The following is a 72,089-nucleotide window of genomic DNA, read 5'->3' as shown; positions in this document are numbered from 1 at the left end:
GGAGACGACACCCAAAAATCCGACAAACGAAAGTGGGTCAACGCGATCATTGAGGATAATAAAGAAATCCTCATCAGTGTACCAAATGACAGCATCAAGCTAGCAGCCGTCGAAGAGCTTAAGCTCATAGAGGTCACTCCAGGAGATACTTCCAAGTTCATACGAATAGGATCTGATTTAGATCCAACCACGGAGCAGCATCTAATCAACTTCCTGCGACACAATGGAGATGTGTTCGCATGGAAAGCCCAAGATTTGTCGGGCATTCCTCCTCATGTAGCTCTACATCGGCTCAACGTCGACAAGAGGTTCAAGCCAGTCAAGCAAAGGAAACGGACATTTGGTCCCGAACGCAACAAACATATCAAAGCGGAAGTGGCAAAACTCCTTGAAGCGGGCCACATACTACCAGTTCAGTATCCTGAATGGCTGTCGAACATAGTACTCGTTCCCAAGCCGGGTGGCAAGTGGAGATTATGCGTAGACTTCACTGACCTCAACAAAGCCTGTCCTAAGGACCCATTTCCTCTACCCTGAATCGATCAGCTCATCGATTCGACCTCGGGGTGCGAACTCCTCAGCTTCCTCGATGCATACCAAGGATACAACCAGATCTTACTTGCACCAGAAGATCAAGAGAGGGCTAGTTTCATCACTGACCAAGGCATCTACTGCTATCAAGTCATGCCTTTCGGGTTAAAAAACGCAGGAGCCACCTACCAGCGTTTAGTGAACGCAATGTTCGCAGATCAGATCGGTAAGAATATGGAGGTGTACATCGACGACATGCTCGTCAAAAGTGTAAAGGTCTCGGATCACTTGACCGATTTGGATCAGTGTTTCGCCACCCTGCGAAAATATAAAATGAAACTCAACCCCCTTAAATGTTCATTCGGAGTTCGGGGTGGCAAATTTTTGGGATACATGATTTCGCAGCGGGGAATCGAAGCTAATCCCGCAAAAATCGAAGCAATCACCTCCATGCCTCCACCAACATCTATCAAGAAAGCCCAACAGCTTAACGGATGTTTGGCGTCTTTGAATAGATTCATCTCTAGATCCGCAGACAAGGCCCTCCCCTTTTTCAAGATTTTAAGGGGAGGAAATAAATTTGAGTGGGATGATGCATGTCAAAAAGCATTCCTTGAGCTGAAGTCATATCTCGCATCCCCACCCCTGCTTACAAAACCTCAGCCCGGAGACACCCTCCTACTATACTTAGCTATCTCAGCCGATGCCATCAGCGCAGTCCTCATCCGAGATGGAGGAAAAGGTCACCAACCCATATACTACATAAGTCGCGTTCTTCAAGGAGCCGAGCAACGCTATACCAATATGGAGAAGCTCGCTCTCGCCCTCGTCAACGCAGCCCGGAAGCTTCGACCTTACTTCCAGTCACATCAAGTGGTGGTTCTCACCAATTATCCACTGAAGCAAATACTAAGGAGTCCCGAAACATCCGGGCGATTAGCAAAATGGGCGATAGAGCTAAGTGAATATGGAGTGGAATTCAAACCCCGCCCAGCTATCAAAGCGCAAGTATTGGCTGACTTTCTAGTCGAAATGACCTTAGTAGAAGAAAGCACCTCTCTACCTACTTGGTCCGTCAGCGTCGATGGATCTTCCACTGCCACAAGAGGTGGAGCGGGCATCGTATTAACGAACCCCGATGGAGACAAATTCGAGTATGCTCAACGCTTCGAATTCACAGCCTCGAACAACGTCGCTGAGTATGAAGCACTAATAGCCGGAATCCGCCTCGCCCTAGCTGCCGGAGCCCGTAAGCTCCTAATCCAAAGTGACTCTCAGCTCATCGTCAACCAAGTACTCGGAGCTTACGAGGCTAAAGAAGACACCATGGCCAAATACTTAGCTCTCGCGCACACTCTCTTATCTAAATTCGAGAGCTACGAGATAAGACAAGTACCTCGCTCCAATAACGTCCACGCTGACAAATTAGCTAGGCTTGGAAGTTCCATGGCTAGCATCGGAAGTCGGAAGGTGACGCTCCTCACCTCACCTCAACCGGAGATAACTTCACCCACTAAAGTACAGTACACCGAGGAGGACGAACCATGCTGGTTCACTCAAATCCTGAAGTATCTCAAGAAGGGAGAACTTCCAACGGATCCCACCGAAGCACGAAAGTTAAAGACGAGAGCCGCTCGCTTCGTCATAGTGGGAGAAGAATTATACAAACGAGGGTTCTCATTCCCCTATCTCAAGTGCCTCGACCCGACCACAGCGGATTACGTACTTAGAGAAGTACACGAAGGCATCTGCGGCAATCACTTGAGCGGGGGAACCTTAGCTCTCAAACTACTGAGGCAAGGCTACTATTAGCCAACGATGCATGAAGAAGCGAAAAGATTAGTCCGGAGGTGTAAGCCTTGCCAAGAGCATGCCAATATTCCTCACCTGCCAGCAGCATTAATGCAACCAATTGACAGCCCCATCCCTTTCGCCCAATGGGGAATGGATTTAGTTGGACCATTCCCGCCTGCCACAGGAGGATGCAAATACCTCAGTGTAGCAGTGGATTACTTCACCATATGGGTGGAGGCGGAACCCTTAGCACGCATCCGAGAAGAAGAAGTCATCCAATTCCTATGGAAGAACATAGTGTGTTGCTTTGGGATCCCACGTTCCATTATCTAAGATAACGGAACCTAATTTTGTGGTGACAAAGTAAAGAATTGGTGCCTCGGCTTGTACATCAAACAATTCTTCACATCCGTAGCCAATCCACAAGCTAACGGCTAGACGGAGGTCACGAATCGCACCATACTCCAACACCTTAAAACAAGGCTTGGAAGTGCCAAAGGGAAGTGGGTGGAAGAATTGCCTAACGCACTATGGGCTTATTGCACAACCCTACGAGCAGCAACCAGAGAGTCGCCCTTCAATCTAGCTTTCGGAACAGAGGCTATCGCACCCGTCGAAATCGGAGTACCATCTTGGCGAATCACCAACTATTATCCAGTAGCTAATGAAGAAGCTATGCGGGGAAGCCTAGACCTTGTAGATGAGCTACGTGAGATTGCATACATCCGACAACAGATGTATAAATCACGCATGGCCAAGGCCTATAACTCAAAGGTCCGCCCTCGATCCTTTCAAGTTGGAGATTTAGTCCTCCGAAAATTCGAAGCTTCTCACCCCATCGGAAAACTCGATCCAAAGTTGGAAGGACCATATAAAATCACCAAAGTGGTCAACACTGGAGCATATCGCCTCGAGACCAATGACGGACGCCCTATACCCAGAACATGGCATATAGGGAACCTCAAACGGTTCTACGCTTAAGGTATACATCTACCTAAATTAAGATCCGGTGAAGTCACCACCTATACCCCCCTATATGAAAATTACTTACAAAATATTACCCATGCAGGCTCCGCGGTCTTCCACGTCACTCGTCTCGCAAAACCGTCTCTACATGCTTTGGAAACTTTCTACTACATAACGAGGTGCGTGAACGTCCCACCTAAACTGGGGGGCTAGTAAATTTACTTACATCAGCAATTCGTATTCACATCTCACCATCTTATTACAGAGTGAGAGTCAATTACGAGAGGATGCATATTGCTCAATCAATGGCCCAAAGAGCGAAGACACCCCATACCACATCGCCAAGGGTAACAATACTTCCACTAGACTACAACACACACATGCTCTTGTTTACTCTTACTAACGTGACAAAATCATTCCATCTAACAGGCACGATCACACAGCAAATCACAACAACTCACGAGTTGATTTCATATCTCGAAGTGCGAGGAAGAAAAACCATCCCCGTATTAGGGTACGTGAATTTGCAGTGCACATCACCTCAGCTTCAATTACTAAGTCTTCGATACAAATGCTTAAACAAAATTCCTTTTTCCTCAATTATACCTGACAGGCATAGAGACGCCAAAGGAATTCAGCCTACCATCAGCACAGCAAAACGAACGAGCACAAGGAAGACGTGGAAGAAGAACAAGTGTAGTACAATCACTCAGAAGAATTTTTTATCAAGTCAATTTATTTGCTTTAGCAATAGTTACTTACCTTCGCCTCGCGTAGGCCTATCGCATTACTTATTTACTTACATTCGTCTCACATAGGCCTGTAACAATTCTCCTTTGCTATCATTGAATAAATCATACTTTTCGCTTTAATATCTGCGCCTTTACATCTATACAAATTACCTCTTACCATGAGTTCAATTCAATACCACCCTACAAACACTTAGAGAGATTTAGATAATCCGTATAGCCTCGCCAGCTGGATTATCTAAGTCCCTTTAGCTGTTTCACGAGGTGCTACTTTTAAAACGTGGCCACGGACAAATATATTTTAGACCCAAGTGGTCCAAACAAAGGGCACGACCCTTAACAAAAACCTTGGGAGACTGATCCCCTCATCAAGTACATCGCGTACAATGCTAAATGTTAATACGCATAAGCGACCCAAAAAATCTTGACAATGTCAAAAGAAATAACTAAATATCAAAACTTCAAATGTCAAACAAGGAAGAAATTCAAACAAAACAATAGTGGACATACCCATCTACATCAGCGATAAAGATAAATTAAGAAATCCATACCAATAACATATAAAAAAGAAGTCTAACTATCCTAGCAAAAATATCTAAACTCCCCCATCACGGGCGGAAGACGCTCCCACAGTGGGATCATGAGCAACCATGTCATCCACGAGCTCTGTGCCCGTTCCGTTGACATCGACTTCATCCTCCTCTTCATCGGATATACCAGCTTCCATCCCGCGAATAACCTTCTCACTGATACCACCCGCATCACGAAGATATTTGCGACAAGCACGAACTAATGGCTTATAAACCACAGGCAAAGCATGCTCCTCAATCATAGCAGCACACTCATCACTACCTCGGAAGCTAAGCTTGGTTTCCTCCCCGACGGACTCCCTATAAGCCGCACCACCTAACGTCGCGAGGAACCTCTTCCCCGTCGCCTTCTCAACTTCGTATTTCTCCTTCAGCTGGTCATAGCACTCGTTCAACTTATGAACATCATCCCTATATGTCTTCGCATCACCTCGGACAACCTCGAGCTCCTCTGTCCTCTGAGCAAGCTCCTTTGTCCTCTGGGCAAGTTCTTCCGACCGGTGAGCAAGATCGGACCGCGCTATCTCCAATTGGATTAGAAGTTCGTCCTCACACGCCTGACTTCGAGCCCGCTCTTCTTCTTTCCTTGCTTCTACGTTCCTACCTTGCTCCATGAGATATCTCCAAGTCGATACTAACTAAAAAAAAAAAAAAAATAGAAATAATTCTTAACACAAAAAAGAGAGGAAGTAAACATAAAATCTTGTTTTAAATAAACAAGTACTCACCCGGCAAAGGTCCCCACCAGCTAACTCCAACATGTGAGAAGGGCCCTTAACTGACATACGAGCACGGTCATACTCCCGAACGAACCATTCGGTACTCAACATCGGCAGATCATGGTCCGACACATCCCAATACGACTCCTTACCTTCGCGATTCACGCCATAGGTAAACAACTGTTTCTCCGCCCCACCATGGAAAACATAGGTCTCCTCGGGCTCTACCCGTGGACGCTTAGGTATGGCCACATACTCAGAATCCACCCTTTTTCCCTTGCCACGATCTCTCGTAAGCGGACGCCCCTCCACTTCACCAGCACTGCTACGGTCATCTTCAATCACTCGAGGAGTTTCTACATGGACCGTCTCACGAGGCAAACCGCCCGATGAACCTCCCAGCGGAGCGGGAACCTTCTTCGATGCCTTCTTCGACGTCCCATTCGCCTTAGCTCGAAGTGCCGCACAGGTGATACCCCCATCTACAAAAGATAACAAACACATAAGAGACATGGGGTATAACATCCAAAGAACTACAAAAAAAAAAAAAAAAAAAAAAAAAAAAACGAAAAAAATCAATCACTCAAAGGATATACGGTGGTGACCCTTCGCCTTTGGAATCAAAACCCTCGGGTCAAATTCCACATCACACAACCTAGATTCTTCTATCCTCTTCACCATATTCGCAGTTATCTTGAAACTCTCGCACGTAGGGTTCCAAACTACGGGGACGTCGAAAGTGGGAGCCTTCACATAAAAAAAATGGGTCTTCCATTCCCCCAAAGATAACTTCACACTCTTCACAAATTGATAGGGAATGCGAGGATGAAAACAAAAGAAAGACCCCTTATTGGGCCGATGTAGCGTAAATAACGCCTTGAACAAACTCACAGTCACAGGCAAACCCACTAGAGACACCCTATGGTGAAACGCCTCGAACATAAGAATTGCAGTCGGAGTTAACTGACTGTACCCTATCTTGAATTCCTCGCAAACCTTCAACAAGGTCGGATGCGGTGTAATCTGAGATGTACACGTCAAGTACGCCAAAAATACCGTATGAAACCCATCGGGTGGCGAGTACAAACGGTCGCCCTTCTGAGGCAACAACAACTCGACATTACTTGGCGCTCCAGATAAACGACGAATAGAGTGCAAATGCTCTTCCGTCAACACACTATCAAAATTAACTAAGTCCAAATTAATTGGCTTCTTTTTCTTTCGCCTCCTCGTATCAACCTCAACATCACCCGGCGGAATATCATCTTCCTCCCCCTCTTCATCCGTCGGCTCAACTTCAGTACTTGGCACAGCATAATCACTCGCCAAAGGGGCTTGATTAGAATCGTCACTATCGCTCCCAAAATCCACGATTTGGCGTCGAGAATAACGCCTACTAGCCACAACTCCATCTACTTGCTCACTAACGTGAATACTCGTTTCTACATCGTCACTCCAAGATTCAATCATTTTTCGCCTCACGGACCTCCGAACATTTACACTATATTCGACATCGATTCGCTCCTCATTTTGCCCGACCCGCTCGCGCGAACCGCGCTGAAAAAGGGGCCCTAACGCGCTCTCACGCGCGCGCGTCGCATCCAGCGACGACCTCCCACGCGTGCAAGCACCAACAGCAACAGCACGTTCACGCGCCCCCTCCTCTACTTGCGACGCGCGCACACGCGCGTCAGCCGACCTGCCCTCCCCTCCCTGCGACGCGCGCACACGCGCTCCCTTATTGGGCAGCGCGCGCGTCAGCCACCGACCCCATTCCCCTCCTAGCGCGCGCGTCCACGCACGCACCAATCAGACGCGCGCGTGGAATCCCGCTCAACGCGCCCTGCACACGAGGCCCTACACCATCCTTTTCTCTCCTTGCCTCGGACTCCGATCCAGCCTCCGACTCTGCAGCTCGGCTCGGCTCCGGAGGTTCCTCGGGGAGCGCGCCAATACACACATCCAGAAGGCCAGCGGCGCGGCTCAAGCCCACGGCTCCAGCCACCCGGCCAACTACCCCCCTCTCCACCTCATTCGGGGTTATAGCCGACGACGGTCCGATTTCCGCACCCGATACTACTACCTTCTTGCGTTCCATACCCACCGTACCAAAAGTTTTCTCACCCCCTTCAACCGGATCTGGAAGTTTAATTCGTAAAGACTTCGACTTACCCGGGTTCGACATGAAAAATAATTTTCTCCGACGAAACAATCAAGAAACAAAAAATTTCTACTCTACCACAAAAAAAAATTCAAGAGAATAATAGCACAGAAGAAGACCCAGAGTTCAAAGAACATACCCATATTTATTGCAAGAGTTGAAGTTTAATTCTTTCCACCGCAAAAGAAGTCTATTTATCTGGCCCTGGTAAAATATTTAAAACCCTTAAATATATACCTCGCTGCCAAATAAATACAATTATCCCTTATTTAAATTAAGGAATTCATTCACAGCCGCAATTAACTCTCGACACGACCCGGATCCCTCTACACACGTCCCCATCTCGAATCGAGAGTTGGGGGACTTAATGATATACCTAAATGGGCCGGCCCAATGGGCCCTCAAATTTATCTACTAATTAGGCCCACTACACGAAAGCTCAAACGCCTTCAAAGTAAGGCTTGGGCCCAACAAATGAAGCCCAACCCAGTCACGGATATATAAATAGATGTTTTACTCATTTGTTATGGTATGTTTTCATTATTCATCAACAAGCTAGAGTTCAATTCTCTCTACCATCTCCACAATCCGTATATCTGACTTGAGCGTCGGAGGGGTTTCCGCCGGATCAACCCCCGGCGTAGTTCACGTGTGTTCATTTCGCAGGGACCTCAGGATCATCAAGTTGTCAAGTTACTGATCCGCTTTGCTCTCTCAGTTCATTTTCTACACCACCCTAGGTGAGCTATATTTTAGCATCATCATCATATATATATATATATATATATATATATATATATATATATATATATATATATATATAACGAAAAAATAAACATAAAATACTTAGTTGAGAAGCAACTATAATCATGAATAGTTATAATCATACTCGATCAATTATTGAAAGCGAAAATACTCTTACAATTATGCAAAATGAGTTTATTATGTAGTGGTGTAATTAAGTGCAAATGAATAAATAAATGACCAAAAGAAGAAAATGAAAAGGAAGAAATAGAGGATAAGGAGTATGACTCAGATACAACTCGTAAACAAAGAGGTGCCACATAAATTGACGGAGGCCCGAATTATTTAATTTTCCACGGGAGGACTACTTTGGTGCGTGTGGCTAAAATTCGATGAAATAATAAATTTACGTGAATGCCCAAACTTCATTTTTTTTTTGTTTTTATTAAAATGTAAATATTATAAATCAAAAAAGTTGTAGACAATTACATAGGCATATCCGAGGAAATTGTAGCACCTACTACTGAATGCAGTAAACGAAAATAATAGACATACGAAATATAACAAACAGTGGGAAAACCCACGGAACCATAGCCTCTAAAACTCGCCCATCATGAGTGCATAAGGCTGCTTGGTTGTCCCCTCGTCCTTGAAATAGCAAGCTCGGGGTGTTGGCTAAACATAGCCGAATAAACATGAATCTTGATCTTCCTTGTGAGGTCCTTCGGATTAGTTTCAACTTTATCAAATTTCAACTTATTCCGAGTCTCCCAAATGTGGTACATGACGCTAGCCAGTGCTCATCTTTGCTTCTCTATGTATTGCCCGGGGTCACTGGTTCCGTCGAATTGCGGCAAACTCGATATTTTGATACCCCTCGGTAACGTCTCCGGTGAATTGCCAAAGAGAACGGGCAGGATCGGGCTAAGACGAAACCTGTTGGGTGAAGTGGTGCAGCCCGATCATCATGTCCGTGGTGTCTACCCCACTTCCGTGGTGGGAAGCACGACTATCCGGTGCGTCATCGCGCTCCTCTCTGCGCTAATTTTCATATGAAATATGATTTCACGTTAATTCAAAGGATATAATGATCTATTTCTCATTATATCTTTCGCTACAAATACACCTGTATTTCTTGTTGTCAAGAATTTAAACCACTTCTCATTTTGGTGTAAAATATAGGGTCTGAATATCTTTCCAATGAGCACTAGAACATTTATTTTTCACTTTTAAAACACTTCTTTCGTCAAAATCATTAGTTGATTACCGTTGATTTTACTTTAACATAAGACTACATCAAAATTATAAAGTATTCTATTAGTTGTGTATTACTTATGAGATTATGTCGCAAAAACAAAAGTATTAAGTTTAAGTCAATTCAATGCAGGAAAAACAAAAGAGAAATCGTAGGATATCAATAAAAAATAGAAACAAACGCCACTACAAGAAAATACAAAATAGGCAACGATTTCTTTATCGATGAAATTAATTTCGTTGCGAATAGTTATATTTTATCAACGAAATATAATATTTGTGGCTTAAAATGAACGGTTTTGTTATAAACTTTTTTTGTTGCCTTTGAATCTCATGGGCAACCAAATATATTGTTGTGAATAGTATAATATATATTTCGCAACGAATTTCATGAAAGACAACAACTTTGTTTGTTGCAAAAGAGTGTTTCATTTTGCTACGATATAAAATTGAAGTAAATACATTTACAACGGCAACAAGTTTATTTTGTCACCAATAAGTGACTATAGACGACAATTTTTTTTGTTGTAAATGCTCCAAAAGTTTTGCCAACAAAATATAATCGTTGACAATTTAAAAACCAACTCGTTTTTCTTTATTTTAATATATATATGTATATATATATATATATATATATATATATATATATATATATATATATATATATATATATATATATATATGTATATATATATATATATATATATATATATATGTATATATATATATATATCGATAAAAATATTAAATTTATTTATTAATTATAGAATTTCATTAATCTCAAATCGATTCCGAATAGGTTGGTGGTCCAAAGGTCAAAGGTCGGTGTCGTCCAAGGGTCGGGTCGATAGATATGAGTCGGGGGTCGGGTCGGCTTCCAATACGAAACCGGGGACCCATACCATATTGGTATATTGTTTTGTCTATTTATATATCTTTTGCAACGAAATAAATTCGTTGTGCATACATATCTTTTGCAATAAAATAAATCCGTTGCGTTCTAAATGCATTGGCGACGAAATAAATTTGTTGTCTATAATAAATGTATTGGCAACAAATTATAATTGGCAATGGAACAAATTCGTTCTAGATTATAAACGTATTTGCAATGATATATGTTGGGTGACAAAATAAATTCGTTGGCTATAATATTCCATATATTTGACAATTATCAAGTGGGCCATGTTGGGCTAGCCCTGAGTTCGACCCACTAGGATCCGATCCCGAATAGGTTGGTGGTCCAAAGGTCAAAGGTCGGTGTCGTCCAAGGGTCGGGTCGATAGATATGAGTCGGGGGTCGGGTCGGCTTCCAATACAAAACCGGGGACCCATACCATATTGGTATATTGTTTTGTCTATTTATATCTTTTGCAACGAAATAAATTCGTTGTGCATACATATCTTTTGCAATAAAATAAATCCGTTGCGTTCTAAATGCATTGGCGACGAAATAAATTTGTTGTCTATAATAAATGTATTGGCAACAAATTATAATTGGCAATGGAACAAATTCATTCTAGATTATAAACATATTTGCAATGATATATGTTGGGTGACAAAATAAATTCGTTGGCTATAATAGTGCATGCACAACAATTTTCGGTTTTCGTTGCCATGAACTTTCAGTAATGAGGCTTTGACAACGAACATGGTGTAACAACAAATTCTTATCTGCGATATAAACAAACAAGAAAAATTGAACAAAGATAATTTTATTGAATTAAAATAAAGAAATTGCGGGTTACAATCTCTATTTTAATCCTCTGATTCTTCTCTCTAGAACAATATATAGTTGACTTGAATTTTCGGAGTCGGGTCGAAGAACTCTTTGAATGTAGAGAGAGAATCTTACCTCCTACGAATTCTTCTTCCTTCCTTCTTGAACTGCAGAGAGAATTTTGCTCCTACGGTTTACGCTCCTTCAGTTGTATTTGAATTGTGAAGGGAGGGTCCCTATTTATAGTGGTAAAATAAGAGTCCCTGATGGGCCTTACTGATGATGTGGCGCGATTTGATTGGCCTGATTTAAATTAATATTTATCTCTTGTAACTTGAAAGAGAAGAAATAATCCGATTGGCCAATAATTAATTGATATTTATTTCTTGTAACTTGCAAGAGAAGAAATAATCTTATTGGCCAATATATATTTAATATCACTTATCAATTTAAATTAGAAATTAATTTAATTAAATTCCAAAATATATAATTGATAAAAATATATATATGACCGCATATATACGAGTCTTCAATTGGCATCTAAGTCCTTCGGCTATGTATAATCACACAAATGCCATTGGATCAAACTTTATCCCATATATAATTTAGCCATTTAATTGGCTTAAATTTTATTCGTCTACAAAATGCCCCCACTTCTAGTCTCGGCGAAGAACAAATTGAATGTTTGTGAGACGAGACTTGAAGTAAATAAGGCGTGAATATCGGGATAACTCATAGATGTATTTGGGCTTTTCATGAATATACCCCACATGTATTCAATTTATAGACTTTATACGTAAAGCCATATGGATAAAATTTTAGCCCACATATCTTTTATTAAATCGGGCCACTAGAATTTCTCAAGCCGAAAATGTGCAGCTCCTCTAGCAGGGAATGATCAATATGCTATTTTAATGCTTTCTTTCCTCAATTGGCAATATAGTTGGGCCCACTTGCAGAAATAAATAGAATTCCAATTGGAATTTCATTCTAGATGAGAAGCACCATCCACTTCTGAATTTTTTTTTTAATTTTTTCTTTTTTTTTTATGGGCCCACTCAAAATCAGATTTTGAATGCAACTCCAATTGCAACTCGATTTCCGTGCGCGACAAGAGATAGTCCCAGCACTTCACGTTTTATTCATGCAAAAGAATTCTTTTGCAACTTAATTTTCTCAACTCAAAAACCTATTATCCTTATCCCAATAGATTTCAGACTCCTTATGATTGGACAATCTCAATCCTAACATGAATGGGATAGTTATTTTTCTAGCTTATAAAAGGAGGCACCCCCCTCGTTTTTTCTTCACAAATCCAACGACCGCCAACTATCTGTTTTCTGCCCCTTTTGTTCTCTCTCTCTCTCTCTCTTTTTTTTTTTTTTTTTTGAACAAGCTTTCTCGAATTCTTCGAATTCTCCATTGAATTTATTGAACCCTTCTTTTCGTCAAACTAATTGCTCTTTCTTTTGAATTGTTTTGGACAGGTTTTGTAATGGTTTTACTTCAAGGGTATATACTTGTTTTGTGGCTTTCTACAGTCGGTGATTTTCGAAGACGAGCACAGGCAGCTCACCGGCCAGGTGATTCTTGGGGACAAGCATAGGCACTCTCTAAAAAATTGGCGATTCGAGCATCAACCCACTGATGAAGGCACACTTTTTTTGACTTGTTCATGCCTCCTTGATGGTAGATGTGCAAAGCTTTCACGAGTCCACTTTTCATAGGAGAATCATCAACGTTGAGTATCAATCCATGAATGAAGGCGCGCTCTTGATTGTTCATGCCCTCCATGAGCAAGTCTCTTCGTGCAAATATTTCAAAGTTCGACTCCTCACCACAAGCGAGCTTCCTCTTCCGACTATTCCAAAATTTGGCGCATCACCGCAAACGAGTTTCTTCGTTCAAATATTCCAAGGTTTGATGCCTCACCACAAATGAGCTTCTTCTTGCGACTATTTCAAAGTTTGGCGCATCATCGCAAGCGAGTTTCTTCGTTCAAATATTCCAAGGTTTGACGCCTCACCACAAGCGAGCTTCTTCTTGCGACTATTTCAAAGTTTGATGCCTCACCACAAGCGAGCGTCCTCTCGAGACTTTCCAAAGTTTGGCGTATCACCGCAAGCAAGCTTCTTTGTGCAAATATTTCCAAGTTTGATGCCTCACCACAAGCGAGCTTCTCCATGCAAATATTTCAAAGTTTGATGCCTCACCACAAGCGAGCTTCCTCTTGAGACTATTCCAAAATTCGGCGCATCACCGCAAGCGAGCATCTTCGTGCAAATATTTCAAAGTTTGATGCCTCACCACAAGCGAGCTTCCTCTTGAGACTATTCCAAAGTTTGGCGCATCACCGCAAGCGAGCTTCTCCGTGAAAATATTTCAAAGTTTGATGCCTCACCACAAGCGAGCTTCCTCTTGAGACTATTCCAAAGTTTGGGGTATCACCGGAAGCAAGCTTCTTCATGCAAATATTTCAAAGTTTGATGCCTCACCACAAGAAAGCTTCTTCTTGCGACTATTCCAAAGTTTGGCGCATCTCCACAAGCGAGCTTCTTCGTGCAAATGTTCCAAGGTTTGACACATCCACTAGCGAGCTTCTTTGTGCAAATATTTCAATGTTTTGACGACTCGTCACAAGCGGCAGATAGATGACTCACCACTTTTGCCGATGTAGACTAATTATTTTGTTCGAGGCTTTTATCTCTTATGCTATCAAATCTTTCGTCGTCTTCCTATGTTGTACCGTGGACTCGTTGGGTTGAATTCTCTTCAAGGCCATTGCTCTCTTCACACGAAGCTTTCCACGGATTGATTGCTCTTTAAGGTTGTTACCGTCTTTTCGTTTTCAAGCAGCTTGCTTTCTTTTTTAATGCCTCGAATGGGCTAAAGTTATAACGTAGTTCAAAAGAAAAAAATCGATTTATATTTTTAGGAAAGGACTGAACTTAGAGAGTATCTAAGCTGCCTACGTACCTCGAGTTGGATCAAGTCATAACGTAGTTCAAAGAAGAAAAAAAAAAGATAGAATTTTTTTTTTTAGGAGAGGATTGAACTTAGAGAATATCTAAGTTGCCTACGTACCCCGAATGGGATCAAGTCATAACGTAGTTCAAAGGAAAAAAATGATAGGATTTTTTTTTATTTTTTTTAGGAGAGGACTGAACTAAGAGAATATCTAAGCTGCCTACGTACCCCGAATGGGATCAAGTCATAACATAGTTCAAGGAAAAAAAGATAGATTTTCATTTTTTTTTTTTAGCCGTGCACAGTTTCAACTCATGCGGGCCAGGAGCCTTCTCCTCTGCTTCATGCATAGTACCGCTTTAAGAACTTTCCATTTATCGGACCAATTCTTAAACCATCTTCCGCAACCAACTTGTACGCTCCATTTGTGTATGCTTCTTTGACGACATAAGGACCATCCCACTTTGAAGTAAATTTATTTCCCGTTTTATGTGTGATGATGATGGGCCTCCTTACGGCAAGTACCAAATCTCCAACTTGAAACGATCTTGGCCGCACCTTCTTGTTAAACGCCCTAGAAAGACAAGCTTGGTAGCATTCAATACTTTGTTGTGCCTCTTATCTTTTCTCGTCAAGAGCTTCCGATTCTGCAAGACGCAAACGGGCATATTCTTCTTGAGTGAGTTCTTCTTGTATAGCTATCCTCAATGATGGAATTCGTTTTTCAAGAGGCAAGACCGCTTCCACACCGTACACCAACGCATATGGAGTGGCTTGAGTAGGTGTTCTATATGTTGTTCTATAAGCCCATAAAGCTTCTCCCATCCTTTCGTGCCAATCGCGTTTTGACTTGGCGATCACTTTCTTCAGCAAATTACATAAAGTCTTGTTGAAGGCCTCGGCGAGTCCATTGGCGGCAGCGTTGTACATTGAAGACTTTCTTTGCTTGAAGCCAAACTTTTCACAAAGTTTATCTATCACACCGTTGCAGAATCGCTTTCCATTGTCTGTGATCACATATCGAGGAACTCCGTAACGGTAGATGATGTTGATGCGGATGCAATCGACAACGTTCTCCTTTTTTACTTCTCGAAGAGGCACTGCTTCAGCCCATTTGGAAAAGTAGTCTGTTGCTGCCAAGATATAGAGATGTCTAGCGGAAGACTTTGTCATAGGTCGAACCACATCCAAACCCCAAGCATCAAAGGGCCATGAGGCAACCGTAGGGTGTAATGGCTCTGGCGGTTGATGAATAAAGTTTGCATGGAATTGACAAGGTTGACATTTTTGGGCATACTCCATGCAATCCTTTACCATAGATGGCCAATAATAACCCATTCTTTTTATTCGGAAATGTAATTTGGGTCCTGACTGATGGGCGCCGCAAATTCCGGAATGAGCTTCTTCTATGGCTTGAACGGCTTTGTCATCACCTAAACATCTTAAGAAGACTCCATCAAAGGAACGTCTGTAAAGTGTATCTTTGTAGTAGATGAAACGAGCCGCACGACGTCGTATATCAACTCTTTGACGTGGATCATTAGGCAACTTTTTGTACTTCAAGTAATCCACAAGTGATTGACGCCAATCTTCTTTCTCGATTTCAAACACGTAAACCACTCGAGTTTCCTCTTCTTCAATTTCTTCATGTTCAAAGATTGGTGGTACGACCCACCTCTTGAAAATTGGTATGCGAGCTCCGTCCTCGGGCATGGCTAAAGTAGAAGCATGTTTTGCCAATGCATCCGCTTGTTTGTTATCCTTTCTTGGCACATGCTCTATCGTCACATCCCCAAGGTATCCGATAAGTCTTTTAGCATAATCCACATAAGGGAGTAAATCGAGCTTCTTTACTTCCTATGATCCGAGTATCTGATTGATCACCAACTTGGAGTTTCCATATACCTCCCAATTTAGTTGCTTTATATCAACTGCCATTTCTAGCCCAAGGATAAGAGCTTGATATTCAGCAACGTTGTTAGAGCAATTTTGTGTTAAGGTAAAAGAGTGTGGCAACACTTCGCCGTTGGATGTGACGAATACTACTCCTGCGCCCGCTCCTTCTCTGTGAGACGCTCCATCAAAGTACATCTTTCAAGGAGGACTAGCTTCAATCACAAGAACATCTTCATCGGGTAGATCATCAGATAACTCCCACTCTGCAGGGATAGGATGATCTGCCAAGAAATCGGCTAGAACTTGTCCTTTCACAGCCTTTTGTGGAATATATGTTATGTCAAACTGCTGTAATTGCAGGTACCACCTTGCGAGTCTGTCGGATAGGACGGGTTTTGACATGACATACTTTAGAGGATTCATCCTTGAGATTAGATGGACAACATGTGCTTGAAAATAATGCTTCAACTTTTGAATTGCAAAAATGAGCGCTAAACATGTCTTTTCAATTGGTGAATAGTTCAATTCATTTGGTGTCATTGTTCTACTCAAGTAGTATAAGGCGCTCTCTTTTCCATCATCATTCTCCTGCGCTAGTAAAGCTCCGACAGATCGTTCTTGAGCAGCAATATAGAGTATTAATGATCGTCCGGGCACTGGCGCGATCAACACAGGAGGCTTCGTTAAATACGATTTTATGCTTTCAAAGGCACTAGTGCAAGCTTCATCCCATTCAAAGGGAACATCTTTCTTCATGAGTCGGCTGAATGGTTGACATCGACCGGCTAAGTTTGAAATGAACCTTCTTAGGTATGCCAACTTTCCTTGCAAACTTTTGAGCTCATGAATGTTCCGAGGCTCGCGAATCTTTAAAATTGCATCAATCTTGGCCTGTTCGATTTCTATGCCTCGATGACGAACTATGAATCCAAGAAACTTCCCCGAAGTAACACCAAATGCACATTTCAACGGATTCATCTTCAATTGGTACCTTCTCAAGCGCTCGAAGACTTTTCTCAAATTTTGGAGATGATCTTCCCTTCTTTTCGATTTAACCACCAAGTCATCCACATAACATTCAACATGTTTATGGAGCATGTCATCAAATATCTTCTGCATGGCTCTTTGGTATGTAGCACCAGCATTTTTCAAGCCAAACGGCATCACTTTATAGCAATAGATGCCCTTAGGAGTGCGAAAGGCTGTTAATTCTTCATCTTTCGGCGCCATTCGTATTTGATTGTATCCGGACGACCCATCCATAAATGATAATGCTTTGTGGCCCGTAGTAGCATCAATCATTAGTTCGGCTATTGGCATTGGAAAGTCGTCCTTAGGGCATGCTTCGTTCAAATCTCTAAAGTCAACACACACACGAATTTGTCCATTCTTCTTTCTAACAGGGACGATACTTGAAATCCATGTTGGGTACTTGACTTCTCGAATGAAACCAACCTCAATAAGTTTGTTCACTACAGCCTCAATTGCAGGCACTAATTCAGGTCTAAATCTACGTTGGCCTTGCTTCACAGGACAAGCTCCTTTCTTCACGGAGAGATGATGTATTGCCACTTTTGGGTCCAATCCGGGCATTTCTTTATAAGACCATGCAAACACATCCTTGAACTCGTGCAACAATTCAATATAAGTGTCCTCTTCGTTGACAGCCAGTAAAGCGCTAATGTAGATTGGTCGAGGATTCTCCGCATCTCCTAAATTAATTTCCTTTAACTATCGATGGTGGCTTTGACTCCTTCTTCAAGCTCAGGTGGAGCAATTTCAGCGTCTTCTTCCTCAATCACGTCTATTTCACTTAAAGTGATATGATACGATGATACCACACTTTCTCTGTCATCTTCCTCGTCGTCTTGGATTTTCGTAAAGACGACAGTTCGCATTTTAGCCTTCAACTCTTCACCACATGATATGGTCAAATAAGTACGCCGTTTCATGCGAGATGGAATCAAACTTCGAATCCTTCGTGTTTTGGTGATTTTAGTATTAGAAACACCCAAATCTTGCTTGTTGCTTTTGTTATGCCCCCACTTTCTAAGTGGCCCAAGCCTATGAAAGACGGATGGCGTAAGTCTATCAAACCCTCGTTTGTCACCTTTTTCATGCCCCCACTCTCTAAGTGGTCCAAGTCTATCAAAGACGGATGGCGCAAGTCTATCGAAGACAGATGGTGTAAGCCTATCAAAGACGGATGTCCTTCTTACTTTTGTTCCACTTTCAAGAAAATCGTTTGTTGATGAGAATTCATCTTCGATTATGTAATTACTGGTAGCTCTATTGATAGCAATACAGATTGGCTTTTGTGGCACAAATCCAAGACCAACTCGAGGACTTTGAATAGCATGTCCCTTTTCTTTCAACATTATTTGAGTAGTATTGAGGCCATGCACCTTTTCGCCAACAACTTCGGTAGGAAGCCTTCCAAGCGTAGAATCTTCACGTGGGTTAAAACCAGCTTTCACTAAGAGTTTATAAGCATTTGGGCCAAAACATTTTGTCATTTGGGACTCGGAGAATTCTTCGCATTCCTCTTGGGTTCCTTCTGTGGGACGAACAAATCCTTTAGGTGGTTGAGAAGTTGATCGTTTCTCGTCAATTGGTGTTACGGGAAACATCAAATCTTTCAAAGCCTCACCCGCTAAAGGATCCTTGTCTTGATTATTTCTTTGCTTTGGTTCTTCAACTGGTAGAATTTCTTTGGCCTTCACCGTCTTCTCATCATCAAGATAGTACTTAGCATCGGCAAAGTGGGCTTCTGCCTCGGTGAACGGTTTATCATCGGCGAGTATCATTTTAACTACTCCATCTCGACAATACTTGAAGCATTTGTGCCAAGAAGAAGGAACCACACTATTCTCATGTATCCTAGGTCGTCCGAGAAGCATGCGATATGAGGTTCTTGCATCAATGACATAAAACAGCGCACTGGACAACATATCATCCATTAACAACTCTATCCTTATGATACCAAGGGCCCTTTGTCCTTCTTGATTAAATCCTTGGATCATTAAGCGACCAGTTTTGAGTTCATCCGTGGAGATCCCCAATTCCTTTAACGTGTGCAACGGCAAAATATTGACTGCAGAACCTCCATCGATTAAAATTCTATTCACCTTCTACTCACGAGCGTAGCCGGCAACAAACAGTGGCCTATTGTGTGGTTTGGAACCAAGAAGCAAGTCTTCATCAGCGAAAGTCATTGTTGACATGCATTTACCAATCACGGTACAAACTTCATTTGGAGATGGAGTCGTTCCACTAGCAGCGATCTCCTTTTCAATTATCGCGTTGCATGAGATGTTGATAGAATCATCATCTCCTTCGTGTACGTTTGTTGTCGTCATGTCAAGGGACTCAAAAGTGCTGACGATGAAATTTGTAGTGGCACTGATCTCTTCAAGTGATATCTTCCCTTGGCGAGCTAGCTGCATAACTTTATCTTTGAATACGAAGCAATCATGAATTGGGTGCCCGACCAACTGATGATACTTGTAGTATTTTGGGTCATCGGTCTTGTTAGCTTCTTCGAGGCGCTTCATTTCAGGCAACTCGATAAGTTTTAAACCTAGCAAATCGTCAAATATTCCAGCCACATCAGTGTCGAGGAACGAATATTCCCTTGCTTGCATTTCTTTTAGAGTAAGTCTTCTTCTTTCTTGGGAAAAATCTCGTTTTTCCTCATTGTTTCGGTTCACTTTTCCTTGAAATTTGATAGGGGTTGGATTCACTGCCAAAGATTCTTTGCTTGAGGTCTTAGAGAAAACAATACCCCCCTTGTAGGGAAGTTATCCTAGACTCGCATCATCCTCGCGGCACTTCTACAAAATTACAAATTAGAAACGTATTAAAAACATATATTAAAAAAAAGGGTGAATTCCACTTTCCCCCCTTGTACTTTGGCTCAATATCACTTTACCCCCTTCTAGTCTCAATTGCATCGACTTGGCCCCTTGTACTTTGGCTCGATATCACTTTACTCCCTTCTACTCTCAATTGCGTCGATTCCCCCCCCCCCCGTACTTCAAAAATTGTCTCAATGTGGCCCTCGTCGTTAGTTTTCACACCTTTGACCTTAACACCGTTTGACCTAAGTTTGAAAATTACAAAAAAACCCACCCCTCCTAGTTTAAATAATTATTAAAAAAATTAAAAAACATAAAAAAAAAACAAAAAAAAAAAAATCAAGACAACGAAAAAACAATGTAATTATTAAAAAAATAAAAAATAAAAAATAAACTGTTGCTGACGTCATGGACTGTCTTTTCTCGTTGTCTTGATTTTTTTTGTGTTTTTATGTTTTATTTATTTATTTTTTTCAATAATTATTTAAACTGGGAGGGAGACTTTTTAGTAATTTCCAGACTTAAATCAAACTGTGTTAAGGTCAAAGGTCTGAAAACTGACAGCGAGGGCCACATTGAGACAATTTTTCAAGTACGGGGGGAAAATTGATGCAATTGAGAGTAGAAGGGGGTAAAGTGATATATATCGAGCCAAAGTACAAGGTGGCAAATCGATGCAATTGATAGTAGAAGGGGGGTAAAGTGATATCGAGCCAAAGTACAAGAGGGCAAATTGATAAAATTGAGAGTAGAAGGGGGTAAAGTGATATCGAGTCAAAGTACAAAGGGGGAAAGTGGAATTTACCCTACAAAATATTGAAAATTACGTAAACTTACAAATTACATAGATTAGACATGCAAGAGCAAAAGTAGCACATGCACAATTAATATTTAGAAATAGTAGCTAATGACCTCCAGACATTCTCAAGTTTAATTCATCGGATTCTAACTAATGAATTTTCCAGATTCTGAAATTATTTTGCAGTTTCATTAAATATCAATTTTTTAACAATTTAAATTCTAAGAAAGTAGTTATTTTTCAAAAAATGATTTTCTTCAAGAATATCTAATTAATACATGACTAAGTACGAAATAAATTTATTCCCACACATCATGCACTGTATTTTGAATATTTTGAAGATATAAACACATTCCAAACTGAAATTTATAGAAATTACAGATTGGTCCTCAAGATTCATAAATCTACACATGCAACCACCAAATATCCCAACATTTCATTTTATTTTGCAAGAATTCCAAAAGTCCGAAAAATTTAAACCTTGAACCACAAAATAATTAGATTCATAAATTATAACATAGATTAGACATGCAAGAGCAAAAATAGCAATATTAACACAAAATTTCATTTTTTACACAAAACCCCCTAATTTTCGAAAAGTGTAGAAATCTTTTAAGTACTTTTGTAAACTCTTTTCCATATTATGATACCATTTTATTGCAGCCAGAAAATCCAGATTTCTTTCTTAATGCCAAAAAGAAAAAGGGTTTTTAGCCAAGAGGAAAACCTTCAAAGGAAAAGAGGGTTTTTAGAGGAAGAATAATGAAGAAATGAAGATATTTTATTGAATAGAACCTTAACTCTTTTAGGAGGTGGTCCAAAACCAAACCAAACTAGATGAATGGAGAAGGAAAGAACTTTGATATCAAGTTGAGAGGAGTTTTGCTCTCCCGTAAGAGGGCAAGTGTTTTTTATGGTGTTTTTAGAATATTCAATCGTAAACTTATATAGGGGATTTGCATCATGAATTTTCCTATTTTCTTCGTGGAAGAAATAAAGGTGATGTCTGAAGGAGGTGGTGGTTTTTCGGTGTTGCTGAAGAAGAGAAGACAAATGGGTATGGAGGTGTAAAATGATGAATGTGGAAGAGTGTCCTTGACATGTGTACAAGCATGCACAATTTTAATTTTATTTTCTAATTATTAAAATCTCTAATTTTTTTCACACATGCGTGTGCGTACGTGTATATGCATGTGTTTATGCATATTTATTATTATTATATGCTAATCATGATTAAAAGTCATACAATGATCTCACGTAGAAATAAAATCACTTAGATCACGACATAATCAAATCCAAGTAAAAATAATTAACTGTAGCACATAGAATATTTAAATTACTTACATAAACCGCTTTGGCACATAGTAACCTACTAATCCAGCACATAAGATACTCAAATTAATCACGTAATTAAAATTCCTAATCATTCTTACGTAAGAATTTCGGGTTTATGGAAATTTGGTTTGTGATTAAATTTTCGAAAATGTGGGGTGTTACACACACACACGCACACGAATCATTTGTAATAGTTTTTTATTTTATTTTATATAAAGGGTGATTTTTTTTAAAAACATGAACAAAAAAAAAATTCAGACGAAATAGACGTTTCTTACAAAATTTCATGACATTTATATTTATATCATGATATCATGATGATTGTAGTACAATTACTATAGGACCAGAAATATCAAGATTTGTCGAAACTTCAAAATAAGAGCAGATGTAACGATCATGAGATGGTGGTTGATCGCAACAATTAATCTTCATACATGGGGACAATTTGAAAATTTGAAATATTTTTGTCACGATGTTGTCGTTACGTATATGTAGTAATATAATACAATGAAAATAAATACCTCACAAATTACTATAGTAACACAACACAAATTATTGTCAATCGTCAAATAATCTTCTAACAAGAGTCGTCGTAGAAGCAAAATATTGATCCCCAAAAAAACTAGCAATCCTAACTTCTGTTAGCAAGAAGGAACTATCAAATTTTTCGAAGTAAAACAAGGATCTAATATAAGCTGAAAATCATGTCACCCACGGTATATGTGGTAACGCAGTATGTCCTGAATGTGTTTCAAGTGCAACCCGAACATAACAGAAGGATGATTGTACTAACATGTCACTGTTGAATGATGAACATGGGAAATTCCAAGTGATTTACGCAAGTAATCAAATCTTAGGAAATCCAAAGGTTTTGTGAAGATATCAGTCAACTGACTCTCTATGGACACATATGCAATGGACAATGTGGGATCAATGGGTGTTCCGGCACTGTTCTGTCCCAATTCATCATTTAAGGTGCAGTAAACATTACTGAAGGTATAAAGTAACTTAAGTTGGAATTCTTACATTTCCAAACCTTATATGTTGTTTTCTTGGTACCCGGTCTAAGGTACACCCTATTAATGGTGTAACAGTGTGTACTCATTACTTCTACCCAGACCTTTAAAGCAATATTTGTTGAGATCAGCATGACTCATGTCATTTGCATGAATGTCATTGTTTCCCTTTCTCCTATACCATTGTGACGAAGTGTCTTGGGTGCAAAAAACTCATGTGACATACCATACTTATCACAAAACATTGTGAATGATGAATTTTCAAACTCCCTTTTGCCTCCAATACTTTCATGTTTCTCTGTCTGAATTCCCTTATTATCCTTGACAACTGGTCTTGTGTGCCAAGCATCTTCATTTATTGACATAATGAACATCTTCATCCTGGTCTTCCAATATGAATAGTTGTTTCAGGTAAGCAATGGTGGACGAGTAGTGGAACCGCCTTCCATATGAGCGATCATCGCTCATATAGAGATAAAAAAAATAATAAATCGAATTCCCAAAATCACGTACTATGTATGTCTAGTGTGAGGCTCTTGATGTCAATTGTTGATTTATATACTTATAGAAATCAAATATTCTAAGTTGTAAAAGATTACTTGTTGAGACAATATTATATGGCAACTAGAAGTCTTGTGTTGTCACAGTAATTAACTTCTAAGTTGTAACAATACTTTTTTTACAAACTGTCCTAGCATAACTTCAATACGATGAGATGTTTGTCTCCAGTAATAGTGTTGAGATCTTCAATAACCTGTGAGGCTTTATATAGGCACGAATTTAGCCTCCCAAACCCTTGCTTGATCTCCAAGAAATCGTGTAACTAGGGAAGTATAATCCTAGCCACTTTCTAACTATATTCTAGATAAGTGCAAAGATACCTAGCTAGAATAAAATACATTGAAATAAATCAAAATCCTAATTTAAAAATATTACAAAAATAGGACTATAAATAATTCCCAAAAATAAACACTGAACCAAATCTTTGCCAATCTTTACTTCCAAGTTTGGCAGATTTCTTCACTCCCCAAATTCGAAATCTTCTACCAACAGTTTGTCACTCCAATTTCACCACAAAGAAACGATGCATTGCCGATTCAATCTCTTTTATCAAGCCACATAGAAGCTTAAAGCACCCCATGATATAGGAAGGAATAACTTAAAATATTAACTTGATAATAACCTCTTTCCCCGCCTTTGATAACTTCTTTTTCACCCCAACCTTTGATTTTATTCCATACGAGCTCTAAGGTAACCAAAAACCGCCTTACGAGATGATCCCATCGATGCCGACATACCCAAGTACTTGTCATGTTTAACATCGCCTCCTTCTCCTCCTTCGTAGTAGATGCACAAAAATCCATGGTAGATTTATCCAAGTTAATGAGTTGACCCGAGGCAATCTTATACTCATTAAGAATACGCCTAAGGGTGGACGCACTCAGTGAAGTAGCATGGGAGAAAATAAGTTTGTCATCCGCGAAGCAAAGGTTCGACATCGGCGGCGCCGTTGGAGCAATTTTGATCCCTTGAATATGGCCACTATCAGCCGCCTTCTGGATCATCGAGACAAGAGCCTCAGTGAAACAAATAACGAGATAAGGCGAAAATTATATTTTCTTTTATAATTTATATACAAGTAAATTTATTAAAACATATTACGTACTAAAAGAAAATATAAACTGTAATGAAAATTCATTCAAAGTTAAAATATCATGATATATTGATTTTTTGGTTAAATTGATGTGGGGTCCATGTGTCATGAGATATCATTTGAGAGTGGGTTTTCCAAATTTTAAAATGCTCGGGTACAAATCACAAACAAGGATCAATTTTGGGTGCAAAACCTAATTCACACGTATTTAAATATATAATTTACACACACAAGTTTGTATGAGTACACTTTAGTACCAATAATATTAAACATAGTTTTAAAATTTTAATATTTATGATTATGTTTTATTATTTATCAAAAATAATTTTAGTAATATAATATGCTATCCAATCTTAAAGAGGATTTCGGTAATTCACCAGTTCAACAATTCTTGTGAATCATCGAACCATTCCGAAAGTCGAGCCATCATCTGTATTCATTTAATTACTCTATTTCATGTGACTCGTCTAAGATTTTTGGAAGGTAATGAAGACTAGCGTGATGTAGGTGATAATGTGAACCCAACGTCAAGCTTTGCAGAGTCTTAATTGATCGTTGTACCTGCAGCACTAGGAGTGATTATGCCGGTATAGAAGCTCCGACGATCAGTTTCAAATGTATATATATGTTTGTAAAAAAATTGTTACGTCATAAAACTTTGATTGAACTACCTTTTTATAGAGATTTTCTTTCTCGAGTCCTGAGACTTTTCTTTTAGGGTTTTTAACATAACTCTACTTATTTGGGCATGCCGCCCTCATGGGCTTTTAGGGTTAAGGGGATCTTAACTCGCCTTAGACACCGAGGTAAGGATGGTTTTGTTTCCCAAGACCTCACTTCGGGTCCCGACGTAAGATATAAACTAGATTCGTTTCTTAGGGTTTTGATGTTATTTATGAAACTAGGATTTCTTGCTTCTGGGCTTTCTCGCTCTGATGGGCTTTTAGGGTTGCCTTTCTCAATTTTATGTAATGTCATAGCGGTGAAGTCCACCAGGGTGAAATGGTCCATACCAACTATTCTCCTCTACTAAACAAATTGAATTTCAAATCCAGAGTAATAAAGTCCCGCTTTTTTGGAATTGACCACGTGCCTCTTTTCTGGAGGCTGCTCAAGGCAGCGTGTGTAAGTTAATTCCCGACTGCTCGTATATCAAGCATATCATTTATTGAAGCATGCGGGAGGCATGTTTTACGATAATATATGTACTTTCATCGATCTCATCCGTCCATTTAAGCGGCAATATCTTTTGTCGTTTCAGATTCCGTCCTTATAAATACTTTCTGCCTGCCCCATACTATTTATCATCTTTTACTTTTATCTTCCGTTTATTATCTGCGTATTATTTTTTCCAACGAAGTTGCTTTCACGCGTCTCATTTTTTCCCCAGCTAATCATCTCTGGTTTTCGTACCTCTTTTCTTTCTTTACTATTTCATTTTCTAGTTCCCATGTCTTTTCGCTCATCGAACTTAGCCGACCAAGTTGCTCGTCTTCGTTAATTAGACGATGATGACGATGGCTTTGATATCCTTGTGTCTGTTCCTAGAGTAGTCCCTCCTATTCCCTCATCCAGTATAGGTTCTCGTGGTTCTTCTACATAAAATCCTCACGATCTCTGCGTGGAAAGATCCCATGACTTTCTTTGAGGAAATTCTCCAGATCTCTCCGAGGGGAGTTCTCAAGTTCTAGCCGAGGGAAGGAACCTGAGGGGATCACTTGGGGCCTAGTACCTTAACCGATATTGACCTCATTAATTTAATCAGGGACTTAGTTCTCTCCTCGGATTTCGAGTTAGTCCTTCCCTTGACCTCTGATCGTCCCCACATGCCCCCTCTGGAGTATAGTACATGATTTTCTGAATAGTTTTATTATAGCTTTTCATTTCCACTCTCCCCTTACTTTACTGAGAAAGCCCAAATTTATGAGGTGTCTAGAAACCATATTTATCCTAATGATGACTGATTTTCGAATGCTTTGTGCCTGGTCCGGGGTCATTCATTCTCCAACTGGTTTGATGAGTGTTATAGTCCTACAAAAGTTAAGCCCATACCATGTCTCCATCTCTTTCTCGTCCTCATTTCAAGATCATAAATCCTTCGAACAAAACGGATTGGTGGCAAGGTCAATATTTTTTCGTGAAAAGTCCCTATGATACAAGATATCTTCACCCTAGGATTATTACCTTACCCGAGTAGATCAGAAGAGGAAAATCTCTTCATGTTGATGACTGGCTGTTACGACTAATAACTCACTTCCAGCCGAGTTTTGGCTTGCCCAAGCGACTCATTAAATACCCTCTGTTATTGCGTCATTTTTATTTCCACAATAATATGACCCAACCCATGTCGCAAGTTGCACTGGGTAGGCTTCCTGACATATGTACATATGGATTTTTAGTTCCGTATCACTTTCTATATTGTATTTTCATATTGCCTCTTTTCTCATTTATTGCGGATTTAAGGATGAAAGGCATGTTCAGAGGGAAGAAAGCAGCTACTCGGCCAATGAAAGCGGAGCCTGAATTCTATGGTTCTGATTTCCAGCGTCCCTTGGCGGTCGATCCTGGGACTAGGATCTGAGAAGACCAAGGTCCAAAATCCAAAATCACCGGGAAGAAACCACCTGGCCCAATCCGCTTCCGAGGTAGAATCAGGCTTTGCGAGCCTGGTTCTGAGTCTGCTTCTCCTTTCCTGCCTGGGCCGACAACTAGCCCATTTGACTTGCTTCGGCTACTGAAAATGAACCTCCTCGATCTGGGGCGAGTAAAAAAAAAAAGGCAGCCGGACAACCCTCTTGGCCCCATCGGGAACATCCTCTTCCAAACATTACCCTTAATCGCTGTCGAAAATTCGAGAAACGTTAAAGGCTTGACGGGCGGCGGCATTGCCACTAGATGTGGAATACTTTCGACAAATGGATGATGATGCTCGCCTGGAGTTGTTACTTAATAATATAACTCATGTTTGGTCGTTATACTATTTTTCCTTTTACTGAGGATTGCCCCTCATTTTTGATATTTTATGCACCTATATTTTTATGCTTTATTTATAGCAATTTTCTATTGTCTTTCTGGTCCCACTCGGTCGGGGTGGAGTTCTTCGGGAGGCATATGACAATAAGAAAGATGAAGTAATCATCCAACTCTGAAAAGAGGTTCAGACACTAAAAGAGAGTTTGGCCTTAGGTGATCCTCGAGAAATGCTCTCTTCGAGGACGTGATGAGAGACCATGAGAAAGAGGGGCTTCTTAAGGCGGAGAAAGAGTCTCTGGAAGTACGGAATGCCGAGCTGGAGAAAAAATCAAGGAAATCAGCCACGAGCTGTTTCAGGCTGGGTTGGAGGCGTCCGTCAATTTTAATGAGGGAATCTGAGAGGGCTATCGATTATTTCCTCATTCTTCTAAAGGTGAGCAACTTATGCAAGAATTTGTGTGGAGGTTTTGTGTCCAACTGTGGAAGTCAACAACTTTCACCCGAAAGGCGTCTGAATCGGCTCGCTTTTTCTTTACGTCAACTTATCATGTAGCTCACGCGCTGTCTTCAGGCGACGCGTGCGAGCGCGTATGGCAGCGGCTCGGCGGCGGGGTCGCGGCGATCTAACTCCTTCGTCTTCCTCCTCTCGGATTTCACCTCGTATACCGAATTCTACAATCACGTGGCACTAGACACGCAAAAGTTAGAACAAATGAAAAAAAAGGACAAAGAAATAGGCGACCGATTAATGGTGGCAGCGTGTGGGGCCGACGACGGGCGATAGTAACGACGGATCGGCGGTGGAGCAGCGGCAATGAGTGAGGAGAGCGGCTAGGGTTTCTTTTATTGTGTACAAGACCTATAAATCTTGTATTTAAAGTGTCTTGTGCACAAACCCTAGTAGGCTTAAGTTGGACCAGGCCCAACAGCTTAAGCTCGTAAGTTTTTCTCTGCTCGCTTGTCACAAACCAATGATCGGAAATTTATAACAATTATATTTCCAAAATCATTGAAACTTCCTCGTCGATACCAGTGCCAAAACTAAATTCCAATTTCTAAAAATGGAAAACCTAATTTTGTAAACCTACCAAATCAGGAAACTTCCCAATTTAGAAAGTTTACTAAGATCATCGCCTAGTTCTTTCATTTTCCTATTCTCGTTCATAATTCACAATATGAATGTTGAAATCAATCGTTATTAACTTCCAATTATGCAAAAACCAAAGTTTTTAATATTTGACCATTTATTTTAATAAATTCAAGTACACAAGCAGTGTGACCCTTGATGGTTCAGGTGTAAGCTAGTCGTCGCCCCACAACTCATTATCGTTTAAACTCGTCCCTAGAGTTATATTGAAAATTCAATTTTATCGCTAATTTAAATATTGGAATAATACCATAACCTCCCATGATCTTAAATAATAATCACCCATACCCCATTGTTTTTGAAAAATATTATCCATAACTTCTTTAAGGTTTCATTTTTGTAAAAATGCAACTTAAACCAAATAAGTAATTTATCACGTCAACACGCACATGGGCGCAACAAAAAGGTTAAGAGAATTTATTGATTGAGAAATATATAATCATCGATGCAAACATATGAAACGATGAGGAAACCAAAAAACCACATCACTTTTCACACAAATATTTTATTTTAAGAAAAACAAAATTCAACTATAAATATGAATTTCTCGTTAGTAATGGAACATGTCGAGAGCATAAACTATACTGACGAGGTGAGAAATATGACAATGAGTGAAGGTTGAAGAAAGGAGGTGAATGACATATTATGTGAACAAAAATATATATGTGTTAGTAATGTTTTTTCTTCAAACATTAGAGGCTTATGTGTAATTAGATATACCGTGAAATTAGCTTAATTTGTGAAGTGATAGATGATGAGTTTTCAATAAAATAATTACTAGAAGGGTTTGAATGTTAGATCAATCTAAATCTCAAGAGAGATTTGTGTATTTTTTTGAATATTAGGGATCTACGTGTAATGAGACAAAACTTCAAAGAAGTATGTATAACATATCTAGGTATTTTGGAGGACCATAATTACAAGTTTCTCATTAATTGTGATGCGGAGTTGTATATATAACTCCTGCAAGCACTAACTTCATTACAAGTCAAAACCATTACATTATTTGTCCAACATTTTTTCTCTCTCTTCTCTTTAAAATCTTCTCTCTCTTCTCTTTAAAATCTTTTTTCTTGTCTACATCGTTAACCATGTCTCCCTACACACAAATCCTCCATCTTGTAACAATTCTTTTTCTACTTCTCATGAATGGAAACAATGAAATCATCATTTGCTACACCAACAAAGTCATCATGACGGCCCCTTCTATCATCATTATAGTCGATAAAAATCCAGGATCTGGAAATTTTACATCAATTCAAGGTGCAATTGACTCTCTCCCTTTGGTGAACCAAGAAAGAGTTTTGATCGATGTTCATGCAGGGATATACACGTAAGTTCTTCTTCCTTAGTTCATCCATTTATATGCGTATATGTATATTATATTTGCATGAAGTTTATTCATTTGTTTGAACTAAACACTATTTGAAGAGAGAAGGTAACAATACCTTCAACAAAAGCGTACATAAAAATACAAGGTGCTGGGGCAGAAAATACAGTGGTTCAGTGGGGTGATACGGCCAGGTCACAACCACTTGGAACATATGGTTCAGCAACTTTTGGCGTAGATGCACCATACTTTGTAGCAAAAAATATCACATTTAAGGTAGTGTGCAGTCTAACCTCTTTTGTTTTATGTGCTTTAATTATATGTTACATGTGTCATTTGATGAACGAATAATATATATATATATATATATATATATATATATATATATATATATATATATATATATATATAATGTGCAGCCTTACATCTTTGTTTTACGCGCTTTAATTTTGTTCCATGTGTCATTTAAGACTGCATATTATATATACACACACACACGTATATATATATATATATATATATATATATATATATATATATATATATATATATATATATATATATATATATATATATATATATATATATATATATATATATATATATATATTTATATATATATACACACACACACACACGTGTGTGTATATATAGTATGCAGTCTTACATCTTTGTTTTACATGCTTTAATTTTGTTCCATGTGTCATTTACATATATACTCACACACTAAAATATATTTAAATATTTGGTAGATGTTTTAGAAAGAAAATTAGACTAAAACCTTCAAAAAATAAGTTTTTTCATGATCTTTTCAAGCATCTTATTGAGATGTTAAATAATCTACTTGAATTTGAACAAATAATTATTTAAAATTTTCTTGCTCATGTAACATGTTTTTTAAGAGCATATAAGTTTTAAAATAAAGATTTAACGATATCATTTGCAACTGATAAGAGTTCATTTAAACTTTTAAATAACTTTATTAAAACATACATGTTATGTTTGCCTGTCCATTTATCTCTTAATGGCATAGTTTTCAGCGCGTACTTAGGATAACCGTATTAAGTAAATGACCGTATCTCACTGGTTTAAATATTTATGCAGAATACAGCTCCAATTCCTCCACCAGGAGCTGATGGAATGCAAGGAGTGGCTTTACGAATATCAGGAGACGCATCCGCTTTTGCAGGTTGTAAGTTTCTGGGGGCACAAGACACTCTCTACGATCACAGGGGTAGACATTATTACGAAGATTGCTACATTGAAGGATCTGTGGATTTCATCTTTGGTGATGGTCGTTCCTACTTTAAGGTAATTTTTAATTACTATATGTAAAACTAACATACTTACTAAAAGTTTTGGATAATTAGTTCCGGAACAGATTCATCCAGAGCAAGTCTAAGTAGAAATTAGTTGTAAATATGCATACGAATTCTCAAGAGCAACATACCGACTACGCGATAATATTATGCATAACTATAAATATGAAAGAGTACCTTACTTTATGAAAAATAATCCTTGAATTTGAATCATAACATACTTTGCAATAAATGTATTAGCATTGTGAAAAATGTTTTGAGTGTGCATGCAAAAAACAGCTTATAAATCAACAAGCTACATAAACTAAAATGGATTTATAAGAAATAAACCACACAATCCCCAAAAAAAATATAGTTTCCAATAAATGAGCATATACAAGTTTTGTTCACTTGTAGACTACAAATATTACCTTACTTTATGCACGCGTTATCTAAATGCAAAATGAGACTATATAATTAAGGGCCCTTTAGTGTGACATATACAATAATCGACTTTATTAATTTTATTTTACAAAAAACTTTGTTATCTAAAAATCAATTAAAGTAATATCTTATTTATCTCAAAATACAAAGGAGAATAATCAGTTTATGATTGTAAGACCATTAACGGTAATCTTATTATCATAATGGACTTCTTTCGTTAGCAAGCAATATTCTAGAATATCTAGATTTAAAGATTTTGTGGTTGCACTTTATAGTTTGATAATTACTATAATCTCAGAAATACGTCATTTATGCTCATGATATAAGCTCTTAATTGAGTTCATAACGAGTGAACTCTTTGATGACTAGACATACAATATATCCTTTTGATAGTGCCTACTAATGTTCACTTATTCTCAAATATTAATTTTGTGTGTCCTAAACACTTACAAACCTTATGAATATATGATAAGACTGCAAGTCACATTGTTATTACATATTTCAATTGATCTTTATTGTCATTCTCTCATAGTTTGTTGAGTTTTCTTATAAGGGACAATCACATTAACTTAATTGTAGCGTTGTTAAACATTGTTTTATTAGAACAATCAAATTGATTCCCCCTTAGAGGCAATGTCTCTAACCTTAACCATCCATTTAACCTCGATTACCTTAAAATATCCATTTCTCATGATCCGTCATTCCCTATGCAAATATTTTTGAATTTCAACAAATCATGATATATACGACCCTCTATAATAATTGTACTACAATAGTCAATTTACCAACTACCGTTTAACTTCTATGGTTAAAAAAACCTAAATTTTAATATTTCCCTTTCAACTACAGAAGCCTACTACTTCTCTAATTGTGATTGAATTTTATTTTACGAAACGATTGGTTGTATAATCCCAGTCAATCTTATTCCTACTACTATGTATATCCATACACAAAATTCATAAAGGAATCCACTCAGTAGTAGACATGACTTAAGCAAGTATATAAATATAAATATCATGATATTTTGTAAGGAACATCTATCTCCACTAAAATTTTATTTTGTTCATATTTTTAATATTTTATATCTTTACATAAAATGAAAACAAATACTAATGATTCTTATTTATGCAGGGTTGTGAGTTACATGCAATTGCAACAGGGGCAGTGGCAGCTCAAAACAGAAGCACGAGTTCGGAAAATACAGGTTTCTCCATTGTCAACTGTAGAGTGACAGGTTCAGACATAGTGTACCTAGGAAGAGCATGGGCTCCTTTCTCTACAACCATATTTGCCTATACATACATGGAAAACAATGTCAACCCGGAGGGCTGGTTTGACTGGGGTGATCCATCTAGACAATCGTAAGTCATCCATATATAAGTGGTTTTATATATCTGAAATTGTTATGAGTGATGATGTTATTTTTTCGATACAAATGGTATTTAATGGTACAGGACTGTAACCTTTGGGGAGTATCAGTGCAGTGGACCTGGATCAAATACTGCAGGAAGAGTTAAATGGTCAAAAATTCTTACGGATGAAGAGGCTGGACGATTTACTTCCCTTGACTTTATTGATGCATCAGAATGGCTCGACCTATCATAAATAACAACATGCTTTGATTAAATATTTTTTAGTTATGGATATTTTTTTTAAATGACTAGTTTTTCTTTGTGATTAAACACAGAGATAACTCAGTCAAGTAAGCAAACACAATAATGTCAAGCATGGTTTAGGTCCAGTGTTAATGTTGTTAGAGTAAGTGACCAACAATCCAACTTGTGGCTGTGGTCTTTCGTTTATTATTATAATAAATAATATTTTTTCGTATTAACGATGAAATACATTTTGGCATTCTATATATTTGTCCCTTGCATAAGCATAGATATAGTCCTTACAGTTATTATAATTACTTATATTTGATCTAGTAGAAAGATGACATATTTAGTTAAGTAATATGGCTGGTAAACCATGTTCCTATTCAAAAGGTTACGCCACCAATGAGGATATCGGCATTTCCCATTGGAGAATAGCACTTAGTGTATGTGTACTGCGTCTCATCAGTAAACGGTATTGTGATATCGGCATACATAAGTGGGTGCTCATAAGTTGATGATTTCACTGAACTCTCTCATCCTAGAGATCTCTAACTGATTCTTAATTATCGAGTAGAGGTCTCTATGATATAGTTGTACACCATTAGTCCTTAAAACCCAAACATCACCGTGACTTCACTAGAATACCAGCTGTATCGTGACCTATTCCTGAGTTCTACCGAGCCGCCCTAAGGGCCAGTGTTCATGTAGTCCGAAATCTATGTGAGGTCTGTGCATTGAAGTCGGGGATTCGATCGCTAGAATAATCCTGGATGTCCTGTGTGTTCTTATAGTTTGTAATCATTAAGTCTCTGTCCAGAGCTAACTATGTGATGATTAGGGAATGTGATTCTCTAAGTCATGTACGAACATATTGCAACACTTAGAACGATCGCACAATTATTAAAGCATAAAGGAGGTCTTGATGAACCAATGTGTGACACCCCTCTCACGATTACTCTTCTTATATGATTATTGTGGATATAAATTTACGTCCAAAATTTTCTTTTAAATCAGAGGGAGAGAGATCACACTTTACTAAAACCTAATAAATTAATTAACAAAAATACATACTACATGCATGACTAGAAAATGACTAGGTATGATGGACCTAATAAAAATTCGGACAGATTTAGTGGAGCAACTTCAAAAATTAATTCCTCTTAAAATATTAATGAAAATGAATTTAAATTATTACCATACATTATACAATGAGTCTAAATCACCCATCTCATACAGTTTTGAAAGATACTTGATGATTTGGGAGAAATAAATAAAATGGCACAGACACTCAATTCATAATCCAGAACAGGGGAGGGAGATTTAAAATTTTCTAATAAATTCTTCACTGACTCAAATACTGTCCAATCTTATACCAAGATATAAAAACGAATCGAGAATACATTCCAAGTGGAAACAAGACATTTGACTGAGTAAAACTTCAGTCAAGTGAAAACACTAGACTGATCCCATATTAGTGCAGTGGTAAGACATAATTCATAACTAATTCATTTCTTATTCAATTCAAGCATAAGATCTATCACAGTAATTAGAACAGAAAGATTCAAAGACTCAAAAAAATTTATGATTTACGAAGTAGAGAAAATATATAAAAATAATTTACAAATATCGAGACAAAACACGGAGAAATTACTAGCCGAAAAGCGTATATTCATAGAGTTGGTAAAATTCACTTTTGTTTACAAAATATTATGGACTACCGATTAAATATCCAAAAGGATGGTAATGCTAATTATATTATACATATTGTCTTTTAATAATTCCCACCGATCGGAGGAAGCGATCGATAGTAAATACCTAAAACCGTATAAAATGTTTTTACAAGCATATTATACAAATAAAACCACATAGCTAGGTTGAAAGCCAACCCAAACCACATCCCCTCCATGTGATCTCTTCCCGATTCCCAAGCTCGATTCAAACTTCACTCCTCGGACTCCAAATCGGGTATACCTACAAACATGCAACACCTATATAATCCTTTCAGGACTGAATGAGAAACTTGAAGTAATATCGAATACACATAACATAGAACATACATATATACATATATTTTCATTATACATATACATACAACATAATTTAAAGCAATCATATACTTCCCTTTTTTTGGTCAGTGTTCTTCGTTGTTCCTTTTTCAAGCGCATAGAGTGAGATAAATTTCAACTTTTATAACCATATGATCGGAGACCATAGAGTGAGAATATCCCACCTTTATAACCCTATGATCCCAAGACCAGAGAGTGAGATTTTCCCACTTTTATAACCCTATATCTTCAATGCCATAATGAGACATGCATGACATGAAAAGTCATCGGGAATCCTTTTGGAAAAATCAATCTAAGTTATAAATAACCGCATATTTTACGATCCCGCCTATCTACGTGGAATCAAACCACCCCTAAGCACTACGGTACCGACTCGTCGTACCCCGCTTATTTACCGTAACCTCAAAAGAGTTTCCAACATATGTTTACCTTTTAAAAATTATGACACATATGCACCCAAACATGCACCCATCTACTTACCCTTTTCTCATTCTCACACCCAATGATGAACACATAAACAGTCAAAGTAAGATCACATAACAAACAAAGTTCCATATAAACATTTCTTCACATAGTCATTTAGGAATAAAAATAAAATCCGTAGACAAATACAAGCAATAACCGAAATCTTAAACATGCAAAGGCAATCAATAAACAATCAAAAGTTCATTAATTACAAGAACTTGCAAGAATAAAGTTCAAAACTTTCATCCTAGCATTTTCTTCAAGTCTTTCCACTAGATATCTTCACATGCAAGGGTCTTTTAACACACTTTTAAATCCCTTTATAAATCTGTATTAGAAAGCACTAGACCTTAACATGCAAGAACTTAAATAGACAATTAAATACTAGATTAACACATGCAAAGCACTAATTAAACCAAATAAGTAACTTATGCATTTTTATCCCATAAATTCGAAACATCACACACAAATAATAATTTATTTTCTACACAAATTTCACATGCATCAACATACATCCATACTTCTATTTTACTATTTTATTAATTTTTCATTTCCTGAGCTAAAGAAGCAAAAATTAGAAAGTTTCATAATTAAGCCAAAAATTCAATTTATTTTCACAAATTAACAATTCAATCACTAGATAAACTACTAATCAGACCAAATAAGCAACTTATGCAATTTTCCCCAAATTTTCGAAAAACATAGAACTTCAAGAATAAACTTATCTTTTTAAAACACTAACATGCAATCATCATATAAGAAATATAACCACATAATATGCTAGAATCAACCTAGAAATTAAAAAAAAAAACCGAAATAATAGTGGTGTTGCATGTTTGAGCAAGAATTCAAGAATTCTCACCTCTACTCTTAAAGGGAAGGATTTGTTAGCTCTTTTCTCTCTAATACAAGAATATATAGAGGGTTAGATTATAATTTTAAGAAGAGGAACAATAAATCTGAAAGAAGAAGAGCTTAGCTCTTTCGAAAAAAATGAAGAAAAGAAAATGAAGAAGAAGCTTGGCCGAAAATTCTCCACTTGTTGAAATAGAAGGAGACCTTGAACTTATAGATAGTGAAAGTGGAGTTGGAGAGTGCATTTTGATCTTGGACATTGGAGATAATTATTGCGTTTTTGGAGAGCTCAAAGCCTATGGAGAAGAAAGGGAAATACATGTTTTTGTGGGGGTGATTTTGCAATATTTTGGAAGAGGTCTGGTGGTGGTTCTTGGGTGGTTTGAGCTTCAGAAAATGGTGGCTATGGTGGAGGTGGAGCTGCCGAAAAATGAAGGGAGAGAGGAAGAAAGAGAGTGACTCTTGGATTTGCTAAAGTTGGAGTGTGGGAGTGGTTAAGTGTACTCTAGCTAATGATTAGGAGACTAGACTTAGGTATTGTTGTCAGTCATCAAAGTACAAGCGTTCTAATGCTTGTCTTCTTATAATTATTAAACAGTATTTTAAATTCTTGTGTGTGTATTAGTGGCCGAAAATTCAAGAAAATAAGGGAAAATTTTTAAAGTTTTTCCACTAAATAATAGTCCTAAAATGCATGAGAAGTTTTATTTTCTAAAATTTGGTGCATGCATAAATATGACAAAATGCTCATTTAAATTCATCATGCAAGAATAAAATCTTAGTACAAGGAAATTATTTATTTTACAATTTCGAGAAATATTTATTTCGACATAATATCTCAAAATATTTCCTAAGCACATAATTCATGAATCACGCAATTCACATAATCACATAATTTACATAAACACATAATTCACGCAGTTAATAATCATACAAGAATTATGAATGAGAATAAGAAAATGAAAGAACTAGGCGATGTTCTTAGTGAACTTTCTAAATTAGGAAGTTTCCCGATTTACCAGGTTTACTAAATTAGGGTTTATAGTTTTAGAAATTGGAAATCGAGATTGGCGCTCGTATTATTATATTTATATTTTATTTTTATTTATTTCTATAATATTTTAGAGTAAATTACACTCACAGCCCTGAAACATTGTTAGAAACTCTAATGGGATAATGCATTGGACACGTTATTCCGATAGAATTCTAACGGACTATTAGTTTCAGGAAGTGGTAGAGACAATACAGAGCGATGGGTGGTTTAAGAAATGTAGGGGGAACCATGTCACCCCCGAACTCTATGTTGTCGACACCACTAGCTAAAAATAATAGTCCGTTTGAATCATGTCGGAATAACGTATCGAATGCATTGTCCCATTAGAGTTTCTAACTATGTTTCAAGGGGGTGAGTGTAATTATCGATACCACATGGACTTTAAAGTTTATTTAAGCATACCTCAGGGGCGTGGGTGTAATTTACACAATATTTTATATTATTATACATTATTTAAATTAAAATAATATATAAAAAATAATAAATAAGGCTCGCGAGCTCGAGCTCGAGCTCGAAAAACTTGAGTCCAAGTTCGAGCTTTTTTCGAGCAAGCTTATCGAGTTCACGAGTTCGCTCGGCTAGTTTACCACCCCTAGGCTCGATTATGGGGACATGTGTGCTTTGAGCCGATTAAGAGTAAATTTTTGTATGGAATTAATCCTAGATTCACATCATCTCCGCGGCGCTTCTACACACACTAGTAGAAAATTTGCTTATTACTACGAATTTTTTTGCTACGGTAAAAAACCGTAATAAAAGGTACTTTTTACTATAGAACAATTTAGAAGTCATAATAAATACTAGGATTTACAGTAGCAAAAAAATATTTGGTACGGCCATTTACCGTAGCAAAGCTTTTGTGACGGCCATATATGCTACGGGGCAAATTCGTAGCAAATGCGTAGCAAAGACCTTTTTAGTACGAATTTGATACCTTTTATTACGGTTAATAATCGTAGTAAAAAAATATTTTTCTACGAGTGACAATTACAAATTAGATACATATTAAAAACATATAATAAAAACATATATTAAAAACATATATTAAAAGAATATTAAAAAATATATAAACTTACAAATTCATTCCAAACGTAGGCAGCAATATGTGATTTAAAACTCGGAATTTGATCAAGCTCAGTGAGACCGTTCGGGTACACAATCTCTAACACAATCGACCCCGGCATAAACTCGAAATCATATTGAGAGCGAGGATCATCGGGATCAGGACCACAAACGGGAACACCAGGACCGGGTCCCGCCTCAACCTCCATCTATCGGCGTCCCAACTACATCAGGTTAATCAGGTGCTCTCATATGCCGCTCACATGCAGTCATAGGATGAGGCCTGAGGGGCTAGTCGACCACCCACAACCTCGGGCTCTCACGGAGGTTGAATCACGATCCCAGGAACCTGTTATTTTCCCTTTCTGGGATCAACCATAAGCTCATTGCCTCTGCTTTGCGCTACCATCTGTACAACTCAAATAACAATTAAAATAAATATAATATTCATAATTATAAAAAAAATAAAAATGGAGGTTTTGTGCTCAGGAGCATGAAAGGTTGAATTTTTTGAAAGTTTTCGTGTTGTGGAGCAGGATAAACCTTCAAGATTTTTAGTACTTTGTGTTCTAGAGCACGAAAATATCAAAGTTTTTTAATGTTTCGTGTTCCACAACACGAAAACTTCAAAAAAAAATTAAGAGTTTCGTGCTACATAACACGAAAACCCTAAGAATTTGAAGGTTTCATGTTCCAGAGCACGAAACCTTCAAATTCTTGGAGTTTTCGTGCCCGGGACCCTGAAAACACCTCATATTAAAAAAAAAAAAAATTTGAAATCCTTAACCTAATCTTAAACCTTTTAACTAAAATCGTAGATACTAGATGAAACGATGTAATTTAGTGAAAATTACTGTAATTGAGAGTTGTAAGTGACGAATTGAATGCCGAAAGGTTAGATGATTCGCAGGTGTTCGAGAGAGTTTGTGAGGATTGAAGAGAATTTTCAAGGAATTTTTTTTCTTCATATGATTGAAATGCTATTGCGATTAGTAAAAAGTAAAAACTCCGTTGCAGATAGCAACCTCTTTTCTAATTAGTGTAGTATGTTTGGTCTCGTCCGACAATTTTTAGTGAATTTTGGCAATAAAAAAATTCATTGTTCGCCCACTGATTTAGTTTGAAATAGTTTAGTATGATTCATGTGGCCACCGTTGACTAGACCGGAGTGATACCCATACTCGGTTTTCTTTTTTAAAGAAATCGAATCATCCTTCAAACTATATATATATATATATATATATATATATATATATATATATATATATATATATATATATATATATATATATATATATATATATATATATATATATATATATATACATATATATATATATATATATATATATATATATATATATATATAACGAAAAAATAAACATAAAATACTTAGTTGAGAAGCAACTATAATCATGAATAGTTATAATCATACTCGATCAATTATTGAAAGCGAAAATACTCTTACAATTATGCAAAATGAGTTTATTATGTAGTGGTGTAATTAAGTGCAAATGAATAAATAAATGACCAAAAGAAGAAAATGAAAAGAAAGAAATAGAGGATAAGGAGTATGACTCAGATACAACTCGTAAACAAAGAGGTGCCACATAAATTGACGGAGGCCCGAATTATTTAATTTTCCACGGGAGGACTACTTTGGTGCGTGTGGCTAAAATTCGATGAAATAATAAATTTACATGAATGCCCAAACTTCATTTTTTTTTTTTTTTTTTATTAAAATGTAAATATTATAAATCAAAAAAGTTGTAGACAATTACAATGGGCATATCCGAGGAAATTGTAGCACCTACTACTGAATGCAGTAAACGAAAATAATAGACATACGAAATATAACAAACAGTGGGAAAACCCACGGAACCATAGCCTCTAAAACTCGCCCATCATGGGTGCATAAGGCTGCTTGGTTGTCCCCTCGTCCTTGAAATAGCAAGCTCAGGGTGTTGGCTAAACATAGCCGAATAAACATGAATCTTGATCTTCCTTGTGAGGTCCTTCGGATTAGTTTCAATTTTATCAAATTTCAACTTATTCCGAGTCTCCCAAATGTGGTACATGACGCTAGCCAGTGCTCATCTTTGCTTCTCTATGTATTGCCCGGGGTCACTGGTTCCGTCGAATTGCGGCAAACTCGATATTTTGATACCCCTCGGTAACGTCTCCGGTGAATTGCCAAAGAGAACGGGCAGGATCGGGCTAAGACGAAACCTGTTGGGTGAAGTGGTGCAGCCCGATCATCATGTCCGTGGTGTCTACCCCACTTCCGTGGTGGGAAGCACGACTATCCGGTGCGTCATCGCGCTCCTCTCTGCGCTGGAGGTGGTCGAGGGGACGGGGAGTCCGATCACGAGACCTCTCATTTAATTGGTGAGGGAGTATAGGATCTCTATCTCGGCCGTGGCTTCTTTAGTTCCTGGGATTGTTGGTGGAGTGGGAATATTAATTTCCACGGGCGTGACTCCTCTCATGGGGGGAACTGGTGGGTCAACCCCGTCTCTAGTGGTGATGTACCGGGCTAAGAAAAAACAAAATTTCAAAAAAACATTTAAAAAAAAAACAAAAGGTCAAATCCGGAGAACCGCCTGGTCAACGCTGGAATCTGGCCGGAAAAAAACATTCAAAAAAAAAATTATTTTCTGAAAAAAAATATTTTTTTCAAAAAATTATTAAAATCAGGGTGAATGTGTAATATTAACGAAGTTAGAGAGTATAATGTATGCAATTGATAAAAAATATATTATGGAGGGTATTTTAGACTAAAGATATGGGATGGGTTCATTTGAAATCTTATTTTTTTTTTGACCAATGTGCATTTAAGTCCCTTGTCATGGGCCTATTTGCCATTCTCCCTAATAATAATTGTGATAGAAAAATAACTGATACTAAGTTTAAAGTAACTTAGATTATGTATAAAATTAGAGACAGTTGTTGAGGCCGATCAAATATTCACTGCTTTGATATTTGGATGGATAATCCAAAGAACATTGATTTTCTCTATCACCATTTTGAATGTTCTACATATTAACATCCATTTTATATGGATTTATTATATTCAACATTCATATATTTTATTCTAATCGTCAAAAAACTTCCCATGGTATGTTTATAATATAAGCAAAAACCTCCACAACATTCAACTTTTTTAGCAAACTACTTTAATAGGTATATCATTTAGAGATTATGCGCTAATTAAAAGTAATGCATTGTAGGGTAATTTTCACTCATAATATTAAAAAAAAAAAGTTATAAAAAAAAAATAAATATTTTAGGAATCCAATATAACATAACAAAATTTTTTTTACAATTCACACTTTGTTGAGTACTTAGCAAATACAAATTTTTATGTGAGTTCCCTTCGAAACTTGACTTTGCACTCTCTTTTAATACAATTAAACTCACAATTGAACTATTTTTTTGAGATAGCAGACTCAACAGCCTCATAAATTGTAGGGTAAATTACACCCACACCCCTAAGGTATGCTTAAATAACTTTAAGGTCCCTGTGGTATCGATAATTACACTCACCCCCTTGAAACGTAGTTATAAACTCTAATGTGATAATGCTTTGGATACGTTATTACGATAGAGTTCTAATGGACTATTGGTTACAGAAAGTCGTTGTGGAGACAACAAAGAATTATGGGTGATTTAAGAAATATTGGGGGAGCCAGGTTACCTCATAACTCCCCGTAACTCTATGTTATCTCCACCACTAGCTAAAAGTAATAGTCCATTAGAACCCTATTAGAATAATGTATCCAATGCATTATCCCGTTAGAGTTTCTAAATACGTTTCAGGGGGTGAATGTAATTATCGATACCATAGGGACCTCAAAATTATTTCAGCATACCACACTTCTAAAACACTTCTTTTGTCAAAATCATTAGTTGATTGCCGTTGATTTTACTTTAACATAAGACTACATCAAAATTATAAAGTATTCTATTAGTTGTGTATTACTTATGAGATTATGTCGCAAAAACAAAAGTATTAAGTTTAAGCCAATTCAATGCAGGAAAAACAAAAGACAAATCGTAGGATATCAATAAAAAATAGAAACAAACACCACTAGAATAAAATGCAAAATAGGAAACGATTTCTTTACCGATGAAATTAATTTCGTTGCGAATAGTTATATTTTAACAACGAAATATAGTATTTGTAGCGCCCCGCCCCGAGTAGCAGGCACCTCGTGGCGGAACACCACTCAACATGCAGTACATTCAATGACCCCAAATATGCTCCTCAAAATTTCGATGATCAAAATGTTAAACCGCAATATCTATCCCATCGTGTTTACAAAAGGAGGTTCTATTACAAGTCGACTTCGACACCACTTACTCTATTACAAAATTCTCGATCAAAGGATTCCTATACGGAACATAAATAGAGATACCTCTCGACGAGACTAATCAGAGGCATACACGAGCTTTAACTCTTAGTATGAAAATTTAGGTCTAAGTCTTTCTTTTACCTGCGCATTAATATCAGAAAGGAGAAACGAATAAGTCCGAATGACTTAGTGAAAAACATATGATCCATGAGTATGATGAGAATCAATAGAACAGAACATATAACGAGAGACTTTACAAGAATTTCATTAACAGAAGTGTAACATGTACAAGAGTGTAACATGTACGTCTTGAGTTCAATATTTGGTGGGGTCTCCAACCTTGTAACTCCCAACAAATAAAATCATATCACATCCTTATCCCTCCAATCCGTCCCGAGTGGCCACTCGGTCGGAAACAGGCAAGAGGCACGACCGGAACGTGCCGATCCGGCTCAGGAACGTTTAACTCCAAACGAACGTGAGTCCGAACCATCAGGAGGTACCATTCGGGAGACAAGTCATCGTCAGCCCAATACTGCCCGATCGTCTTGCCGAAATGGTCCTAGGGCCCAGCTCCCCCAAGAGCGTCCTTAAGGGTGGGGACAGTAGGTTCAAGAATCAATATTATTCCTTTTAGGAATATCAAGTCATTAATTTCAAGAATCAAGTCAATCATTCACAAGATAAGTCACGATCACGATAATTGAATATCAAGTCTCAGGATAATGAACATGTTCAGATTTCAATTCAAGCCAATGAAGAATTGTCGTGAATATGGAATTCAAGAACAACAATAAGTTCCATGTCAGGTTCCAAGAACGAGTATATCAAGATCTCAATGAATTCAATAAACATGAGATTCAAGTTCGAGCCAACAAAATATTTATTCTCGGAAAGCATTCAAGACAAGATTTTGAGAATAAATATAGTTCAATATCGATTCAAGGAAAATGTTCAGGCCAGGGAATCAAGTATAGGAATTAGCCGTGAACATAGCAACCAAGAGAATTGACAAGTTCAAGATTTCAAGAACAAGATCAAGGTTCCAAGTTCGAGCCAAGGAAACGAATATGCTCACAGAACATTAAAGGTCATATTCCAAGAAAAAATATAATCAATGCATCAAAGGATTCAAGATGGAGAATATATTTGGTTCAAACAAAGGAGATATTAAGCGCAGGAAAGAAATCGGATAAGGGGTCATAGTTTCTCACCTGGAGTCCAACGCTAGTGCAAAGCTAGTGCTATAGAAGCATCTTTAAGCTTAAACCTTGAGTCAGAGCTTTACTACACTCAACACCTATGCAAATATTAGAACTAAATAAGATTCGAAACAGTAATATAGCCATATTACCATTAACTATATGACAGTCAATTTCTTAAACATATACTAAGAATTGCTTCTCGTGGCACTCTATTCAAATAATCACTGCGATCGTCGTACTTATCCGAATGACCTAAATGATATATATAGTTAAAGATAACATTTGTATCTACAATTTTACTAAAGACTTTAATCCCAAATTAACAACATAACCCGTCAATAACAACCCCGAAAGATGAATACATAAACCTGCCAGATTTTCGGATAATTTCGTTTACTGTCACAGCCGGTTTGAAAAATAATAACAAATTGCACGGTTATCCAAATTGTCCAAATAATACATCAAATTAAACCTGGAAGTTTAATCTACAAGTTTCATGAAGGCACATAGCCCAAATTACGATCCCAACATATCGAAAACAGTCCCGCAAGAAGATACTCAAAACTGCCCTGTTTCCGGCAGATTACTGTTATCGGATTCCGACCTCTAAAACACGTATATTAAATATTCTAATTCGATACAATTGAACACTTACTTATATTTTACGATGTCCTCTACGAGTTTCCTGAAAGAACCGATTCCAAATTCGCATTCGAAACCCTTCGATTTCGGCTCCGAAAACAGGTGCGGCAGCAGATTTTGCTTCCCCAAAATCGCAGCGAGCAGGCCGACTTCTCACCAAACTCCGGCGACCAACGTCGGTGCAAGCCATCGAGCTTCACCACCAACAGAAAGGTAACATCGTAAGGTTTCTAATGATGGGACCTGATCTTCGAGATTCTACCCTTAAGGCCTCCGTTCAATTAATTCTTTGAACGACCAACCGCTGAAATTCGGGTTCTGGACTGCTCGTCTTCTTCGACCCTTTCCGACCACCACCGCGCGTCATCGCCGGTGAAATCCATCACCACAAGGAAGCTGCATCTTGAGATTTCCAACGGCACCTCTCATATTACTCGAGTTTTGCTGTAAAATTTCTGCAATTCCAGCCCAAGAGCCGATAGAGGAAGAGAGAAATATAGAGAGAGAGGGAGGAAGATAGAGAGAAAGAGAGAGACGGTGAGAGAAGAGCTGGGGTGAAGAGAAGAAACGTGGCTGCCAAAGGAGGATTGTGAATTGACGATATACACGTCAATTCCTATCTCAACTATAAGTTATGAAAATTGGCTATAAGGCCAAATAGTTTTCTTAATTACCAAATAGATGCCATAACTTTAGATAATTACAATTTCTACACTTCCCATCAAATTCGAAATATATTATAATTCCGTATCGACACATATCAACTAAATAAATTCAATTATCCCCAAACTTGAACAACTTACACATTTACGGGGTGTTACACTCTTCCCTCCTTAAAAGAATCTGGTCCCCAGATTCTCAACTATTATTCGAACATGGAAATACAATTTCCTGAAATTATCTTCTTGCTCATCCGTCGCTTCTTCAACTTGGTGGTTTCTCCATAATACCTTCAAGTCTTGATCAAGGAATTCGTTATCAAGAGAAATACACTTATGCGGGTAGTCTCTAGGAGGTTGGTTCCGAAAGAGGGATTTGTCCCTCTTTATATGATAAGTTATTCCCAAGCTACGGTTGCTTCAAGTAAGAATATTTGAGATTGATTGAAATAGTGTTAACTTAGTCCTTCAAAACTCTATGAATTATTTCCATGACAATCTGTATCTTCCCAACTGAGAATTGACTTGGATAACGAGTCAAACTATTATCGTAACGAATTCAGAAACACTACTTCAAATACAATATGAGGTAGTAATAGGAAGTACTGCTCATGGAACCCTAATATCAACGGCTTCATTAGAAATATTATCCAATTCATCGGTCTCATACTCGATGTAGCCTTACCGTTGAGCAAGATGCTGAATATTTATAGCGTTCTAGAAGTTGAAGGCCGAGATACGGTTCGTCAACCAATTAATGGGACTTGTGAGGTACGTCAACTATGAGGAAATAATCGAGTTAGGGTTGTAGCTAGGAGTCTTACAAATGGTCTGATGAGAGGAATGAAAGGGATTAATAAGGGTCTTATATCGTTCGAATCTTTAAATCTCTCCCTAGTTATCCGTGTCACATTCTTCAAGAGAACGTGTTTCTTCTCCTCCGTTTCGGTCGAATCTTTGTGGTAATTAGAATTATTTATCTAGCTCCACATATGTATAACTCTTTTGACAATCTTGTGCAGGCTTTGATCTTAATTGATAAGTCGAACTTTACCGATAGCACCTGGTGTCAATCTCCAAGCCCTTACGTTTGCCGTCGTTAGTTGTTCGTCGCTCATCTAGTCTTGAATTGCAAGCTCGATTGATACTTTATCCCACGAACTACTGCGAAACTGTTTGTATTGTCGCTTGCTTGATAGCTATCCTAAGTCATCACGATAATTCGCGTTATACATTTTCAATGTACCTCGGTGTGTCCAGTCACCCACTTAAATGATAAGTTAGTTTCCGAACGTTTCTCGTTCCGAGCTGAAATTTTGTCATATGTTGCAGATAGTTGCTTTCATAAGAACGAGATGACTTATAATCTATATCGAGACAATGTGAGTTAGCTACAAGAGATAGATTTCGAATCTAAATTATCTTCGGCAGACAAAGAGGCAACTACTTTCCCGGTCCACAAAAATTCTCTTCTCATTGGTCTACATAAAGTGGAATTGAATGCACCACAATTGCAATCAAAGAGGACGGCGAAGCCTGATTTACTTATGGTATCAGAATTTGGACACTAGAAGAGCTTGATTATAGATGGCGTTCCCAAGGAAAAGGTTTTCGAACAGTAGATCGACCAGGCAACGGTTGATGGAAGAGAGCTTTACTTCTAAAATCAAGAGTAATCAAAAATGGCAACGGTTGATACAATCTTCCCGTGGTTTCGCAACCGCATGCCTAATAAATACTTATCGTAGAGAAGTCATGACTCAGAATATCCGACAATTGAGTAGCCTTAATTCATTCAATTCACCACTATTTCAACATAGATCAACTTGTCTAATGTCATTCTTCGACACTAAGCACGCTTTAATCATGTACGGAACATTATATACATTATGTCTATTAATGTCGATGGTGAATTACTTCAACCAAACTACAAGACGGGCAAAACTTATTTATAGCAAGTTGCTCATGAAGGCCAAATTCTTGTAGTTGCTCGTTCACATCTTACGAGGAAAAGTGGAACTCTCTACGGTGTTATTGACATAGGTGTTGTACATTAAACACCTTCTCCACATAGCACTTAGCTCTTGATATTAACCAAATAGAATTGCAAAAACTGATAATCCAATGTTAAGATATAGCTGACTTATCGGATACTAGGGACTCTAGAGGTGGCTCATGCAAGATTAAGAGGTGACTCCCATTGTGTAGCATTTTGCCCTACATAGCACTTATCTCCCTGTACCCTGACGATTAGAATCAAGAATTCAAAATGCTCAAGATACTTTAAGAGTCAACAAACTCTATAGAATTTCTAAGTCGGGATAACTACATAACCTTTTTCCGTTGAGTAAGATCCATAAGATGATATAACAATAGATGCATACAACCGTAGTCATATGACACGACATTACCCATACAAGGTCCATACGTTTACCCTGAATTACCAATAATCATGACCTATGAGTGAGAGGGAACAATAAGAAGCGATATGAAGAAGTCGGATCACAAGGTTTCAAATGGATAAGAAACCTCACATAATAGGATATATCGAGAAGTATTAAATGAGATGAGGAATCTCAAAAAAGGAACGGAACAAGGAAATCGAGGCATTCAAACGAGATCAAATGCCTCACTCGTGATCAATAGTGGGAAGGAAGTAAGATAGTCAAGCAATATTGTATTCAAAGAATCAGATACCTGAGAAAGTAGGTAACCGAGATGCCGAAGTATTGAAATAAGATAAGGAGTTTTGAAATGAGATATGGGATTTCCATTGTGAACAATAATAACAATGGAACAATACATGTACAAGAATTGAATTTTTTTGAGGCCAAAAGAACAAGAACCTCAAAATAGGAAGAAAGATTGACCCGATATCAGAATCATAACAAATGGTATAACCAAATCAAACGAGAATAGGGACCTCAAAGGTACGTGACCAAAATCACGAGATATTCAAGAAAATTGGAACATTGAAAATGGAGTAGTATATATTGATTAAGAAAAGCAATATTCAAGGAAATAAAAAGTCTCGACAAATAGATTAGCCGAAACTATAGTGTTCAAAGAGATACAAAACCTCACAATCGTAGATGATCAAAGCAGATGGTAACAGAATAAAGTAAGAAGCCTCAGAAGAACATGACGAAAGTCATGACGTATTCAAAATAATTGGAACACTAAAGATGGAGTGACTGATAAGAAGTCTCGGCAAATAGATAAGCCAAAACCATAGAATATTAAAAAAGGAAAGAAGGTGGAGATGGTAGCACAATAAGGTAAGGGCTTCAAAACAAGGGATAATCCAATCCACACGGTATTTAAAGGGGTACGAAACCTCATAAAATTTGTAACTAAGACTATGAGGTATTAAAATGAGATAACAGAATCGATTACAAACAACAAATGAAATTAGACAATATAGGCGAACGAAGCAAAATCGAATTCAGTGGAATGATAAGGAGTGAACAAAAGAACTCCCGAATATTTGGTTCACCGTAATTCAATACTCAAAACCAGATAATAGGGTTTGGATAAGGAAGTCAAGTTATGAAGTAAAAAGGAATGGGATATCTGCAAAAAAGGTATTACCAAATTCAAGTGAGACTAGGAACCTCACTCGTGACAAACAACATCGGAAAATTGGGAGAATTGGAAGCCAATTGAAGTAACCAAAAGAACCAAGAATCTCAAACTGCGTCTCAGTTCGTGTATGATAGATATTTCTACGGGGTATTCCTCACTATCTATATCCGTAATAGAGTTAAAGTATTATCTCAATGCCTCTAATACTCGATTATCACCAATCTTCTCAATTCCCCAAGATTCAATTCATAGCTCTACAATTCTCAAAGATCCCTTTTCACCATCGCTCGGGCATCCAACCCAAAGCTTTACCAACCCAAAGCTTTACCAACCCAAAGCTCTGATACCACCTGTAGCGCCCCGCCCCGAGTAGCAGGCACCTCGTGGCGGAACACCACTCAACATGCAGTACATTCAATGACCCCAAATATGCTCCTCAAAATTTCGATGATCAAAATGTTAAACCGCAATATCTATCCCATCGTGTTTACAAAAGGAGGTTCTATTACAAGTCGACTTCGACACCACTTACTCTATTACAAAATTCTCGATCAAAGGATTCCTATACGGAACATAAATAGAGATACCTCTCGACGAGACTAATCGGAGGCATACACGAGCTTTAACTCTTAGTATGAAAATTTAGGTCTAAGTCTTTCTTTTACCTGCGCATTAATATCAGAAAGGAGAAACGAATAAGTCCGAATGACTTAGTGAAAAACATATGATCCATGAGTATGATGAGAATCAATAGAACAGAACATATAACGAGAGACTTTACAAGAATTTCATTAACAGAAGTGTAACATGTACAAGAGTGTAACATGTACGTCTTGAGTTCAATATTTGGTGGGGTCTCCAACCTTGTAACTCCCAACAAATAAAATCATATCACATCCTTATCCCTCCAATCCGTCCCGAGTGGCCACTCGGTCGGAAACAGGCAAGAGGCACGACCGGAACGTGCCGATCCGGCTCAGGAACGTTTAACTCCAAACGAACGTGAGTCCGAACCATCAGGAGGTACCATTCGGGAGACAAGTCATCGTCAGCCCAATACTGCCCGATCGTCTTGCCGAAATGGTCCTAGGGCCCAGCTCCCCCAAGAGCGTCCTTAAGGGTGGGGACAGTAGGTTCAAGAATCAATATTATTCCTTTTAGGAATATCAAGTCATTAATTTCAAGAATCAAGTCAATCATTCACAAGATAAGTCACGATCACGATAATTGAATATCAAGTCTCAGGATAATGAACATGTTCAGATTTCAATTCAAGCCAATGAAGAATTGTCGTGAATATGGAATTCAAGAACAACAATAAGTTCCATGTCAGGTTCCAAGAACGAGTATATCAAGATCTCAATGAATTCAATAAACATGAGATTCAAGTTCGAGCCAACAAAATATTTATTCTCGGAAAGCATTCAAGACAAGATTTTGAGAATAAATATAGTTCAATATCGATTCAAGGAAAATGTTCAGGCCAGGGAATCAAGTATAGGAATTAGCCGTGAACATAGCAACCAAGAGAATTGACAAGTTCAAGATTTCAAGAACAAGATCAAGGTTCCAAGTTCGAGCCAAGGAAACGAATATGCTCACAGAACATTAAAGGTCATATTCCAAGAAAAAATATAATCAATGCATCAAAGGATTCAAGATGGAGAATATATTTGGTTCAAACAAAGGAGATATTAAGCGCAGGAAAGAAATCGGATAAGGGGTCATAGTTTCTCACCTGGAGTCCAACGCTAGTGCAAAGCTAGTGCTATAGAAGCATCTTTAAGCTTAAACCTTGAGTCAGAGCTTTACTACACTCAACACCTATGCAAATATTAGAACTAAATAAGATTCGAAACAGTAATATAGCCATATTACCATTAACTATATGACAGTCAATTTCTTAAACATATACTAAGAATTGCTTCTCGTGGCACTCTATTCAAATAATCACTGCGATCGTCGTACTTATCCGAATGACCTAAATGATATATATAGTTAAAGATAACATTTGTATCTACAATTTTACTAAAGACTTTAATCCCAAATTAACAACATAACCCGTCAATAACAACCCCGAAAGATGAATACATAAACCTGCCAGATTTTCGGATAATTTCGTTTACTGTCACAGCCGGTTTGAAAAATAATAACAAATTGCACGGTTATCCAAATTGTCCAAATAATACATCAAATTAAACCTGGAAGTTTAATCTACAAGTTTCATGAAGGCACATAGCCCAAATTACGATCCCAACATATCGAAAACAGTCCCGCAAGAAGATACTCAAAACTGCCCTGTTTCCGGCAGATTACTGTTATCGGATTCCGACCTCTAAAACACGTATATTAAATATTCTAATTCGATACAATTGAACACTTACTTATATTTTACGATGTCCTCTACGAGTTTCCTGAAAGAACCGATTCCAAATTCGCATTCGAAACCCTTCGATTTCGGCTCCGAAAACAGGTGCGGCAGCAGATTTTGCTTCCCCAAAATCGCAGCGAGCAGGCCGACTTCTCACCAAACTCCGGCGACCAACGTCGGTGCAAGCCATCGAGCTTCACCACCAACAGAAAGGTAACATCGTAAGGTTTCTAATGATGGGACCTGATCTTCGAGATTCTACCCTTAAGGCCTCCGTTCAATTAATTCTTTGAACGACCAACCGCTGAAATTCGGGTTCTGGACTGCTCGTCTTCTTCGACCCTTTCCGACCACCACCGCGCGTCATCGCCGGTGAAATCCATCACCACAAGGAAGCTGCATCTTGAGATTTCCAACGGCACCTCTCATATTACTCGAGTTTTGCTGTAAAATTTCTGCAATTCCAGCCCAAGAGCCGATAGAGGAAGAGAGAAATATAGAGAGAGAGGGAGGAAGATAGAGAGAAAGAGAGAGACGGTGAGAGAAGAGCTGGGGTGAAGAGAAGAAACGTGGCTGCCAAAGGAGGATTGTGAATTGACGATATACACGTCAATTCCTATCTCAACTATAAGTTATGAAAATTGGCTATAAGGCCAAATAGTTTTCTTAATTACCAAATAGATGCCATAACTTTAGATAATTACAATTTCTACACTTCCCATCAAATTCAAAATATATTATAATTCCGTATCGACACATATCAACTAAATAAATTCAATTATCCCCAAACTTGAACAACTTACACATTTACGGGGTGTTACAGTATTTGTGGCTTAAAATTAACGTTTTTTGTTACAAACTTTTTTTGTTGCCTGTGAATCTCATGGGCAACCAAATATATTGTTGTGAATAGTATAATATATATTTCGCAACGAATTTCATGAAAGACAACAACTTTGTTTGTTGCAAAAGAGTATTTCTTTTTGCTACGATATAAAATTGAAGTAAATACATTTACAACGGCAACAAGTTTATTTTGTCACCAATAAGTGACTATAGACGACATTTTTTTTTTTGTTGTAAATGCTCCAAAAGTTTTGACAACAAAATATAATCGTTGACAATTTAAAAACCAACTCGTTTTTCTTTATTTTAATATATATATATATATATATATATATATATATATATATATATATATATATATATATATATATATATATATATATTATAAAATATGATAAGCAAAATTTTGTTTGTTTCTATTAACCAGCAGTAACTCATGCATTTTATTTAACATTATTTATATAACTATTTTAATCATTTTACTTTGTTCATTTACTTTTTATAAATTTATTTGAAGTCAATTTACACAAATGTAGTGTTGCCGCAGTGGTTGGGGGAGTCTCTAACTTGAAATCAACAAGAGTTCGAATCTTTCTATTGTCATGTTTCCATGTATTTGACAATTATCAAGTGGGCCATGTTGGGCTAGCCCTGAGTTTGACCCACTAGGATCCGATTGCGAATAGGTTGGTGGTCCAAAGGTCAAAGGTCGATGTCGTCGAAGGGTCGGGTCGATAGATATGAGTCGGGGGTCGGGTCGGCTTCCGATACGAAACCGGGGACCTATACCATATTGGTATATTGTTTTGTCTATTTATATATCGTTTTTCAACGAAATAAATTCGTGTGCATACATATCTTTTGTAATAAAATAAATTCGTTGCGTATACTAAATGCATTGGCGACGAAATAAATTTGTTGTCTATAATAAATGTATTAGCAACAAATTGGTATATTGTTTTGTCTATTTATATATCTTTTGCAACGAAATAAATTCGTTGTGCATACATATATTTTGCAATAAAATAAATCCGTTGCGTTCTAAATGCATTGGCGACGAAATAAATTTGTTGTCTATAATAAATGTATTGGCAACAAATTATAATTGGCAATGGAACAAATTCGTTATAGATTATAAACGTATTTGCAACGATATATGTTGGGTGACAAAATAAATTTGTTGGCTATAATAGTGCATGCACAACAATTTTCGGTTTTCGTTGCCATGAACTTTCACTAACGAGGCTTTGACAACGAACATGGTGTAACAACAAATCTTATATGCGATATAAACAAACAAGAAAAATTGAACAGAGATAATTTTATTGAATTAAAATAAATAAATTGCGGGTTACAATCTCTATTTTAATCCTCTGATTCTTCTCTCTAGAACAATATATAGTTGACTTGAATTTTCGGAGTCGGGTCGTTGACTTGATCTTCTCCGGATTTGATTTTGGATTTGAATAACGTTTTCCAAGGGTCTTGCGACTTGAATCTTGGATCGAACGTTGAACTTTGACTGAATTTGACTTGAATATCTTGAAATTCTTGATGGATTTGGCCCTTCAATCTTCCAATGATCTTGACTTGAATTGATTAACGCCTTGAATTTGCTCAAGAACACCTTGAATTTGACGAAGAACTCTTTGAATGTAGAGAGAGAATCTTACCTCCTACGAATTCTTCTTCCTTGCTTCTTGAATTGCAAAGAGAATTTTGCTCCTACGGTTTCTGCTCCTTCAGTTGTATTTGAATTGTGAAGGGAGGGTCCTTATTTATAGTGGTAAAATAAGAGTCCCTGATGGGCCTTACTGATGATGTGGCGCGATTTGATTGGCCCGATTTAAATTGATATTTACCTCTTGTAACTTGAAAGAGAAGAAATAATCCGATTGGCCAATAATTAATTGATATTTATTTCTTGTAACTTGGAAGAGAAGAAATAATCTTATTGGCCAATATATATTTAATATCAATTATCAATTTAAATTAGAAATTAATTTAATTAAATTCCAAAATATATAATTGATAAAAATATATATATAACCGCATATATACGAGTCTTCAATTGGCATCTAAGTCCTCCGACTATGTATAATCACACAAATGCCATTGGATCAAACTTTATCCCATATATAATTTAGCCATTTAATTGGCTTAAATTTTATTCGTCTACACATGGCAACAAAAACAATTCGTTGCGAATTGTATTGGCAACGAAATTTTACCCTTTCAACAACAAAGTATTTCGTTGTGAAATATAAAATTTCTCGTAGTGCGCTAAGTTCTCAATATCTCAATATGAATTTTAGCTGCATCAAATATTTTTTTTCTTTTTTTTAGCTACTTAAATGGGGATAATGGAAGGTGAGATGATGGAGTGGAGGGTTTTTGTCGACCAAAATAGACTATTCTACCCACGTAATTTCGTGTAAAACAAACAAAATTTTGCCAAGCAAAAGTCAAGAGTAAAGTGATAATTTTGTAATTTTAAGGTGTAAAGTGGCAAACACAGCTAACTGAATGGTTCAAAATTCTAATTACCTCATTGCATAAATAAATACTCTGAAAAACACATTCCCTCATACAAAATGGGACTCGATCACTCAACTATTAATGAGTAAATAATTACCCTTGTGCATTCTAAAGAAAACTCTGAAAAAAATGGATTCACTTATACAAAATGGGTCACGATCATTGAAGTATTGACTTCTTTACATAGATGCATACAACGGTAAGAAAAATACAAAAGCTTTATACTCTATATATGTACACGCATTTCAATACATTATTCTTACGCCACTTCTCAAGAACATGGTGTATTATTTTGTATACTCTATATATGTATACTTTTGTTTCTCTGTGATAGATTGAGAAATTACGTATATTAGTTCATGCAATGCATGACTCGTGCAACGCACATGCACCTGCCTAGTGAAGGAAAATATAGAGAAAGCCAACACCTCTTCTAAGTGGTTGAAAATAGTGTTTATCCATCCAACTAGGTATATATGATGCCTTCATTTCTACTTTCAATCAACATCAAAAATTTGTTTCCTCTTGTAATTAATAAGAAACCAGGAAAGTGCTTCAATATTTACTTTAATTAACATATATCCCATAAACAGAAAAAGTACAAATTTCAAAAGGGTTTTCTAGTCTCTGTAATTACAAAGAAAACCCCTTAAATAAAAGAGTAAGAAAGTTTCTATGCATTGAGAAGCATAGAAACATATAAATAAATTCAAGACAACGAGAAAACAAAGTAATTATTAAAAAAAGTAAAAAATAAAAAATAAATTGTGGCTGACGTCATGGAATATGTTTTCTCGTTGTCTTGATTTTTTTATGTTTTTTTTGTCAATATTATTTAAACTGGGAGGGATGACTTTGTAGTAATTTCCAGACTTAGATCAAACTGTGTTAAGGTCAAAGCTCTGAAAACTAACGGTGAGGGCCAAATGGAGACAATTTTTCAAGTACGGGAGGCAAATCGATGCAATTGAGAGTAGAAGGGGTAAAGTGATATCGAGCCAAAGTAAAGGGGGCAAATCGATGCAATTGATAGTAGAAGGGGGTAAAGTGATATCGAGCCAAAGTACAAGTGGGCAAATTGATGAAATTGAGAGTATGATGGGGTAAAGTGATATCGAGCCAAAGTACAAAGGGGAAAGTGGAATTTACCCTTAAAAAATATTGAAAATTACATAAACTTACAAATTACATAGATTAGACATGCAAGAGCGCAAAAATAGCTCATGCACAATTAATATTTTGAAATAATAGCTAATGACCTCCTGAAACTCTCAAATTTAATTCATTGGATTCTAACCAACGAATTTTCCAGATTCTGAAATTATTTTGCAGTTTCATTAAATATCGAATTTTTTAACAATTTAAATGCTAGGAAAGTAGTTATTTTTCAAAAAATATTTTTCTTCAAGAATATCTAATTAATACATGACCAAGTACGAAATAAATTTATTCCCACACATCATGCACTGTATTTTGAAGATATAAACATATTCCAAACTGAAATTTGTAGAAATTACAGATTGGTCCTCAAGATTCATAGATCTACACATGCAACCACCAAATATCCCAAAATTACATTTTCTTTTGCAAGAATTCCAAATATCCGAAATATTTAAACCTTGAACCAAAAAATACTTAGATTCATAGATTATAACATAGATTAGACATTCAAGAGCAAAAATAGCAAGATTAACACAAAATTTCATTTTTTACACAAAACCCCCTAATTTTCGAAAAGTGTAGAAATCATTTAAGTACTTTTGAAAACTCTTTTCCATACTATGATACCATTTAATTGCAGCAAGAAAATCCCGATTTATTTCTTAATGCCAAAAAGAAAAAGGGTTTTTAGCCAAGAGGAAAACCTTCAAAAGAAAAGAGGGTTTTTAGAGAAAGAACAATGAAGAAATGAAGATATTTTATTGAATATAACCTTAACTCTTTTAGGAGGTGGTCCAAAACCAAACCAAACTAGATGAATGGAGAAGGAAAGAACTCTGATATCAAATTGAGAGGAGTTTTGCTCTCCCGTTAGAGGGCAAGTGTTTTTTGTGGTGTTTTTATCATATTCAATAGTGAACGTTATATAGGGGATTTGCATCATGAATTTTTCAATTTTATTCGTGGAAGAAATAAAGGTGTTGTCTGATGTAGGTGGTGGTTTTTGGGTGTTGATGAAGAAGAGAAGGCAAATGGGTATGGAGGTGTAAAATGATGAAGGTGGAAGAGTGTCTCTTGGGATACTGGCATGTTTGAGTGTAAGATTAGTGTAAATCTTCACACTCTGACATGTGTACAAGCATGCACAATTTTAATTTTATTTTCTAATTATTAAAATCTCTAATTTTCTTTCACACATGCGCGTGCGTACGTGTATATGCATTTATCATGCATGTGTTTATGCATATTTATTATTATTATATGCTAATCATGATTAAAAGTCATACAATGATCTCACGTAGAAATAAAATCACATAGATCACAACATAATTAAATCCAAGTAAAAATAATTAACTATAGCACATAGAATATTTAAATTACTCACATAAATAACGTAAATCAGTTTGGCACATAGTAACCTACTAATCAAGCACATAAGATACTTAAATTAATCACGTAATTAAAATCCCTAATCATTCTTATACGTAAGAATTTCGGGTTTATGGAAATTTGGTTTGGGATTAAAGTTTCGAAAATGTGTTGCGTTACACACACACATGCACACGAATCATTAGTAATAGTTTATTTTATTTTATATAAAGGGTGAAATTTTTTAAAAACATGAACAAAAAAAAAAGTTTGACGAAATAGACGTTTTGATGCAAATGGAACCATAAGAGACGATGTCCACCAAGAGCCACTAAGCTTGCCAAGCGGACCAATCACAAGGCTTAGAGCCAAGCGTTTCAAGGAAGCATTATATGGGCTGATTCAAGAAGAAGTTGAGATGGCAAACAATTGGAGGCCCAACATGAGTTCAAATCCATGTACAAGCCCATTCGCAATTCAAATGGACCCAAATCAGATTGGAGGGAAGTCAATCACAAAGATATCAGTTATGGAAGGATCTAATTTAAGCAATCACGTTTTTCAAGGATTTGGAGAGTCATTCACTTGTGCAATTTCAGCTTTAGAATATCAAATTTCTTATTTAAATGTTTCCTTAATTTAGAATCAATAATTGTTAATTAGATTGGCTGGTTTGTGGCTGATTTGATTAGATAGATAATAATTCCTTGTTCTTAGTTTATTTCCGTAGATTAGAGAATATTGAACCCTATATAAAGGGGCTAAGTTGTATGTTTCAGCAATCAATTTAGAAGTCATTTTGTGAGGCATTAGTATTCTTCTTTCTATCTTGGAAGAGCTTTTGAACTTAACAAGTTATCTTGTGGCGTTCAAATAATCAGACTTATCATCATGATTCTTGAATCCATCTTGAACTCTTGGTGTGGCGTCTTCGAATCCATTGTAATCTTGGTTCGTGATTTACTAATCATTGGGTCAAGGTTTGACAAACTTGTTTCTTTGGAGGGTCTTGGTGTTCCAAAACCATATATTGTTATTGGGTTTCGTCACATGTTGGCGTAGTTCATATCAGTTGGTATCAGAGCATTGGTTTCAAAGGCAAGTTTCAATTTATCTTGTAATTTCGTATTTTTAGCTCCAAAAAAAAAGGAAAAAAAACAGCAAAAAGAGAAAAAAAAACCGAAAAAAAGAAAAAAAAAGAAAAAAAAATATCTGCGTAATCTTCAATATGGTATCTTTATTCTTGTTCTCCTAAATTTCCATATTCTTTAGCATTTATCTCGAGATTACTTGCATCTCTTAGGACTTTAATTTTTGATTCTTGTGATTTGTTTGATTGATTTTCACATTGAATTGCTATTTGATTCTCGATTGTTATTGAGTTCAATTAAGAGTGAAAAGAAGATACAACGAGCGGAAAAAGGCAGAGTGGTGAGAATATAAGAGGGTAAAAGCCCATTGAGTGTTAAACACGAGTGTGAGTGACATCATATTGAGGGAAACACGTGAGGGAGTGTTTGTGAGGTTTTTTATAATATCTTGCAGATCTCGTAACATGTCACAAAACGGAGGAGATAATTCAACTGAAGAGGGGCAACAACCAGGAATTTCAAAGTTCCAAATGCAAGCATTGGTGAGCAAGATGAGGCGGGTGATGAGAATGGAGTTGGAGCAAATTCATGAAAGGATAGACAAATTGGAGGAGGAGGCAACAAAGAGGCAGCACCCAGCTAGGCGAGTGCAACCAAGGGCACAATGGGGTGGTGCTAAAGATGAAGAAGAATTAGAGGAACTCGATGAACGTCCAATGAATGGAGGAAGGTTTGAACGTGGGTATAGAGGTGCTAACAATGGAAGAAGGCCCATGCAAGATGACAATTTGGGAAGCATCAAGGTGAAGATTCCGCCATTTCAAGGAAGAAACGACCCGGAGGCTTATGTAGAATGGGAGAAGAAGATATAAATGGTCTTCGAATGTCATAACTACTCCGAAAACAAAAAGGTAAAGCTTGCTGCGATTGAATTCACTGATTATGCTATTAATTGGTGGGATCAATTGTTGAAGGAAAGGAGGAGAAATCATGAGCAACCTGTTGAAACATGGGATGAGATGAAGGCCATCATGAGGAAACGTTTCATTCCAAACTACTACCACAGAGAGTTGTTCAACAAGTTACAACACCTAACTCAAGGATCGAGGAGCGTCTATGAGTACCACAAAGAGATGGAAGTTGCTATGATCCGAGCAAGTGTACAAGAAGATAGAGAAGCTACCATGGCTAGATTCCTACATGGCTTAAATTGTGAAATAGAAGATGTTGTGGAGATGCAACACTATGTGGAATTGACGGATATGGTGCACCAAGCTATCAAAGTCGAACAACAACTGAAGCGGAGGAATTTGGCTAGGAAGGGAACAGGTGCAATCACTTCAAATTCGTGGAAGGCAGCACCTAAATGGGATGAATGGCCATCAACCAAACCTAAATTCGAACCTTCTAAGGATGCCAAACCAACGCCAACATTCAAACAAGGTAACACTGAACCTTCCACTTCTAAGAATCGAGATATGAAATGTTTCAAGTGCCATGGCAGAGGACACATAGCTAGTGAGTGTCCTAACAAAAAGGTTATGGTGATAAATGCCCAAGGGGAGATCGAATCGGAGGATGAAAAGGAAGACGAGGTAGATGAGTTGCCATCTTTTGGAGATACATACGAAGGACAATATGCTGCAGAGGGCGAGTTATTAGTGGCAAGGCGAGCTCTTAGTGCACAAGGTAAATAAGAAGAGAACAATCAACGAGAAAACTTATTTCATACTCGTTGTTTTGCAAATGGTAAGGTTTGCAGCGTTATTATTGATGGTGGGAGCTGCACTAATGTTGCAAGTACTGAATTAGTTGAGAAATTGGAGTTGCCTACCTTGAGGCATGCTCGACCATACCGACTTCAGTGGCTAAACAATAGTGGAGAAATCAAGGTGACAAAGCAAGTGTTAGTGGCATTCTCCATTGGCAAGTATGAGGATGAAGTGTTGTGTGATGTGGTGCCTATGCAAGCATGCCATGTCCTATTGAGGAGACCATGGCAGTACGATCGCCGGGCAACACATGATGGGTACACCAATAGGTACTCTTTTATCGTTAAAAAGCAACCCATGACACTTGTACCGTTAAGTCCAAAACAAGTTCTTGACGATCAACTCAAGATACAAAAAAAGAGTGAGAAGTGTAAAGAAAAACAGAGAGATGGTGATATTGAGAGAAAAGAAAAGGAGAGAAGAGAAAATGAGAGAAGTGTCAAAACAAAAGAGAGTGATAAAAAAATGAGAGTGCACGAGGGGAAAAATACAACTTCATTGCAAAAAAAAAAAAGTGAGATCAAGAGAGCTTTATTATCGCAACAGCCCCTTATAGTACTTATGTACAAGGAGGCCCTTTTGAGTACTAACGAACTTGTCGGATCATTGTCGAGCAATGTTGTTTCACTTTTGCAGGAATTTGAAGATGTCTTTCCGGAGGAGGTACCACCAGGCTTACCACCAATTCGAGGAATTGAGCACCAAATTGACTTCATACCAGGTGCAACAATTCCAAACCAACCAGCCTATCGAAGTAGTCCCGAGGAGACAAAGGAACTTCAACGGCAGGTTGATGAGCTACTGGAGAAAGGACATATTAGGGAGAGTATGAGCCCTTGTGCAGTACCGGTGTTGCTTGTACCTAAGAATGATGGGACATGGAGGATGTGTGTTGATTGTCGAGCCATCAACAATATCACAAGAAAGTATCGTCATCCTATTCCTATACTAGATGATATGTTAGATGAATTGCATGGGTCTTGCGTGTTCTCTAAAATTGATCTTAAGAGTGGTTATCATCAAATTAGAATGAAAGAAGGTGATGAGTGGAAAACTGCATTTAAAACAAAATATGGCTTGTACGAATTGTTGGTTATGCCTTTTGGGCTTACTAATGCACCTAGTACTTTTATGAGGCTCATGAACCATGTTTTACGTGCATTCCTTGGTAAATTTGTAGTTGTGTATTTTGATGATATTCTAATTTACAGCAAAAACCTTAATGATCACGTTGAACACCTAGCACTTGTTTTAAAGGTTTTAAGGAAAGAAAGGTTGTTTGTTAATCTTAAGAAATGTACTTTCTGTATGGACAAACTTGTGTTTCTTGGTTATGTTGTTAGTGCTAAAGGTATAGAGGTTGATGAGGAAAAGGTGATGGCGATTCGAGATTGGCCAACGCCTACATCGGTGACTCAAGTAAGGAGCTTTCATGGCTTGGCTGGATTTTATAGGCGCTTTGTTCGGAATTTCACCAGCATAGCAGCACCTCTTACAACAATTATCAAGAAGAACGTCCCATTCAAGTGGGGAGAGGAACAAGAAAGGGCATTTCAATTAATCAAGGATAAATTGACTAATGCACCGTTACTTGTTTTGCCTAACTTCACTAAAATGTTTTAAATTGAGTGTGATGCATCAGGTATAGGTATTGGCGGTGTACTAATGCAAGAAGGAAGACCAATTGCATACTTTAGTGAAAAATTAAGTGGGGCAGCTTTAAACTATCCTACATATGACAAGGAATTATATGCATTGGTTCGAACTCTAGAGACATGGCAGCACTACCTGTGGGCAAAAGAGTTTGTGATTCATAGCGATCATGAATCCTTGAAGCATCTAAAGGGACAATACAAATTGAGCAAGCATCATGCCAAGTGGGTGGAATTCATAGAAAATTTTCCTTATGTTATCAAATACAAGCAAGGTAAGGAGAACATAGTTGCTGATGCATTGTCACGAAGGTATGTTTTGCTTTCAACACTTGGTACTAAGTTGCTTGGATTTGAGTATATTAAGGACTTGTATGCAACTGATTCTGATTTTGGTGATTATTTTAAAAATTGCACTAATGGGGCATACAGGAAGTTCTATTTGCATGATGGTTTTTTATTTCGGGAGAACAAGTTATGTGAGCCACATTCATCTTTGCGCGAATTACTTGTTCGGGAATCACATAGTGGTGGTTTGATTGGGCACTTTGGGGTGGCTAAGACTTTAGGTGTGTTGCATAAGCATTTCTTTTGGCCACGCATTAGTTGTGCAAGATGCATTAGTTGCAAACAAGCTAAATCTAGGCCTCAACCACATGGTTTGTACACTCCCCTACCTATTCCAAATGCACCTTGGGTTGATATCTCTATGGATTTTATTTTGGGTTTACCTAGGACAAAGAGAGGGAGAGATTCAGTTTTTGTGGTTGTTGATAGGTTCTCTAAAATGGCTCACTTTATTGCATGCCATAAAACTGATGATGCATCGCATGTAGAGAATTTATTTTTTTGTGAGATTGTTAGGTTGCATGGCATGCCAAGGACTATTGTTTCTGATAGAGATGCAAGGTTTTTAAATTACTTTCGGAAGACTTTGTAGGGTAAGTTAGGAACTAAACTGTTGTTCTCTACTACATGTCACCCACAAATTGATGGTCAAACGGAAGTAGTCAATAGGACTTTGTCTACTTTATTGCGTGCAATTATACAAAAAAACTTGAAAACTTGGGAAGATTGTTTACCGCATGTTGAATTTGCTTATAATCGTTGTGTTCATTATGCAACTAAGTTTTCACCATTTGAGATTGTTTATGGTTTTAATCATTTGAGTCCTTTGGATTTAACCCCTTTACCTTTGGATGAGCGTGTTAACTTAGATGGCGAAAAAAAGCAGATTTCGTAAAACAACTTCATGAGAAGGCAAGGCAACATATAGAGCGTTGGACTGAGCAATATGTCAAGCAAGCTAATAAGGGGCGCAAGAAAGTTGTCTTCGAACCAGGAGATTGGGTATGGCTACATATGAGAAAGGATCGGTTCCCTCAACAAAGAAGATCTAAACTTCTTCCAAGGGGTGATGGACCATTTCAAGTGGTGGAACGTATCAATGACAATGCCTACAAACTTGAACTACCTGGTGAGTATGGTGTTAGTACTAGCTTTAATGTTTCTGACTTATCTCCATTTGATGTAGGTCGTGCAGATTTGAGGACAAATTCTTCTCAAGAAGGGGAGAATGATGCAAATGGAACATAAGAGACGAAGTCCACCAAGAGACACTAAGCTTGCCAAGCGGACCAATCACAAGGCTTAGAGCCAAGCGTTTCAAGGAAGCATTATATGGGTTGATTCAAGAAGAAGTTGAGATGGACTTCCAATTATGCAAAGACCAAACTTTTTAATATTTGACCATTTATTCAATAATTTCAAGTATACAAGCAGTGCGGCCATTGATGGTTTAGGTGTAAGCTAGCCGTCGCCCCACAACTCATTTATTGTTTAAACTCGTCCCCAGAGTTATATTTAAAATTTTATTTTATCGCTAATTTAAATATTGAAAAAATACCATAACCTCTGATGATGTTAAATAATAATCACCCATACCCCATTGTTTTTGAAAAATATTATCCATTACTTCCTTAAGGTTTCAGTTTTGTAAAAATGCAACTTAAACCAAATAAGTAATTTATCACGTCAACACGCACATGGGCGCAACGAAAAGGTTAAGAGAATTTATTGATTGAGAAATATATAATCATCGATGAGAACATATGAAATGATGAGGAGAACAAAAACCACATCATTTTTCACACAAATATTTTGTTTTAAGAAAAACAAAATTCAACTATCAATATGAATTTCTCGTTAGTAATGACGAGGTGAGAAATATGACAATGAGTGAAGGCTGAAGAAAGGAGGTGAATGCCATAATATGTGATCAAAAATAAAGATGTGTTAGTAATGTTTGTTTTTCAAACATTAGAGGCTTATGTGCAATTAAATATACCGTGAAATTAGCTTAATTTTTGAAGTGATAGATTATGAATTTTCAATAAAATAATTACTAGAAGGGTTTGAATGTTAGATCAAACTAAATCTCAAGAGAGATTTGTGTATTTTTTCGAGTCTAAGGGATCTACGTGTAATGAGACAAAACTTCAAAGAAGTATGTATAATTTATCTAGGTATTTTGGAGGACCATAATTACAATTTTCTCATTTATTGTGATGCTGAGTTGTACATATAACTCCTACAAGCACTAACTCCATTACAAGTCAAAACCATTACATTATTTGTCCAATATTTTTTCTCTCTCTTCTCCTTAAAACCTTCTCTCTCCTCTCTTTAAAATCTTTTCTCTTGTTTACATCGTTAACCATGTCTCCCTACACACATACAGTGGCGGACCTAGCTATGGTCTAGGGTGTGCAGTTGCACACCCTTGATTTTAAACAAATAATACCGTTATACATAAGTTGGCAAGAAAAGCAGTTGGTTGAGTTGGTAAAGATGTTCATTCACTTGTTATTTGGTCCCGGGTTCGAACCCCCAGCCTCTAAAAAGTTGATTTTTTTTCAAATCTTTACATTTTTCACCCTTTTTCTTTTAAAATATTTACACAATTCACCTAAAATTTTTAAATTGTAAATTTTTGGTCCACTATTTTTATAAAGTGAGATTTAATTTTTTTATTCTACAATTTAGCACCCCCTTGGCGAAAATCCTGGATCCGCCACTGCACACATATCCTCCATCTTGTAACAATTCTTTCTCTACTTCTCATGAATGGAAACAATGAAATAATCATTTGCTACAGCAACAAAGTCATCATGACGGCCCCTTCTATCATCATTACAGTCGATAAAAATCCAGGATCCGGAAATTTTACATCAATTCAAGGTGCAATTGACTCTCTCCCTTTGGTGAACCAAGAAAGAGTTTTGATCGATGTTCATGCAGGGATATACACGTAAGTTCTTCTTCCTTAGTTCATCCATTTATATGTGTATATGTATATTATATTTGCATGAAGTTTATTTATATGTTTGAAATAAATATTATTTGAAGAGAGAAGGTAACAATACCTTCAACAAAAGCGTACATAAAAATACAAGGTGATGGGGCAGAAAATACAGTGGTTCAGTGGGGTGATACAGCCAGGTCACAACCACTTGGAACATATAGTTCAGCAACTTTTGGCGTAGATGCACCATACATTATAGCAAAAAAAATCACATTCAAGGTAGTGTGCAGTCTCACCTCTTTTGTTTTATGTGCTTTGATTATATAATACATGTGTCATTTGATGAACGAATAATATATATATATATATATATATATATATATATATATATATATATATATATATATATATATATATATATTATTCGTTCATCAAATGACACATGTATTATATAATCAAAGCACATAAAACAAAAGAGGTGAGACTGCACACTACCTTGAATATATATATATATATATATATATATATATATATATATATATATATATATATATATATATATATATATATATATATATATATACACACACATACGTGTGTGTGTATATATAATGTGCAGTCTTACATCTTTGTTTTACGTGCTTTAATTTTGTTCCATGTGTCATTTAATACTCTCTCTCTCCATCTTTATACATATATACATATATATATATACTCACACACTAAAATATATTTAAATATTTGGTAGATGTTTTAGAAAGAAAATTAGACTAAAACCTTCAAAAACTAAGTTTTTTCATGATCTTTTCAAGCATCTTATTGAGAAGTTAAATAGTTTACTTTAATTTGAACATATAATTATTTAAACTTTTCTTGCTCCTGTAACATGTCATTTAAGAGCATACAAGTTTTATAATAATGATTTAACGATATCATTTGCGACTGATAAGAGTTCATTTAAACTTTTAAATAACTTTATTAAAACATACATGTTATGTTTGTCTGTTCATTTATCTCTTAATGGCATAGTTTTCAGCGCGTAGTGATGATAACCGTATTAATTAAAGGACCGTATCTCACTGGTTTAAATATTTATGCAGAATACAGCTCCAATTCCTCCAGAAGGAGCTGATGGAATGCAAGGGGTGGCTTTACAAATATCAGGAGACGCATCCGCATTTGCGGGTTGTAAGTTTTTTGGGGCACAAGACACTCTCTACGATCACAGGGGTAGGCATTATTACGAAGATTGCTATATTGAAGGATATGTGGATTTCATCTTTGGTGATGGTCGTTCCTACTTTAAGGTAATTTTTAATTACTATATATAAAACTAACATACTTACTAAAAGTGTTGGATAATGGAGTTTTAGTTCCATAACAGATTCATCCAGAGCAAGTCTAAGTAGAAATTAGTCGTAAATATACATATGAATTCTCAAGAGCAACATACCGACTACGCGATAATATTATGCATAACTAAAAATATGATAGAGTACCTTACTTTATGGAAAATAATCCTTGAATGTGACTCACAACATACTTTGCAATAAATGTGTTACCATTGTGAAAAATATTTTGAGTGTGCATGCAAAAAACAACATATAAATTAACAAGCTACATAAACTAAAATGGATTTATAAGAAATAAAACACACAATCCCCAAGAAAATATAGTTTTCAATAAATGAGCATATACAACGTTTTGTTCACTTTCATTATTTTATGACCCTTATGCATGTTTTATTATTCATCCACTTTGGAGACTTACAAATATTACCTTACTTTATATGCACGCGTTATCTAAATACAAAATGAGACCATATAATTAAATGCCCTTTAGTGTGGCATATAAAATAATCGACTTTAGTAATTTTATTTTAAAAAAAAACTTTGTTATCTAAAAAATTTATTTATCTCAACATACACATGAGATAATCAGTTTATGATTGTAAGACCATTAACGGTAATCTTAATATCATAATGGACTTCTTTCGTTAGTAAGCAATATTCTAGAATATCTAGATTTAAAGATTTGGTAATGCTCCACTGAATTTTATTTTGTTCATATATTTAATATTTTATCTCTTCATATAAAATGAGAAGAAAAAAAATACTAATGATTCTTATTTATGCAGGGTTGTGAGTTACATCCAATTGCAACAGGAGCAGTGGCAGCTCAAAACAGAAGCGCGAGTTCGGAAAATACAGGTTTCTCCATTGTCAATTGTAGAGTGACGGGTTCAGACATAGTGTACCTAGGGAGAGCATGGGCTCCTTTCTCTACAACCATATTTGCTTATACATATATGGAAAACAATGTCAACCCGGAGGGCTGGTTTGACTGGGGTGATCCATCTAGACAATCGTAAGTCATCCCTATATAAGTGGTTTTATATATCTGAAATTGTTATGAGTGATGATGTTAATTTTTCGATACAAATGGTCTTTAATGGTACAGGACTGTAACCTTTGGGGAGTATCAGTGTAGTGGACCTGGATGAAATACTGCAGGAAGAGTTAAATGGTCAAAAATTCTTACAGATGAAGAGGCTGGACGGTTTACTTCCCTTGACTTTATTGATGCATCTGAATGGCTCGACCTATCATAAATAACAACATGCTTTGATTAGATATTTTTTAGTTATGGATATTTTTTTTATAAATGACTAGTTTTTCTTTGTGATTAAAACACAGAGATAACTCAATCAAGTAAGCAAACACAATAATGCCAAGCATGGTTTAGGTCCAGTGTTAATGTTGTTAGAGTAAGTGACCAACAAGCCAACTTGTGGCTATGGTCTTTCGTTTATTATTATAATAAATAATATTTTTTCGTATTAACGATGAAATACATTTTGGCATTCTATATCTTTGTCCCTTGCATAAGCATAGATATAGTCCTTACAATTATTATAATTACTTATATTTGATCTAGTAGGAAGATGAGATATTTAGTTAAGTAATATGACTGTTAAACCATGTTCCTAGTCAAAAGGTTACGCCACCAATGAGGATATCGGCATTTCCCATTGGAGACTAACACTTAGTGTATGTGTATTGTGTCTCATCAGTAAACGGTATTGTGATATCGGCATACTTAAGTGGGTGCTCATAAGTTAATGATTTCACTGAACTCTCTCATCCTAGAGATCTCTAACTGATTCTTAATTATCGAGTACAGGTCTCTATGATATAGTTGTACACCATTAGTCCTTAAAACCCAAACATCACCGTGACTTCACTAGAATACCAGCTGTATCATGACCTGTCCCTGAGTTCTACCGAGCCGCCCTAAGGGCCAGTGTTCGTGTAGTCCGAAATCTACTGGGAGGTCTGTGCATTGAAGTCGGGGATTCGATCCCTAGAATAATCTTGGATGTTCTGTGTGTTCTTATAGATTTTAATCATTAAGTCTCTGTCCAGAGCTGACTATGTGATGATTAGGGAATGTGATTCTCTAAGTCATGCACGAGCAGATTGCAACACTTAGAACGATCGCACAGTTATTGAAGCATAAAGGAGGTCTCGATGAACCAATGTGTGACACCCCTCTCACGATTACTCTTATTATATGTAATCTCAGCGGAAGACTTTCAGAAAAATGATTATTGTGGATATAAATTTACGTCAAATATTTTCTTTTAAATCAGAGGGAGAGAGATAATACTTTACTAAACCCTAATCAATTAATTAACACAAATACATACTACGTGCAAGACTAGAAAATAGATAGGTATGTTGGACCTAATAAAAATTCGGACAGATTCAGTGGAGCAACTTCAAAAATTAATTCCTCTTAAAATATTAATGAAAATTAATTTAAATTATTACCGTACATTATACCATGAGTCTACATCACTCATCTCAAGCAGTTTTGAAAGATAATTGATCATTTGGGAGAAATAAATAAAATGGCACATACACTCAATTCATAATCCAGAACAGGGGAGGGAGATTTGAAATTTTCTAATAAATCCTTCATTGACTCAAATACTGTCCAATCTTATACCAAATATTATGGACTACCGATTAAATATCCAAAAGGATGGCAATCCTAATTATTATTACACATATTGTCTTTTGATGGTAATCCTAATTATTATTACACATATTGTCTTTTAATAATTCCCACCGATCGAAGGAAGCGATCGATAGTAAATACCTAAAACCGTATCAAATATTTTTACAAGCATATTATACAAATAAAACCACATAGCTAGGTTGAGAGCCAACCCAATCCACATCCCCTCCATGTTATCTCTTCCCGATTCCCAAGCTCGATTCCAACTTCACTCCTCGGACTCCAAATCGGGTATACCTACAAACATACAACACCTATATGAGCCTTTCAGGACTGAATGAGAAACTTGAAGTAATATCGAATACACATAATATAGAACATACCTATATAAATATATTTTTATTTTACATATACATACAACATAATTTAAAGCAATCATATACTTCCCTTTTTTTTTTTGTCAGAGTTCTTCGCTATTCTTTTTCAAGCGCATAGAGTGAGATAAATTTCAACTTTTATAACCATATGATCGGAGACCATAGAGTTAGAATATCCCACCTTTATAAACATATGATCCCAAGACCATAGAGTGAGATATTCCCACTTTTATAACCCTATATCTTCAATACCATAATGGGACATGCATGACATGAAAAATCATCGGGAATCCCTTTGGAAAAATCAATCTAAGTTATAAATAACCTCATATTTTACGAGCCCGCCTATCTACGTGGAATCAAACCCCCCCTAAGCACTAGGGTACCGACTCGTCGTACCCCGGTTATTTACCGTAATCTCAAAAGAGTTTCCAACATATGTTTAACTTTTAAAAATTACGACACATATGCATCCAAACATGCACCCATCTACTTACCATTTTATCATTCTCACACCCAATGATGAACACGTAAACAATCAAAGTAAGATCACATAACAAATAAAGTTCCATATAGACATTTCTTCACATAATCATTTAGGAATAAAAATAAAATTCATAGACAAATACAAGCAATAACCAAAATATTAAACATGCAAAGGCAATCCATAAACAATCAAAATTTCATTAATTACAAGATTTTGCAAGAAGAAAGTTCAAAACTTTCATCCTTGCATTTTCTTCAAGTCTTTCCACTAGATCTTCACATGCAAGGGTTTTTTAACACACTTTTAAATCCCTTTATAAATCTTTATTAGAAAGCACTAGACCTTAACATGCAAGACCTTAAATAAACAATCAAACACAAGATTAACACATGCAAAGCACTAATTAAACCAAATAAGTAAGTTATGCATTTTTATCCCATAAAATCGAAACATCACTCACAAATAATAATTTATTTTCTACACAAATTCCACATGCATCAACATACATCCATACTTCTATTCTCCTATTTTATTAATTTTCCATTTCCTTAGGTAAAGAAGCAAAAATTCGAAAGTTTCATAATTAAGCCAAAAATTCAATTTCTTTTCACAAATTAACAATCAATCACTAGATAAACACATGCAAGCTACTAATCAGACCAAATAAGCAACTTATGCAATTTTCCCCAAAATTTCAAAAAACATAAAACTTCAAGAACAAGTTTATATTTTTAAAACACTAACATGCAATCATCATATAAGAAATATAACAACATAATCTGCAAGAATCAACCTAGAAATTAAATAAAAACCGAAATAATAGTGGTGTTGCATGTTTGAGCAAGAATTCAAGAATTCTCACCTCTACTCTTAAAGGGAAGGATTCGCTAGCTCGTTTCTCTCTAATACAAGAATAGATAGAGGGTTAGATTATAATTTTAAGAAGAGGAAGAATACATCTGAAAGAAGAAGAGCTGAGCACTTTCGAGAAAAAAAATGAAGAAAAGAAGATGAAGAAGAAACTTACTCCTAAGCTTGGCCGAAAATTCTCCACTTGTTGAAATAGTAGGAGCCCTTGAACTTATAGATGGTGAGAGTGGATTTGGAGAGCGGATTTTGATCTTGGACATTGGAGGTAATTATTGAGTTTTTTGAGAGCTCAAAGCCTATGGAGAAGAAAGGGAAACACATGTTTTTGTGGGGGTGATTTTGCAATATTTTGGAAGAGGTCTGGTGGTGGTTCTTGGGTGGTTTGAGCTTCAGAAAATGGTGGCTATAGTGGAGGTGGAGCTGCCGAAAAATGAAGAGAGAGAGGAAGAAGGAGAGTGACTCTTGGACTTGCTAAAGTTGGAGTGTGGGAGTGGTTAAGTGTGCTCTAGCTAATGATTAGGAGACTAGACTTAGGTATTGTTGTCAATCACCAAAGTAAAAGCGTTCTAATGCTTGTCTTCTTCTAATTATTAAACATTATTTTAAATTCTTGTGTTTGTGTATTAGTGGCCGAAAATTCAAGAAAATAAGGGAAGGAATTTTTAATTTTTTCCACTAAATAATAATCCTAAAATGCGAGAAGTTTTATTTTCTAAAATTTAGTGCATGCATAAATATGACA

The 72,089-nt window shown here is 36.9% G+C and overlaps 2 protein-coding genes and 2 pseudogenes across 3 annotated transcripts; all 4 read left to right on the top strand.

Moving 5' to 3' along the window:
* Positions 1-2,349: 2,349 nt before the first annotated feature.
* LOC148767414 (uncharacterized) lies at positions 2,350-3,306 on the top strand. The gene is made up of 2 exons (XM_088824602.1): positions 2,350-2,624; positions 2,808-3,306. Exons 1-2 carry the CDS (start codon positions 2,350-2,352, stop codon positions 3,304-3,306), a joined length of 774 nt encoding a protein of 257 aa, XP_088680728.1.
* A 26,598-nt stretch (positions 3,307-29,904) lies between these two features.
* On the top strand, positions 29,905-33,553 carry LOC105970778 (putative pectinesterase 53). The gene is made up of 4 exons (XM_088824030.1): positions 29,905-30,202; positions 30,301-30,475; positions 31,304-31,510; positions 33,073-33,553. The coding sequence occupies exons 1-4, from the start codon at positions 29,961-29,963 to the stop codon at positions 33,304-33,306; spliced, it is 858 nt and encodes a 285-aa protein (XP_088680156.1). The 5' UTR covers positions 29,905-29,960; the 3' UTR covers positions 33,307-33,553.
* A 26,181-nt stretch (positions 33,554-59,734) lies between these two features.
* LOC148767413 (uncharacterized) lies at positions 59,735-62,257 on the top strand (annotated as a pseudogene).
* Positions 62,258-65,368: 3,111 nt separating this feature from the next.
* Positions 65,369-68,458, top strand: LOC148767412 (putative pectinesterase 53; annotated as a pseudogene). The gene is made up of 5 exons (XR_016033811.1): positions 65,369-65,596; positions 65,695-65,869; positions 66,691-66,897; positions 67,728-67,957; positions 68,051-68,458. The product of XR_016033811.1 is annotated as a putative pectinesterase 53 (transcript).
* Positions 68,459-72,089: the final 3,631 nt, after the last annotated feature.

This window comes from Erythranthe guttata, chromosome 10 (genome assembly GCF_056151865.1).
Source record: "Erythranthe guttata isolate IM_541 chromosome 10, IM_541, whole genome shotgun sequence".
In the NCBI taxonomy this organism is placed as follows: domain Eukaryota; kingdom Viridiplantae; phylum Streptophyta; class Magnoliopsida; order Lamiales; family Phrymaceae; genus Erythranthe; species Erythranthe guttata.
The sequence above is the reverse complement of the archived record's forward strand: the minus strand, read 5'-3'. Positions and strand labels throughout refer to the sequence as shown.

What these genes read in the sequence shown, in the direction of transcription:
- LOC148767414 (XM_088824602.1), top strand. Translation starts at nt 2,350, where the DNA reads ATGCATGAAGAAGCGAAAAGATTAGTCCGGAGGTGTAAGCCTTGCCAA. An exon ending in TTCCTATGGAAGAACATAGT is followed by an intron (nt 2,625 to 2,807) that starts GTGTTGCTTTGG and finishes CCTTAAAACAAG; the next exon opens with GCTTGGAAGTGCCAAAGGGA.
- LOC105970778 (XM_088824030.1), top strand. Translation starts at nt 29,961, where the DNA reads ATGTCTCCCTACACACAAATCCTCCATCTTGTAACAATTCTTTTTCTA. An exon ending in GTTCATGCAGGGATATACAC is followed by an intron (nt 30,203 to 30,300) that starts GTAAGTTCTTCT and finishes CACTATTTGAAG; the next exon opens with AGAGAAGGTAACAATACCTT. An exon ending in ATGGTCGTTCCTACTTTAAG is followed by an intron (nt 31,511 to 33,072) that starts GTAATTTTTAAT and finishes TTATTTATGCAG; the next exon opens with GGTTGTGAGTTACATGCAAT.